A 58,413-nucleotide genomic window follows, 5' to 3' on the forward strand; every position below is an offset into this window, starting at 1 on the left:
CACATAGATTAAGAAAATGAAGACTACCTATTGGAGGTCGGCAATGGAGTAGAGCTTCAAGGTTGCAAGCAGCTGCAACCTTACGTTATTCAGAAGACATACCTAGAGGATGGGGTCGAGGGGGGGTTTCCCGATTCAGAACAGAGTGATGGGGACAATTCAGAACAGAGAGCGCTAGCAAGAGAGAGCTGCGCGAGAGGGATACAACTGAACGAGAGAGAGAGAGAGAGAGAGAGAGAGAGAGAGAGAGAGGGCGAATAGAGAGCGAATAGAGAGCTAAGAGAGCTGAGAGAGAACTAAATTTCAAAAGAAGTGTTATGTGTGCAATAAGTGGAAAACAAATATATATTTATAGGTGGTATTTGAAAAATTTGTGGGGAGAGATGGTATTTCCACTTAAAACTAAAAAAAGGGTGGCATTTAGAGCTATTTTCCTTTCTTTTTTATCCATGAACCTACCCCTGAGGAGTTTTCTTCTCTTGCCATTCCCCCATGACCACCACCTTTCTCTTCCTGTTGTAAAACAATCCACAACCAGAAGCTAAATTGTTCAAATTTGTTAGTAATTTGATCATTTATGGGACAATTTTAGCAAATACAAACTGCCCAACTCGTAGAAGCAATAGCAAGCATTGGCTAAGAGGATCTGTGCCCCAGCCATCTTGGTGGAGGTAGGGTTGATGCCCCATGCTACCCAGCCGTCAGATTGGGAGGAAGAAAAAGAAGAAACCCAACAGTCAGATTGGGAGGAAGAAGTTTAGAAGAGTGTGATCAATGTTATCAGAGAGAGAGAGAGAGAGAGAGAGAGAGAGAGAGAGAGAGAGAGAGAGAGAGAGAGAGAGAGAGAGAGAGAGAGAGAGAGAGAGAGAGAGAGAGAGAGAGAGAGAGTGTGTGTGTGTGTGTGTGTGTGTGTGAGAGAGTGTGTGTGAGAGTGAGTTGATGGTCGAAATGACCAATTTGCCCTCATATTTAATGAAAATATTGACAAAATGTATTAGTAAGACCAATAGAGCTAACAATATAGAGTTGATGGACTATTTGAACGAATAATTTAATTAAGGGATCAAAATGTAAATTGGACATAAGTTTAAGGACCATTTGAGTAATTTACCCTATAAAAAGTTTGGTTGGCTGAAGGCATTAATGCTTGGCAAACGGATCCATAGTTCAATGTTAAGAACATTTGTTTGCAGATCATCTCCCCTTCTCCCTTCCAAACTTTGACACAACAAAGAAAAAGAAAAAAAGAAGGCATTAGTGCTTGCCTCATCCGCACCTATATGTTCATAGTGTTGGTGGGGCAATGTACACACCCAAAGCCAAGCAACGATTTAAATATTCTCATCAGCCTTGTTTTATAGTTTTAAAAGATTTTGGGCCTCTTCATCCATTACCAATTGATTTTGAGTTGGATATTCTCATTCTAATAGATGTGTTGTAAGTTAAAAGAAGCCAAGTTTTTATTTTAAACTTTATATTAAGAAGTCTCTGTTTATATTTGATTATGATTATAAGTTTAGCTGAGGACTTCCTTGCAGTTATTCAGTTCTTAGATGAGGGCCTCCTTGGAGCAAGACCCAGGAATGTACGTTACAATTGATAGATATGTCTTTGGTTTGGGTCTTTGGCCACCAAACCTAAGAAACGTGCAGGCAATAAGGTTTGCAGATTATACAACTCATGCAAGTATGTCTCTAAGCGTTTGGTATTGCTATGTTTAAAAAATAATCATAAATTAAATTTTTTTTTTATAAATAAAACTATTTCTGTCGTACTGCGAGAATAATCAGCTATGAAATAAAACAGTGAAGTGTTTAGTAAATTGTATTTGTAAAAGTGTTGTGAGTGATCAAAAAGGAATAAGTAGGGTCATTGCGGCCATGTTGAACTAAAGGAATATAAAAAAGAACAAAAACTATCAATTGAGCCTACTAGAGGAGTGTTGTTTGGGGTTTAGGGAAGGTCACAGAACAATTAATCAATCAATATACAAAATAACTGTTGAGAATTATGAACCAAAAATTGTTAGTTAATCCTACATTAGAGAAGGGACCATTTTAATATTAAAAATATAAAGTGAAATGCACTACGAGGTGATTTGGTAGCGTATTCATAAAATGTGGGCTTAAGGCTATAAGTGGTTTGGCAGGCTACATGATGAGCGCCCAACAATAACAGCATGGATTGTAAGTAATCTCACCTCACTCAATCACCCCATGAACTTATATATAAGTTTGTTGCCACCTTTTTTCCCTAGAACTTCAAAACTAGGTATGAAAATGCTTTCATGAGTGTGCGTAAGTAATTTGTTTGCTCATAACCCATCATATATTTTCACATTTTTTGTTTTGGCAGGTTAGAATTTGATCTGATTTGCTTGAATATCACAATGATGCTTACATCTGCTCCGCCAACACTCCCCATGCCAAATAAATCAATATCATGTTGTGGAGGAACAAATTATGGCTTTAGTCAAAGTAAGCCTAATTCTGCACCTGCTATTAATTTTCAAGCAAAGTTCTTTCCCAAAGAAAATGTCATCACTTCCCGAAAACAAGATGATGATATCACACCCGCAGCAGCTGCTAAGAAAATACCACAACATTTGAACTGCGAATCGAGGAAGTTGGATGGGGTTTATGACACTTTTGGAGGAAAATTGGGGCAGGGGGGGCTTGTTTTTCAACAGAACTTCTCAATTAGATCATATGATTTAGGCCCTAATGGCAAAGCAACCATAGGGTGCTTGATGGAACGCTTACAGGTAGGTTTTGGATTTCTTTATCTTTATTAAAAGATAGCATAAGTAGTGTGCTAAAACTAATGCTTTATATGTGACTAGTTCTTCATGGCTTTTGTATGTGTAGGAAACATCAATTCAGCATTGTAGGAGTGTTGGGCTCTATGCTGGTGGTTTTGGTTCGACACCAGAGATGAGCAAAAGAGGCCTAGTATGGGTGCTGTGTAAATTGCAGACTGTAGTGGAAAAATATCCTTCTTGGTAAACTTTGAATATTATTTGTTTATATAGCTAGCCTTTCATTGTATATGAACAGCCATTTTAACTTCTCTGTTTGGAACTTAATTTGTAGAAATTATTTTTCATCAAACAGTTCTGTTCTGTGTTTGAAGGGCTGATGTTATTCAAATTGATACCTGGACTGGTGCATCAGGAAACAATGGTCTGTTCCGGGATTGGATCTTTCGTGATTACAGCACCGGAGAGATCTTAATTCGAGCAACCAGGTTGGGATCCAAACTAAGATTCTCAAATGCAATACTATCTTTATTTTTTGTTTTTTTGGCTGTGGTTTGATATTGGTCCTATGCAGTCTTTATATGATGATGCACATGAAGACAAGGAAATTTTCTAAAGTTACAGCAGAAATCACAGATGAGTTAAGATCTGCTCTCATGGATTCTGATCCTCTCATTGACATCAAAAATGCTAAACTAGGACGATTGGATATTGATGCTAGAAACTATTTTCAAACATCTGTAGCAGTAAGTATATCTTATGCTTAAAACATGGAGACATTGAAACATTTTTTTTTTGTTCTTGAAGCAATTGACTAACACATGCTTATCATCTTAAAATCGCAGAAGCCTGGTTGGAGTGATTTGGATGTCAATCAGCACGTGAGCCATGCAAAATACATAGACTGGGTTTTCGAGGTGAATCCTTTTCCAGGGGTACTTGTTCATAACTTATAGTTCATGTTCATATATATACATACATTAATTGTCTCAAAAATACTCTCTTCTGATTGGAAAGTATGATCATGGTTTCAGAGCATTCCCTTCTCAGTGCTGGAGACTCATGAGCTTTCGTCTATGACGTTGGAGTATCGAAGTGAGTGTCAGAGGGACAGCGCGGTGCAGTCTCTGACTGCAGTTGCTAGAGATGGAACAGGTGACTCCACTCATAACCAAGGGGTAGAGTTTGATCACTTGCTTCGCCTCGAGACAGGGTCGAAAGTTTTGAGGGCAAGGACTGTGTGGAAGCCAATATGTGATGGCTTTTTTAGCACACTGAAGTTTCCAGCAACAAATGGATGTACCTAACTTATTGTGGAGAAAATTAATAATTGCTACTTGCACTTGTGGAGAAAAATATCATATGTAACTAGTTTCTAATTGTACTAAGTTTTACTGAATAACTGCTACCCGCAGTCGCTTGTATCCTGATATATGCAACTGGTTTTTAATAAATGTACTACGTTTTTCGAGTATATTTTACTTGGAAATAAGCCAAGAGCTTGTACAGAATGCATCACTTCAAACTTGATAACTTTCTTCCATAACTGGGCAAAAGCCAATTTCAAAATGCATATAGCTATAGGGCAAAAGATATATATATATATATATATATATATGTCGAAATCGCTGAACTAAAGCATTTGATCCATCGAAACAATTAACAAACTAGTAAGAAATGGCAGACCCAAAAGGGTTGGCAGATTTTAAGTGATGCAAATTTATATCAAAATAAGTTCCATTCTTAACACTCTAGTTCTACCGGATGCTCTGGTTTGCACCCTCTTTCTAGCTCAAATTAAGTTTGGGAGTGATTAACATTTTATTTTTATGCATCAGAAATTTTGGGAGTGATTAAGAACTTTTGCTAATCCCAAGCAGCTCGAGTCGCAAACAGAATAGCTTGATATACGACTCCCAAGAAGAACTTGTATGTCATGGGGATAACACTGTTTTGCTATTTCTATTCAATCACATTCTGCCATGTGGGCTTGGCAGAAGAACATGATTGGTTAGGGATAGCAAAACAGTGTTATTCCCGAGACATGCAAGTTTTTCTACTACTTTTGGCATAAATATCTTATCTTTTACTTATGTGCTTTTAATTAAATACATAAGTACTTTCAGCAGTATTTATTTAAGTTGATGACCATATATTCATCATGTGATATCAAATCAATGGACCATCTTAATACCCATTAATAAACTTCCAGCACAACTTCAATATCTTCCATCAACAACAAAGAAACCAGATGGGTCCCATATCTATCAAGAATTCTATAAGGTTTCTTGAATCAAATTAGTTAATCAATTTAGTTAATCGTTGAATTAAATTGATTAACTTGATCCAACGGTTAAGAGATAGAACCTTATCTAAGGACCATATATAAGGCCTTTACTATAGAATGACTCCCATATCTATAAATAATATTATGGGTCATTTGCCTGATATCTTATTGTTTACGAGAAGACTTTAATGAGGAATTTAAAGTAAAAAAACTATTTGAAGTTATATCTTAATATTTGGTGGGCCGATACCTCATATAAAGTTATTGAAGGCTCCATAGGCTGAGGCCCATTATATTGTGACCTCTATTTCGTCCATTTCGATCCTGTTGTTGCCACTTGGTAATGGAGCTTATTCATTCGAAACAAAAGTTGCTACACGTTTTTGAATGAAGGAAAAAAATTATAGAGAAGGCTCTTATCAGTCCCGTTAAAGAAAAGGACCTTAAAAAAATCAAAGTAGAATTTCAGCATGAAAAATGAATAAGGTAAATTGCCTGTTGTTAGACTGCATGCAAAAGAAGGATAAACCGAAATAAATTTGACAAATTCAATGAACACTACCTAAAAAATAAAAATGTAACATAATACATGAACGTTAAAATCATGAATGCTCATCACCCAATTTGAAAGAAATAAAAAAATTTCAGCTGTGTTATTCCAATATTGAAAAGAGAAATATTAACGATTCGAGAGCTACTTGGTACAAACTATTTTATTCGATGAGAGCTAAATATTTAACGCGGAAATCAGATATTTTATTTGGGAGATCCAAGTGCATATATTGTTATGGTGGACAACATTTTTAAATTTACTTTTTAACAATATAATATTATAGGGATTTTAAATAGTTTTAAAATCTTCGGCCATGGCCCCCTTGCTTTCCTCCAGGCTATATGAGACCACATGCATGAAGAGGAAGTGCATGTTCACCCAAGTTCCAATCCTGCAGTACTGATCTCCTGGATGGCAAATCTGTGTATGGTTATAGGTTCAGTGTGTTTTGGAGTTATATTTTATATCAACCAAAACTAATGTTATGTGCCGGAGACAAGTCCTTCACGTGTGCCTCTTTGTGGGGATATTGCCTTGCCAAACACAAACGAAACATATGCATGGTTGGAATCAAGCACTTCATTTTTTTAAAAAATTATTAAGGGCTTTGAAGAGGTCAACTGTACAGAGGATTAATAATTTTTGATGTATATATCGCTATATAAAATACTTCTTTTCACCGATGTATCTCTATATACACGTTTCTTTTACAATAGTCTTTCACATTTGATAGAGGACGAAATGCAAGTGTTCTAGAGAGTATTACGCTTGTAAGCTCTTTTGCCTCATATTTTATATAGAATATGGGGACTTGAGGCCTCCGTGACCTTCATGTGCAATTGTCAAGGTTACCTTTCATTTTCTTCCTGTCTTCAATTAAGCATTAGAGGCAGTGGCATCTGAAAGTGCTGACCTAAAGCCGTTACGACATACATCCCCATTAGAGGATGGAAGCTTTGCAATAATGTTTAAAAGAAATTGGGCTCTTCACCTATTGCCAAATTATTTTGGATTGGATACTTGTATTCTAATATAGTATCAAAGCACGTTATTCACGTGTTGAGCCCAACAGCCGACATGCTCCCATGCCACCCAATATATGTTGTCCACCTGTTAAGCTTAAATTATGCCAACATCGGGGAATTAGAGTTTTGTCTAGTACTTTAATGATAGGTTTGGTTATAATGAGGGGGTCCTTAATAGCCGTCTGATCTAGTGCAGAGTTCTTATGAGACTGTTGAATTGGACACCCTCGTTATAACCCCTCAACATAGCCCCTCATTATAGAAGCTCCCATAGTTTAAATAATCTTGGGCCTCTCCACTCATTTCGAATTGATTTTGGTATCAGAGCATGTTATCGTCATTTTTTAACTCTAAACCCCAAAAAACGACACACTTGTGTAATACTATAGGTACAAAATCAGAACCAAATAGCAAGGGGTTTGTAACGCAAGTAATTAAGAGTAGTTACCCATGCACTTGAAGCCTTGTGTTCGAATCTCCTCTCCCTTGTTATCAATTGGGATCATAATCATTAAGCTTACGAACAATTATAGCCTCATAATTCAGTGGGTGTGGGAAGCAATTTCGACATTAAGTATTTAGGGCTCGTGGAGTTTCTTTAGAGACCTAATTAAATATTGGACAAAATGTGCTGAATAAGAGGACAATGCATTATTCTATTATTTTTGATTCATTGTACGAAGATTGTAATTCGTGACCAAGGAATTTCTTTTGTCCTTGATACGAGTTCAAACTTCTTGTATTACCCTTTTTACATCAATAATATTCTATCGCTTATCATAAAAATAAAAAAAATAAAAAAAAGTGTTTTAGGCTCTCTTTGATTTGGTCCAACATCAACCATACACCATTCCATAATTAGACTTCATATATATATATATATATTTTGTAGGGATGATCTTTGAATGAGTATCTACAAAATAGACGGTTTGGATTAGTGAAATACAATTCGGAGTGGGGCTTACAAGGAGTGTCCCTCAAATAAGGTTATTTGAGGGATCCCTCAATGGAAGCTCTCTGTCTGCAGTTTGTAGGACCGTTGATGCTAAATTTTGACTCAACATGTGCAGAAGTATAGATTCATTAGAACATTGACCCAAAAAAAAAAGTTCCATTAGAACAAGGTTATGTTCACCCCCAAATTGACATAGAGATCAAGTATACTTGTTATAAGCTCACTTCTTTTTCTTCACCTTTCAATATAATCAATAACGCTAAACTCACCAAATTTATTCTTTAAACTTATTCACCAAATGATGTATCAGTATTTTACTTATTGTTAAAAATACATGAGCCGAAGAATAGTACCCGAGATTTGAATCAATTAACACATCTATATTATTTGGTATGAAGAATGAATTCGTGGTGACCCTGACCCTAGCAGCAGTCCCAAGATAATTCACCAATAATTTTTTTCTTTCTAAATTGTCCAGGTAATTATGTTAGAAAATTAGATTGTCACCCTCACATAAGATGATTTTTTTAATGGTTTTTATCACCAATTAATAGTCGATGAACTTTTCACAAGTACTCATTTGAGTCATCAAACTTACAAATTAATAATGTGGTCCTTAATTTTTTGGGCCACGCATCAGTTTAGTCTCTTTTATTTCTTTTATTGCATTCCATCAAAATTTTTGTTAAAACTGGCCACTTAACCAACTTTGAAGGGGTTCTTTTGTCAAAATACAACATATCCACCCATGACACAAAGTAAATCTCACGTATTTTGCTCAACAAAGCAATATGCTCTCCTTGATGTTGACCCCAATGTGAAACCCTAGTTGGAGAGAATATAACTTGTTGAGCAAAAAATGTCAGATTTAGGACTAAAATGAGCTAGATTTAGATGATAATATTCCTTTAAAGTTGGTCACACCATGACATGTGACCAATTTTATTCAAAATTTTGTCGAAATGTGACAGTTGGGACCAAATAGATGTGTAGACTAAAAAATGAAGGATCACATTTATTGATTTGAGAGTTTGAGAACTAAAATGAGGACTTTTAAAAGGAGGAAAAATCACTTTTGGTCCCTATAATTTACCACTCTTACCACTAAAGTCCCTTGGGGTTTCAATTTGATCAATTTTGTCATTATAGTTTGAATTTTAAGCAATTCAAGGACAATCCCCAATTTCTATTAAATTATTCTAATTTCTGTTCACATTGAGGGGCAGTCCCCCTCCCCTTATCAAACTCCAACCCTAATTCTATGCATTGCCCAAAACCTCTTCTCATGGACCCAAATTCCCAAAAACAAAATCTGGAGATTAAGACTAAAAAAAGTCACAAGATTGGACACAAGGGACTTTGAGACTTGAGAGTTGAAGAAACCTACAGGAGGGGCTGCTGGGGTGGTTGTGGGATAGGGGCTGCAAGATTGGACCAAAATGCCCCTATATGTGAAAAGAAATTAGAATAATTTAATATAAATTGGGGATTAATTATATTTAGATTGCTTGAAATTCAAACTACGAGAACAAAATTGATCAAATTGATGAAACTACATGAACCTTAATGATAAAAATAATAAACTACATGAACCAAAAAAAAAATTTTGTCTTTAAAAAGTCAATGAACACTTGTGAAATTTTTAAAATTTATTTTTATAATTCCGATTTTAGATTAGGCTTTGATTATGTAGTCATTTTTGTTAGATACATTATTTTGGATTACAAAGTTGTTTAATATTTTATATGTGTACCTTCGTGTATAGTCATAATAACGCACTTAACCAAAAGGACCAAAATCAAAATCCAATTAATCTAACATGAGCTTAGTAAAAAGAGAAAAAATAGTCTTATCAAAGAATATGGAAATTCTAAATGAATAGTCAAACTGATCTTCTTCGTGGAACATGAACTCAAAGTCCTAATCTATGCAGGAGAATAGAACCAAGGTGTGCAAGACGACATTTGGGAACAAAATAAAAGCACATCCGGTCACAAATGAACGCCAAACTTAAAACAAATTGATTAGCTTAGCAAATTTCAGCCAGACAGGTTGTTTACAGTTAGCTAGCTAGAGCCCTCTTTGAGACTTTGTTTGGGGTTTCAGCAAAAGCACCCATTGAACTACTTTATCGTGACTCTGGTTCCCAGTACGATTATCTTTTGGTTCCCAACACATAACATGCAAAAATTTTATGGCAACAACAAATGCTGGATGTACAAAGTGTCGTACATCCTTTTAATTAGTCCTCTTGTTTGCCCTATATCTTGAATAAACCATCAACATGGGAGGTGTGGCTCCCATCACATGCATGTAACCAATACAAATGTTGCTCAAACTAATAACTTTTTTCGTTTTCTATTTATAAAGTTTAAGGCACTTAATTGTTAAATGCTTTGGTTCTATCCAAATATGGATAAAACAACGAACTGAATTATGTAGCCAAACCCACTTGGGTTTTCTCGAGCTATGTCCACTAGAATCTGTGACGGAGTCAGGAATTTTTAGAGGGTTTTAAATAGTTGAAGATTGGCTCACCATAGGATGCGGAAGGAAGAAGAAACTCGCGACTATAGCAAGGTGTTGCAGTGAAGGAGAAAAGTCGCAAGAAAGGAGCAGCAGCGTGCAGGCGACCAGTCGGTTTTGACAGAGAGCAGCGAAGTCGTGAATTTATCCAAGGGACCGGTTGTTGCCGGTTGGTCGCGTGAATGGTATTGAACGTGTTTTGGCGTTATTTTTGGGTTTTCTAGCTTAATTTAATAGGGTTTTAGTTTCCTATTCCTAGTTAACTTATAGCAAAAGTCCTATGCATTATAAATAGGACTTTTATGGGCTAGGTTAATGACAAGGGAATTCAAGAGGGAATTCAAGAGTGTTTTCAAGGGCATCAAGAGTTTGAGCAAAGGGTGAGAGAAAAGGTTGCTAGGGTTCTTGTGAGAGTTAAGGGGGTTCAAGTTATAACCAAAGTTATTCTTACATACTAGTGAATTTCTCGGGTAGATCACTAAGAGGACGTAGGCACGAGGATGAACCTCTATAAATCTTTGTGTTCTTGTATGTTTGTTTTCTCTTTTCGGTGTAGGTGTGTTTTATTCTCAAAGGAGTTTGTGAGTGTGTCATCGCCTAGTTCATCAATGACAAGGTCTTAGAGTGTCTCCGCACAACACCCAAACCTTCATTTTTCAAACAACTCCCCATGCCAGTAGAGCAAGTAAGCTTCTTGTATAACTTTCGTATAACAATGGTATGCAATTACTTACAACAAAATAAATATTATAAATAAAAAAACCCTAACACACTTTTTTTTCTCCAGTAATCAATCTCCCTTTTCTTTCCCAGCCATTTCATCTCTCTTCTCCTTCTCCTCTTCATCTTCTTCTCCCCTTTACCTATAATCTCCTTCTCTATCTCAATTTGGAGATCTCATCGCCTCGCAACAGCGCCTCACCGCATCACCGTTTGTTAGGTCAACACATGGTGGCCGCCAGCAGAAAGGCAGATTCGGACCACTCCAAACAATTTTTCGGTGAGTGGAAGTGCAGCTGCACCTTCTTACGCCTCTATGGCTCCACCATTGACTAGGACATGCTACGCTAACGAGTAAAAAGTCTATTCAATGTATCCACAAAAAAACTATACCATCCTACATGAGAGAGGTTATACCAACCCTAATATATTGGTTCACATGTTTGGCTCTGACTACATGTTGTTCCAAGAGAGGTTCACATAAGTTTTCGTTGTCATCTAAATCTTCAACATTTTATCCAATTTTTTGTTAAATCATTAAAAATAAAAATATGAAAACAAAATTGAAGAAAAAGAAAACAAAAACAGAAAAGAAAACCTTATCCCCACCAACAAACCTAGTCTTATTTGTGCCTACCTTCTCCTCTGTTTTCTTCCCCCATAACCAGACCACCACTTTCCCCACCTACTTCCTCCCTTCCGTTGTCGCCGCCTCCCCTTTTTGACTCATGAGGCAAAAATTGAAGAGAAAGAGAAGGGAGGGGGGTTGTGTGTGTTGGGCACCCACCATTTGAAAAACATGTCAACATTGACATGCGGTATTTGAAATTGTCAGAAGAGTATGCATGCGGGGTCATGAATTTCATGGGTCGCAGTTGTCGCAATTGAAGAGTATGCAACTCTGAATGTGTCAACGGTAGGAAACTTTGGACACATTAATATGACTTTGGAGACTGTAAAATATAGTGGAAACAGGCTGTAAAATGGAACTATGAGGTAGCCTCTTTTTGTATTATGTAACTATGGGGTGGCCTCTTGTTGTATTATGTAAGTTTCGAAATTGGATTTGATAGAATTATGATGCCTCTTTTTGTATTTGTGCATATACGCTTTCCTTTATCCCTGTCTAGTTCAAATGATTATAGCAGCAATAACTCTACAATACACATGCGAATAATGGGCAATATGATATCAATAAGAGCACAATACAGTCACAATAGGGTCCCATTCAAATAGGTACTACATCAGACTCTACCATTTGATTGACTTATACATCTCTTAAAAGACATGTAGCCTACAATACACACGTTCAAAATGGACTCTATATATACAAGTTATGTCTTGCACCACCATCACATCCCCCCCTAAATTACAAAAAATGACATCACAAAACCTGATGCTTCTTCCTCATTCATGCCTTGCCTCTCATTTCTCAGCAATCTGATGCATACAATCTAACAGTTCAGTAAATGTGATAGTCCGTGGTGCTATTAAGCCTTTTGAGTCACCCCCTTTGTATTTGCACATCTTTTTTGAGGTTACCCACTTTCCATTGTAACAAAACATAATAACAATTGTCTCCATTTCTGACCATGACAAAACAACATTTCATTAACACGTTTGAAGCCACGACCAAATCACTGCAATACAACCACAATAACCAGGCAATACAATGGCAATCCAACAACAATATAACAGTAAAACAACTACAATAAAACAACAATAACACAGCACTGAACAATGATTCATCACAATCAGACTATACAAATCTACTACATCAAATGAAAAATCCTAACTTTCAAGATTCACATATCCAGAGCAATCTAAATGCATTTGGTAAAAACCCAGATGGATGAGCATGAAGATTCAAAAAACATTACCCAAAGCAATTTAATTTCACAAAAACCAAAGCAATCAAAATAAAACCAATTTCACAGAATCTCACATAGATTAAGAAAATGACCATCAAGACTACCTATTGGAGGTCGGCAATGGAGTAGAGCTTCAAGGTTGCAAGCAGCTGCAACCTTACGTTATTCAGAAGACATACCTAGAGGATGGGGTCGAGGGGGGGTTTCCCGATTCAGAACAGAGTGATGGGGACAATTCAAAACAGAGAGCGCGCTGCGTAAGAGGAATACAACTGCACGAGAGAGAGAGAGAGAGAGAGAGAGAGAGAGAGAGAGAGAGAGAGAGAGAGAGAGAGAGAGAGAGAGAGAGAGAGAGAGAGAGCGAATAGAGAGCTAAGAGAGCTGAGAGAGCTGAGAGAGAACTAAATTTTAAAAGAAGTGTTATGTGTGCAATAAGTGACAACAAATATATATTTATAGGTGGTATTTGGAAAATTTGTGGGGAGAGGTGGTATTTCCACTTAAAACTAAAAAAGGGTGGCATTTAGAGCTATTTCCCTTTCTTTTTTACCCTTGAACCTACCCTTGGAGGGTTTTCTTCTCCTGCCATTCCCCCATGACCACCACCTTTCTCTTCCTTTTGTAAAATAATCCAAAACCAGAAGCTAAATTGTTCAAATTTGTTAGTAATTTAATCATATATGGGACAATTTTAGCAAATACAAACTGCCCAACTCGTAGAAGCAATAGCAAGCATTAGCTAAGAGGATTTGTGCCTAGCCATCTTGGTGGAGGTGGGGTTGATGCCCCATGCTACCCAGCCGTCAGATTGGGAGGAAGAAGAAGAAGAAGAGGAGGAGAGAGAGTTGATGAACAAAATGACCAATTTGCCCTCACATTTAATGGAAATATTGACATAATGTAATGGTAGGACCAATAGAGCTAATGATATAGAGTTGATGGACCATTTGAACGAATAATTTAATTGAGGGATCAAAATGTAAATCGGGTATAAGTTTAAAGATCATTTGAGTAATTTACCTCGGAAAAAATTTGATTGGCCGAAGGCATTAATGCTTAGCAAACGGTTCCATGGTTCAATGTTAAGAACATTTGTTTGCAGATCACCTCCCCTTCTCCCTTCCAAACTTTAACACAACAAAGAAAAAGAAAAAAAGAAGGCATTAGTGCTTGCCTCATCCGCACCTATATGTTCATAGTGGTTTTTTTTATTTTTTATTTTTATTGGAATATATGTTCATAGTGTTGGTGGGCCAATGTACACACCCAAAGCCAAGCAACGATTTAAATATTCTCATCATCCTTGTTTTATAGTTTTAAAAGGTTTTGGGCCCTCATCCATTACCAATTGATTTTGAGTTGGATATTCTCATTCTAATAGATGTGTTGTAAGTTAAAAGAAGCCAAGTTTTTTATTTTAAACTTTATATTAAGAAGTCTCTGTTTATATTTGATTATGATTATAAGTTTAGCTGAGGACTTCCTTGCAGTTATTCAGTTCTTAGATGAGGGCCTCCTTGGAGCAAGACCCAGGAATGTATGTTACAATTGATAGATATGTCTTTGGTTTGGGTCTTTGGCCACCAAACCTAAGAAACGTGCAAGCAAGAGGGTTGGCAGATTATATAACTCATGCAAATATGTCTCTAAGCGTTTGGTATTGCTATGTTTAAAAAATAATCATAAATTATTATTTTTTTTTATAAAAACTATTAGAGAAGGGACCATTTTAATATTAAAAATATAAAGTGAAATGCACTACGTGGTGATTTGGTAGCGTCTTCATAAAATGTGGGCTTAAGGCTATAAGTGGTTTGGCAGGCTACATGATGAGCGCCCAACAATAACAGCACGGATTGTAAGGAATCTCACCTCACTCAATCACCCCATGAACTTATATATAAGTTTGTTGCCACCTTTTTTTCCTAGAACTTCAAAACTAGGTATGAAAATGCTTTCATGATTGAGTGTGCATAAGTAATTTTTTTGCTCATAACCCATCATATATTTTCACATTTTTTGTTTTGGCAGGTTAGAATTTGATCTGATTTGCTTGAATATCACAATGGTGCTTACATCTGCTCCACCAACACTCCCCATGCCAAGGTTGCTATCAACCATCCCTACAAATAAATCAATATCATGTTGTGTAGGAATAAATTATGGCTGTAGTCAAAGTAAGCCTAATTCTATTGATTTTCAAGCAAAGGTCTTTCCCAAAGAAAATGTCATCACTTCCCCAAAACAAGATGATAAAACTGTCACACCCGCAGAGAAAATACCACAACATTTGAACTGGGAATCGAGGAAGTTCCACTGGGTTTATGACACTTTTGGTGGAAAATTGGGGCAGGAGGGGCTTGTTTTTCAACAGAACTTCTCAATTAGATCATATGATTTAGGCCCTGACGGCAAAGCAACCATAGGGTGCTTGATGGAACGCTTACTGGTAGGTTTTGGATTTCTTTATCTTTATTAAAAGATAGTGTGCTAAAACTAATGCTTTATATGTGACCAGTTCTTCATTGCTTTTGTATGTATAGGAAACATCAGTTCAGCATTGTAGGAGTCTTGGGCTCTATGCTGGTGGTTTGGGTTCAACACCAGAGATGACCAAAAGAGGCCTAGTATGGGTGCTGTGTAAATTGCAGACTGTAGTGGAAAAATATCCTTCTTGGTAAACTTGGAATATTATTTGTTTATATAGCTAGCCTTTCATTGTTTATAAGTTCCTCTCTACTAGTACTACTCTTAACATCTTATGAACAGCCAGTTTAACTTCTATGTTTGGAACTTAATTTGTGGAAATTATTTTTCATCAAACAAATATGTTGTGTTCTGTGTTTGAAGGGCTGAAGTTATTCAAATAGATACCTGGACTGGTGCATCAGGAAACAATGGTCTGTTCCGGGATTGGATCGTTCGTGATTACAGCACAGGACAGATCTTGATTCGAGCAACGGGGTTGGGATCCAAACTAAGATTCTCAAATGCATCTCTTTATTTTTTGTTTTTTCGGCTGTGGTTTGATATTGGTCCTATGCAGTCTTCTTATGCTGATGCACATGAAGACAAGGAAATTTTCTAAAGGTACAGCAGAAATCACAGATGAGTTAAGATCTGCTCTCATGGATTCTGATCCTCTCATTGACATCAACAATGCTAAACTACGACGATTGGATATTGATGCTAGAAACTATTTTCAAACATCTGTAGCAGTAAGTATATCTTCTGCTTAAAACATGGAGACATTGAAATTGAAACATTGTTTTTTGTTCTTGAAGCAATTGACTGACATATGCTTATCATCTTAAAATCACAGAAGCCTGGTTGGAGTGATTTGGATGTCAATCAGCACGTGAGCAGTGCAAAATACATAGACTGGGTTTTCAAGGTGAACATTTTTCCAGGGCTACTTGTTCATAACTTATAGTTCATGTTTTAATATATATACATATATTAATTGTTTCAAAAATACTCTCTTCTAATTGGAAATTCATGATTATGGTTTCAGAGCATTCCCTTCTCAGTGCTGGAGACTCATGAGCTTTCGTCTATGACGTTGGAGTATCGAAGTGAGTGTCGGAGGGACAGCGCGGTGCAGTCTCTGACTGCAGTTGCTAGAGATGGAACAGGTGACTCAACTCATAACCAAGGGGTAGAGTTTGATCACTTGCTTCGCCTCGAGACAGGGTCGGAAGTTTTGAGGGCAAGGACCGTGTGGAAGCCAATATGTGATGGCTTTTTAAGCACACTGAAGATTCCAGCAACAAATGGATGTACATAACGTATTGTGGAGATAGCACTTGATGGAACCCTAATATTATATGTAACTAGTTTCTAATTGTACTAAATTTTATTGAATAATTGCTACCCGCAGACACTGGCGGACCCAGAAATTTTTTAGCGGAGATGCAATATTGACTAAGTATGAAAAATGGTTTTTCGGAATAATCATTTTCTCAAGATAATTTTTGACGGCTTTTATTCCTTATACATCAAATAAGAAAACTTGATTTCATGGGATTTTAGTATGAAGTATATATTGACTTAATGAGCCATCATTTTTAGCGTAAATCGTATTTTGCACTAAAACTGAATTTTCATATTTTGATTTGGTGGGAATTTGATTTTCTAGTATTTTTATTTGAATCCAAATGGAGGTTACTTCCTTATTTACATTATAAAGTTAAATAAATGGAGTAAAAGTAAAAATAAATAAAATTGCAACTGGTTTTTAATAAATGTACTGCGTTTTTCGAGTATATTTTACTTGGAAATAAGCCAAGAGCTTGTACAGAATGCATCACTTCAAACTTGATAACTTTCTTCCATAACTGGGCAAAAGCCAATTTCAAAATGCATATAGCTATAGGGCAAAAGATATATATATATATATATATATATATATACAGAGAGCTTCCATTGAGGGATCCCTCAAATAAGCTTATTTGAGGGACACCTCTTGTAGGCCCCACTCCGGATTGTATTTCACTAATCCAAACCGTCTATTTTGTAGATACTCATTCAAAGATCATCCCTACAAAAAATCACTTGAATCCGATATCATTTGACCACTCAATAAAGTTATTGAAATTTTAGCATTTTCTTGAAGTACCGTGTTCATTGATTTTGTAAGACACAATTGGATGTCGAAACGGTTTCCGATTAGGATGATCTATGAATGAAGACCTAAAAAATAGATGGTTTGGATCATTGGGAAAAAAATTGTAGGGTACCCTAAAGGGCGTCCCTCAAATAATTTTATTTGAGGGATCCCTCAATAGAAGGGGACTGTATATATATATATATATATATATATATATATATATGTCGAAGTCGCTAAACTAAAGCATTTGATCCATCGAAACAATTAACAAACTAGTAAGAAATGGCAGACCCAAAAGGGTTGGCAGATTTGAAGTGATGCAAATTTATATCAAAATAAGTTCCATTCTTAACATTCTATTTCTACCGGATGCTCTGGTTTGCACTCTCTTTCTAGCTCAAATTAAGTTCGGGAGTGATTAACATTTTATTTTTATGCATCAGAAATTTTGGGAGTGATTAAGGACTTTTTGCTAATCCCAAGCAGCTCAAGTAGAATAGCTTGATGTACAACTCTCAAGAAAAACTTGTATGTCATAGGGATAACACTGTTTTGCTACTTCTATTCAATCACATTCCGCCATGTGGGCTTGGCAGAAGAACATGGTTGATTAAAGATAGAGAAACAGTGTTATTCCCGAGACATGCAAGTTTTTCTATTACTTTTGGCATAAATATCTTATCTTTTACTTATGTGCTTTTAGTTAAATACATAAGTACTTTCAGCAGTATTTATTTAAGTTGATGGTCATATATTTCCGAGACATGCATGTTTTTCTACTACTTTTGGCATAAATATCTTATCTTTCACTTGTGTGCTTTTAGGCTCCGTTTGGTTCATGGAACGAATTTGAGGGAAAATCATTTCCCATATCATTTCCTAAGGGATGGGAAATAGAAGATTCCTTTCCTACGTTTGGTAATGCTGGGAAAGTAATCGGAATATACCACTTTATTTTCTTTCCTATGTTTGTTTTGAGTAGGAATAAAAAATAAAGTTTGTATAAAATTTCAATTATACACATATTAAATCAAATAAAAAAGGAATGCATTTAATGATATATTGTAATTCTAAATTGTTAATGGGGATAAAATGGTCATAAAAAATATTATTTAATGTTGGCTCATTTTTCCAAACTTTCCCATGAGGAGAGAAAACAAAACTCAAGTTTGGAGGATGGCTTCACTTTCCTCCCTACTTTCCTATGGGCCATGTAAGGATTTCTCATACCTGCACTTACCAAACATGAAAAAACAATGGATTTCCCATCCCAAGTCTCCTTTCTCATTAACCAAACGAAATCTTAGTTAAATACATAAGTACTTTCAGCAGTATTTATTTAAGTTGATGACCATATATTCATCATGTGATATCAAATCAATGGACCATCTTAATACCCATTAATAAACTTCCAGCACACCTTCAATATCTTCCATCAACAACAAAGAAACCAGATGGGTCCCATATCTATCAAGAATTCTATAAGGTCTTCTTGAATCAAATTAGTTAATCAATTTAGTTAATCGTTGAATTAAATTGATTAACTTGATCCAACGGTTAAGAGATAGAACCTTATCTAAGGACCATATATAAGGCCTTTACTATAGAATGACTCCCATATCTATAAATAATATTATGGGTCATTTGCCTGATATCTTATTGTTTACGAGAAGACTTTAATGAGGAATTTAAAGTAAAAAAACTATTTGAAGTTATATCTTAATATTTGGTGGGCCGATACCTCATATAAAGTTATTGAAGGCTCCATAGGCTGAGGCCCATTATATTGTGACCTCTATTTCGTCCATTTCGATCCTGTTGTTGCCACTTGGTAATGGAGCTTATTCATTCGAAACAAAAGTTGCTACACGTTTTTGAATGAAGGAAAAAAATTATAGAGAAGGCTCTTATCAGTCCCGTTAAAGAAAAGGACCTTAAAAAAATCAAAGTAGAATTTCAGCATGAAAAATGAATAAGGTAAATTGCCTGTTGTTAGACTGCATGCAAAAGAAGGATAAACCGAAATAAATTTGACAAATTCAATGAACACTACCTAAAAAATAAAAATGTAACATAATACATGAACGTTAAAATCATGAATGCTCATCACCCAATTTGAAAGAAATAAAAAAATTTCAGCTGTGTTATTCCAATATTGAAAAGAGAAATATTAACGATTCGAGAGCTACTTGGTACAAACTATTTTATTCGATGAGAGCTAAATATTTAACGCGGAAATCAGATATTTTATTTGGGAGATCCAAGTGCATATATTGTTATGGTGGACAACATTTTTAAATTTACTTTTTAACAATATAATATTATAGGGATTTTAAATAGTTTTAAAATCTTCGGCCATGGCCCCCTTGCTTTCCTCCAGGCTATATGAGACCACATGCATGAAGAGGAAGTGCATGTTCACCCAAGTTCCAATCCTGCAGTACTGATCTCCTGGATGGCAAATCTGTGTATGGTTATAGGTTCAGTGTGTTTTGGAGTTATATTTTATATCAACCAAAACTAATGTTATGTGCCGGAGACAAGTCCTTCACGTGTGCCTCTTTGTGGGGATATTGCCTTGCCAAACACAAACGAAAAATATGCATGGTTGGAATCAAGCACTTCACTTTCTTTAAAATTATTAAGGGCTTTGAAGAGGTCAACTGTACAGAGGATTAATAATTTTTGCATACAAAGGATGTATAGATCGCTATATAAAATAATTCTTTTCACCGATATGTCTCTATATAGGACGTTTCTTTTACAATAGTCTTTCACATTTGATAGAGGGCGAAATGCATGTGTTCTAGAGAGTATTACGCTTGTAAGCTCTTTTGCCTCATAGTTTATATAGAATATGGTTCTCATTCACTAGTAGGTGAAATGTTATGAGGACTTGAGGGCTCCGGACCTTCATGTGCAATTGTCAATAGGGTACCTTTCATTTTCTTCCTGTCTTCAATTAAGCATTAGAGGCAGTGGCGTCTGAAAGTGTTGACCTAAAGCCGACCAGCCAATAACCTTTGTATGGTCAACATTGATTCAGACACAGGTACATTGTTGGCGATGAGAATCGGACCTACTAGAACTTGAAGGTCTTCTGTCAGCTGGTTATCAGAAAATACATAGGATTTTTAGACATTGCACAGTCCACCAAAAAACAGAAATATAAACTACTTGCAAAAGTTGCAATTACGACATACATCCGCATTAGAGGATGGAAGCTTTGCAATAATATTTAGAAAAAAATTGGGCTTCTCCACCTATTGCCAAATAATTTTGAATTGGATACTTGTATTCTAATATGGTATCGTAGCTTAAATGACGCCAACATCGGAGAACTAGATTTTTGCCTAATACTTTAATGATAGGTTATAATGAGGTGGTCCTTAATAGCCGTCTGATCAAATGCAGAGTTCTTATGGGACTATTGAATTGGACACCCTCATTATAGAAGCTCCCATAGTTTAAATAATCTTGGGCCTCTCCCCTCATTTCGAATTGATTTTGGTATTAGAGCATGTTATCGTCATTTTTTAACTCTAAACCCAAAAAACGACACACTTGTGTAATACTATAGGTACAAAATCAGAACCAAATAGCAAGGGGTTTGTAACGCAAGTAATTAAGAGTAGTTACCCATGCACTTAAAGCCTTGTGTTCGAATCTCCCCTCCCTTGTTATCAATTGGGATCATAATCATTAAGCTTACGAACAATTATAGCCGCATAATTCAGTGGGTGTGGGAAGTAATTTCGACATTAGGTATTTAGGGCTCGTGGAGATTCTTTAGAGACCTAATTAAATATTGGACAAAATGTGCTGAATAAGAGGAGCATGTGCTAGAATGTCTTCTGTTGTTAAGTTATTGTAACCCTAACGATCGGACAATGCATTATTCTTTTAGTTTTGTTGGTTTAAGTCTTTGTCTCTCTTCCCATTACCCCAATTATTATTGTAGGAGAAATCAGTTTAAGAGATGTCCATGCACATGCGTCATATGCAATGTACTAAAAATATTTTAGGTTTTCTTTGATTTGGTCCAACATCAACCACACACCATTCCATAATTAGACTTCAAACTGAAGCTAAATACCCGATCATTCTGATACAACAATCTTTTAAAGGATATAAGTAGGCATTAATTATGTGAAGGAGCTTGAAATATATTAGATTTTCTAATGATTATATGATGTTTAGGATAATAATTAACGGCTTAATAATAGAGCTGCTAATTAAGAACTAGATAATTTAAGTATCAATTTTCTTTGGGGGGGAGTCATCCCATGGTCTTATTGATGTAGAATCTCTAGATTGTGTTTATTTTTTTTCAGTTGTAATTTTTTATTGATCTCATATCACTGAAGATTCTTGACTTTGGAGAGATATATATATATATATCGTTGTCTGCAGTTTGTAGGACCGTTGATGATTATATATATTTGGTAAATTTTGACTCAACATGTGCAGAAGTATAGATTCATTAGAACATTGACCAAAAAAAAAAAAAAAGAATCATTAGAACAAGGCTATTTTCACCCCTAAATTGACATAGAGAAGAAATATACGTGTTATGATTTTCACTTCTTTTTCCTCACCTTTAAATATAATCAATAATGTTAAACTCACCAAATTTATTCTTCCAATTTTTACACCAAATGATGTATGAATATTTTACTTATTGTTAGAGATTTGAATCAATAAACACATCTACATTATTTGGTATGAAGAATGAATTCGTGGTGACCTTGACCCTAGCAGTAGTCCCAAGATGATTCACCAATAATTTTTCTTTCTATTGTCCAGGGTAAATTATGTTAGAAAATTAGATTGTCACCCTCAGATAAGTTGATTTTTTAACGGTTTTTATCACCAATTAATAGTCGATGAACTTTTCACAAGTCTTCATTTAAGTCATCAAACTTACAAATTAATAATGCGGTCCTTAATTTTTTAGTCCACGCATCAATTTAGTCCCTCTTATCGCATTCCATCAAAATCTTCGTTAAAACTAGCCACTAAACCAACTTTAAAGGGGTTCTTTTGTCAAAATACAACCTATCCACCCATGGCACAAAGTAAATCTCACGTATATATTTTGCTCAACAAAGCAATATGTTCTCCTTGGTGTGGACCCCAATGTGAAACCCTAATTGGAGAGAAAAAAAATGTCAGATTTAGGACTAAAATGAGCCATATTTAGATGATAATATTCCTTTAAAGTTGGTCACACCATGACATGTGTGACCAATTTTATTCAAATTTTGTCGAAATGCAACAATTGGGACCAAATAGATGTGTAGACCAAAAAATGAAGGACTACATTTATTGATTTGAGAGTTTGAGAACTAAAATGAGGACTTTTAAAAGGGGAAAAAAACACTTTTGGTCCCTATAGTTTACCACTCTTACCACTAAAGTCCCTAATGGTTTCAATTTGATCAATTTTGTCCTTGTAGTTTGAATTTTAAGCAATTCAAGGACAATTCCCAATTTCTCTTCCCATTGAGGGGCATTCCCCCCTCTCTCATCAAACTCCAACCCTAATTCCATGCATTGCCCAAAACCTCTCCTCATGAACCCAAATTCCCAAAAACAAAATCTCGAGATTAAGACTAAAAAAAAGTCACAAGATTGGACATAAGGGATTTCGAGACTTGAGAGTTGAAGAAACCTACTGAAGGGCTGCTAGGGTGGTTGTGGGAGAGGTTGGGGAGTGGCTACAAGATTGGACCAAAATACCCCTATATGTGAAAAGAAATTAAAGTAATTTGATATAATAAATTGAGGATTAATTATATTTAGATTGCTTCGAATTCAAACTACAAGAACAAAATTGATCAAATTGATGAAACTACATGGACTTTAATAATAAAAAATAATAAACTACAAGAACCAAAAATGATTTTTTGTCTTTAAAAAGTTCACTGACCACTTGCGAAATTTTTTAAATTTATTTTTATAATTCTGATTTTAGATTAGGCTTTGATTACGTAGTCATTCTTTGTTAGATACATTATTTTGGATTACAAAGTTGTTTAATATTTTATATATGTACCTTCGTGTATAGTCATAATAACGCACTTAACCAAAAGGACCAAAATCAAAATCCAATTAATCTAACATGAGCTTAGTAAAAAAAGAAAAAATAGTCTTATCAAAGAATGGAAATTCTAAATGAATAGTCAAACTGATCTTCTTCGTGGAACATGAACTCAAAGTCCTTCTAATCTACGCAGAAGAATAGAACCAAGGTGTGCAAGACGACATTTGGGAACAAAATAAAAGCACATCGGGTCACAAACGAATGCCAAACTTAAAACAAATTGATTAGCTTAGCAAATTTCAACCAGACAGGTTGTTTACAGTTAGCTAGCTAGGGCCCTCTTTGAGACTTTGTTTGGGGTTTCAGCAAAAGCACCCATTGAACTACTTTATCGTGACTCTGGTTCCCAGTACGATTATCTTTTGGTTCCCAACACATAACATGCAAAAATTTTATGGCAACAACAAATGCTGGATGTACAAAGTGTCGTACATCCTTTTAATTAGTCCTCTTGTTTGCCCTATATCTTGAATAAACCATCAACATGGGAGGTGTGGCTCCCATCACATGCATGTAATCCATACAAATGGTGCTCAAACTAATAACTTTTTTCGTTTTGTATTTATAAATTTTAAGGCACTTAATTGTTAGATGCTTTGGTTCTATCCAAAATATGGATAAAGCAACGAACTGAATTATGTAGCCAAGCCCACTTGGGTTTTCTCGAGCTATGTCCACTAGAATCTGTAGCGGAGTCAGAAATTTTTAGAGGGTTTTAAACTGTTGAAGATTGGCTCATTATAGGATGCGGGAGGAAGAAGAAACTAGCGATTGTAGCAAGTGTTGGCGTGACTTGTGAATATTGACTTACTTTCCTTACACACCAAGAATTCCTATTATAATTGTAATTGATTTACTTTAATTCCTGATTTCCTACTGCAAATAGATTTAGGAATTTATTATTTACTTGCCCATTCAGGTTTCGTTGTATTATAAATATGACCTCCTACAAGGAGAAGAATACACAGAAAATTCCCACAAGCAAATATTCTCTCATAGTTTTCATATTTTAGCATGGTATCAGAGCGGCGATCTTGGAATTGCTGACTCTAGTTTCAAACCTCCGCCGCTGCTATGGGGGTTGATGATTTTTTCAACCCTCATGGAGGTAGCACCACCGACTCCTTCTCTCATTCTCCACCAACCATCGTTGAGTTGAGTGCCCAGATGGCTCCGCTCCTATAGATGCAGACTTTGACCCCGAACCCGATCCAGAATCAAGATCCTCTTTTGACGACCCCGACTCCGACCCCGACTATTTCGACGACGACCCCGACCCCGACTCCGAAGACGACCCCGACCCCCACTCCGATGATGACCCCAACCCCGAATTTGTCTCTGATTCAGATCCTGATCCCGATTTCGACTCCGACTCCGACCCCGACTCAGGCTCAGATTCCAATCCCAATTCCTACTCAACTTGTATCCTATGCATCTTCCGCTGCACAGATTATGACTTCTAGACTAACGACCCCGACACATGGACCAGATTGCGCATATTGTGGTGATCCGAGACACACTTGTGAGACTTGTTTTAAATCGCATGGCTACCCCAATTGGTGGGCTACTCTTACATATCAAGGACAATGCAATTTGACCAGTAATGGTACTGGTTATGGATTCCATACTTCAGATAAGATTGATTCCAGGAGCTGGATTGATTCCGGTGCAACTGATCATATGACGTTTGATCCTGATGATTTTCTGAATACTACACAACCTCGACGAACCTGTATTGCAAATGCCAATGGTGTTACTTATCCTGTGACAGGGGCTGGCACTGTTGCACTCTCATCCTCTCTCACACTGTCTAATACTTTATTTGTTCCATCTTTATCCACTAAATTGTTGTCAGTTAGTCAGCTTACTGAACAATTGAATTGTTGTGTACTCATTTATCCGAGTTTTTGTTTGCTTCAGGATATTCACACTAAGGAGATTCTTGGTCGTGGTACTAAGAGATGGGGGCTATATTATGTCGATGACTTCAGTCCCGGCATGGCTAACAGCGTGACACATCCCTTTGATAGCAAACAAAAGAAAATCTGGTTGTGGCACCGTCGATTAGGACATCCGTCTTTTAGTTATATGAAGCATCTTATACCAGATTTATTCTCAGATTTCAAGGACTCTGACTTCACATGTGATACTTGTATTTTGGCCAAGAGTCACCGTGTGCCCTACCCGTTGAGTACGAACAAGTGTACTACTCCATTTACGTTAATTCACTCTGATGTCTGGGGACCTTCTCCTATCACTGCTCATTCTGGTGTTCGATGGTTTGTCACATTCATCGATGATTGTACACGGATGACATGGCTTTATTTGCTGAAGAATAAAAATGAAGTGTTTTCCTGTTTTCAGTCCTTCCACAAACAGATGAAAACTCAGTTTAATGCTCAAATCCAGATTCTTCGCTCAGACAATGGTGGAGAATTTGTCAATCATGACTTTCAGACTTCTTTCCAACAACATAGTATTATCCATGAGACGACTTGTCATCAGACACCACAACAAAATGGTGTTGCTGAACGAAAGAATCGACATCTTCTTGAAACCGCCCGAGCACTTCTGATTGGCGCTCATGTTCCTCGCCATCACTGGGATGATGCTATTGTCACCGCAGTTCATCTGATCAACCGCATGCCTTCTAGTATACTGACCTTTAAAACTCCCTTACAGGTGCTTGCACAACACAGACCTCTGCCTTTTGTTTTGGTACTCACACCCCGAATCTTTGGATGTGTGGCTTTCATTCATCTCCACAAAAATCAACGTAGCAAACTTGATCCATGTGCGCTTCGTTGTGTTTTTGTGGGTTATGCCACTCATCAGAAAGGCTACCGCTGTTATCACCCTCCTATCCAACGAACCTATGTCACTTTGGATGTGACCTTTCTGGAATCTGAGCTGTTCTTCTATGACCCATCATCCAATTCTACACTTCATGGGGAGATACGAAGTGAAGAGCAGAATTGGAGGGACTTGGAAAATAAAGAAATTCTCCTTTATACAGAAATGATTGATCATTCCGAGTCTGGAGCACGAGATTACTCTCTGTCGAAAAGCGACCAATCCCCCATTCATAGCAATCAATTGCCTGACCCACCTGATCATGCGAAGATATTTCTGATCCGAGTCTCACACCTACAGACAATACAGAACAACAAGATGAAGACCCCTCCTCTAACTCAACAGTACCAACAGACCAATCTCCTGAGAATATCCTTGAGGTAACTACTCCTACTAGACTTATGCATTTAGATGATAAAACTATTGGATATCAATTACCTTTCAGGCAAAATCGTGGGAAGCCACCAAACCGTTATTCACCTGATATTGGCAAGACATCCAAGTATCCAATTGCAAATCATGTATCCACTGAGAAGCTGTCTGAACCACTCAAGGCTTTTGTGCATCAGTTTTCTGCTATCCATATTCCAACCAAGGTCTCTAAAGCATTGAAAGATCCTAAGTGGGTCCAAGCTATAAAAGAGGAGATGAAAGCCCTTGAGAAAAATCAAACTTGGACATTGGAGACTATACCCCGAGAAAAAAAGACTATCGGATGTAGATGGGTGTTTACTATAAAACACAATGCAGATGGATATATCGAGCGATACAAGACAAGACTTGTGGCAAAAGGGTACACACAGACCTATGGTATAGACTATGAAGAAACCTTTGCTCCAGTTGCAAAGTTAAAAACCGTCAGACTCTTATTGTCCCTAGCAGCTAATTTGGATTGGCCACTACACCAGTTTGATGTAAAGAATGCTTTTCTACATGACGAACTCACGGAGGAGGTGTACATGGGCATTCCTCCTGGATATAATACTACTCAGACTGGAACAGTTTGCAGGTTACGAAAAGCATTGTATGGATTGAAACAGTCACCACGTGCATGGTTTGGACGGTTCATCATGGCAATGAAGAACAATGGTTTCAAACAGTGCAACTCAGATCATACTCTGTTCTTGAAACATCGAAAAGGAAAGGTAACAGCATTAATAATCTATGTTGATGATATGATTATTACTGGGAATGATAAACAGGAAATATCACAGCTACAAGACTATCTGGCTACGGAGTTTGAGATGAAGGATCTAGGTGGACTCAAGTATTTCTTGGGAATTGAGGTGGCTCGATCGCAGCAAGGCATATGTTTCTCTCAAAGGAAATATGTCTTAGACTTGTTGACAGACACAGGAATGCTAGATTGTAAACCTGCGGACACTCCTATTGTTCAGAATCATCATCTTGGAGAATATCCGAATCAAGTTCCAACTAACAAAGGAAGATACCAAAGGTTAGTGGGAAGATTGATCTATTTGTCACATACTCGACCAGACATTGCTTATGCGGTGAGCGTTGTCAGTCAATTTATGCACTCTCCAAGTGAAGACCATATGAATGCAGTTCTTCGGATACTTAGATATTTGAAGTCTGCACCTGGAAAAGGACTTATGTTCTCAAAGCATGGTCATCTAAATATTGATGGATATTCAGATGCAGATTGGGCAGGTAATGTAACAGATAGAAAATCCACATCAGGTTACTTCACATTCGTGGGAGGTAATTTGGTGACATGGAGAAGCAAGAAACAGAATGTAGTAGCTTTATCCAGTGCAGAAGCCTAGTTCAGAGGCATGACTAAAAGGATTTGTGAACTTCTTTGGTTAAGAAAGTTGCTTACTGAACTTGGGTATAAACCTACATCCACAATGAATCTCTTTTGTGACAACAAGGCTGCTATAGCCATTGCACAGAATCCGGTTCAGCATGATCGTACTAAATATGTTGAGGTGGATCGACACTTCATCGAACAAAAGCTTGAGGCTAAAGTGTTTCAGTTTCCCTTTGTGAAATCCGATGATCAATTGGAGGATATTTTGACAAAGGCGATTTCCAGTAAAGCATTCCACAATTCACTAGATCAGTTGGGCATTGGCGACATCTATGCACCAACGTGAGGGGGAGTGTTGGCGTGACTTGTGGATATTGACTTACTTTCCTTACACACCAAGAATTCCTATTATAATTGTAATTGATTTACTTTAATTCCTGATTTCCTACTGCAAATAGATTTAGGAATTTATTATTTACTTGCCCATTCAGGTTTCGTTGTATTATAAATATGACCTCCTACAAGGAGAAGAATACACAGAAAATTCCCACAAACAAATATTCTCTCATAGTTTTCATATTTTAGCAGCAAGGTGTTGCAGTGGAGGAGAAAAGTCGCAAGAAATGAGCAACAACGTGCAGGCGACTGGTCAGTTTTAACAGAGAGCAGCGAAGTCGTGAACTTCTCTAAGCAACCGGTCGTTATCGGTCGGTCGCGTGAATAGTATTGAACGTGCTTTGGCGTTTTTGGCATGCTTGACTTGGTTTTCCTATTATTTTTGGGTTTTCTAGCTTAATTTAATAGGGTTTTAGTTTCCTATTCCTAGTTAACTTGTAGCAAAAGTGCTATGCATTATAAATAAGACTTTTAAGGGCTAGGTTAATGGCAAGAGAATTCAAGAGGGAATTCAAGGGCATCAAGGGTTTGAGCAAAGGGTGAGAGAAAAGCTAAGGGGGTTCTTGTGAGAGTTAAGGGGGTTCAAGTTGTAACCAAAATTGTTCTTACATACTAGTGAATTTCTCGAGTGGATCACTAAGAGGACGTAGGCACGAGGCCGAACCTCTATAATTTTTTGTGTTCTTGTGTGTTTGTTTTCTCTTTTTGGTGTACATGTGTTTTATTCTCAAAGGAGTTTGTGTGTGTCTCGTCGCATAGTCCATCAATGACAAGATCTTGGAGCGTTTCCGCACAACACCCAAACCTTCATGTTTCAAACAACTCCCCATGCCACTGGAGAAAGTAAGCTTCTTGTATAGCTTTCGTATAACAATGGTATTTAATTACTTACAGCATAATAAATATTATAAATAAAAAAACCCTAACACACTTTTTTTCTCCAGTCATCAATCTCACTTTTCTTTCCCAACCGTTTCATCTCTCCTCTCCTTCTCCTCTTCATCTTGTTCTCCCCTCTAATCTCCTTCTCTGTCTCGATTTGGAGATCTCATCGCCTCGCAACAGCGCCTCACCGCATCACCATTTGTTCGGTCAACACATGGTGGCCACCAACAAAATGGTAGATTTGGACCTCTCCAAATGATTTTCCGGTGAGTGAAAGTGCAGTTGCACCTCCTTGCACCTCTGTAGCTCCGCCATTGACTAGAACATGATACGCTAACGAGTAAAAAGTCCATTCAGTGTATCCACAAAAAAACTATACCATCCTACATGAGAGGTTATACCAACCCTAATATATTGGTTCATATGTTTGGCTCTGACTACATGTTGTTCCAAGAGAGGTTCACATAAGTTTTCCTTGTCGTCTAAATCCTCAACATTTCATCCAATTTTTTGTTAAATCATTAAAAATAAAAATATGAACAAAAATTGAACAAAAAGAGAACAAAAACAAAAAAGAAAACCCTATCCCCACCAACAAACCTAGGCCTATTTGTGCCTCCCTTCTCCTCTGTTTTCTTCCCCTATAACCAGACCACTACTTTCCCCACCTGCTTCCTCCCTTCCATTGTTGCCGCCTCCCCTTTCTGACTCATGAGGCAAAAATTGAGAGGGGCGGGGGGGTTGGTTTAGGGTGAAATGTTGACGATTTAGACTGCATGGGGGACATTAACAAAAAAAGAAGTTCATATCCTTTATTTTCTTTATTAAAAAAATAGGATAAGGGGTTAATTGAAAGTTAGGTAACCAGTCAAACCGAACTAAACTGTACCGCTCAACGGTGGATTAAATGGTCATAGTTTGGAGGTAAAATTGATCCAAACCAGACCACACCACTCCTCATTATTCTTGGCACGTGGCAGTGAGAATTACAATACAGTAAAAGATGACATGTATTTAAAATTGGTGATTAAATTTGCATACATATCATGTTTAATTAAAATGTCCCATACTGTCACATCACATGCAACGGGGATAACACTATTTTGCTATATCCAGCCAATAATGCAATGACACATGAAAGAATTATCCCGTATATCATTGCGCTCGTTGTATGAAAGTCTCTCTCCATGAATAGTCGCACATATACTCTCTTGCTAGCAAAACATTGGTTGTGACACCTTTGCAAATTGAAAGCCTCTTGGTTATTTTTATAATTACAGCTAGTATATATGTTCACATATCCATTTACCATCATGCCATCATACGGATCAATGCATGCACAAGCAATTATATTCATACATGTACTAATACAAATAGGTACATAATTCTAGCCAGCAGCCATAATTATGTATGTAACATGCACCATGATTCACTAGTACTCATGCATACATATGCATGATGAATGGCATGAATAATGATCATATATGTTGCAAAACATACTCCCATGTTTCATGATACAGCCATATATCCCAGCCCCCTCTTTAAAATAAGACCCCAACAATCAGCAAGAAATTAGGCAAGCACGACCATAATCAAGGAAATCACATGACCTGTCCCAAGTCACAAGATCAAACGGTGAAGATCCGATCCCACCAAATCACCAAGCACCAACAGCCTTAGGATCTGTCCCATATCCACCTTCTGGTGCCTGCCTTTATTAGTGTTTGTAGGGAGCACATATCCCCCACTTCTGCCTCTCATGTGACCGACCAACTAAGCCCTAGTTGACCTGTCATTGCTCCCACCATGTCCTCTCTAAACTTCTCCATCCTAATATAAGAACTTGCTTTTAGTCACTTAAAACTGTACACACAAAAAACCCCAATCTCCCACCAATCAACAGTTGATCAAGAAAAAAGCAAAGCAACACAAACAAAATTTCTCAGAACTATCAAAACCCAAATGGCCAAAGAAGGTTTAGGGCTTGAAATCACAGAGCTGAGGCTGGGGCTATCCAGTGGTCCAAGATTGGTGGACAAAAACGAGAAGAAAAGGGTTTTTTCACAGATTGCTGGCGGAGATGGACATAATAATAGCACATCCAGTGATGACGACCGGAAAAGCGAAACGAAGAACCAAGTTGTGGGGTGGCCTCCGGTGTGTTCTTACCGGAGGAAGATTAATAGCTTAAATGAGACGTCCAAAATGTACGTCAAGGTTAGCATGGATGGAGCTCCTTTTCTTCGTAAAATTGACTTGAGCATACACAACCAGTACGCAGATCTTGCCGTGGCATTGGAGAAGCTATTTGGTTGTTTTGGCATCGGTGAGTAGTAATATTCTGCACAATTGAATTTAAATTGGTCTTTACTGTTTAAAGTTTTAAATGTTAAGCTCTTATAGCATGAAACTAAACTTATACATATAGAAATTTTATGGGAAAACATTAAGGGGTGTTTGGTATCCTATTCAAATAGGGAATTCAAAAACTTTGATTTTTCTTTAAAATAAGGAGTTCTTAAATCTATTTTTAAGATTCAAAAACTTGTTTCGTATGCAACTTGAAAACTGTTTTCAAATCTTAAAAATTTGAGAACTTGTGGGTTGTTAAAAAAAACTGAAAAAACAGATATTTTTTGTTTTTAATAATTGTGGTGTTTTTTAGTTGTTCTTGAGTTTGAGTTTTTGAAAATAGGGCTACCAAACAGGTTTTCTTTGTTTTGGACTCAAATTCTGTTTTTGAGTTTAAAAAGTTGAATTCAAGTTGAATACCAAACAGGCTCTAAGATATTTATATGAAGAACACTATTTTATTTTTATTTTTATACCACACTTTTGTATATATATAATTAGATATGTCAAATGAGTTGTGCTCTGAAAAAATAAACATGGTAAAAGAAGCTGATTTCTTCAATTTTAAGAAGAAAAAAAAATATAGACAATACTTCCCTCCTTACCTTCTATTGTGGCTCAACCACAAAGTGACATGTGTCCTCTATTTTTTAATTGTAAAAAAAATTCCGTTTTGACAATTCAAAAAAGAAGACACATGTCACTTTATGATTGAGTCACAATAGAAGGTAAGGAGGAAAGTATTGTCCAAAAAATATTGCACGAACACATAAAGCATCACAAAATTCAAAAAGAAAAACAACTAAAGAAAATGGTATTAAAATTTTGTGTATGCGTTGACAGGCGAGGTGTTGAAGGATGCAGAGAACTGCGAATTTGCTCCTATTTATGAAGACAAAGATGGAGACTGGATGCTTGTGGGAGACGTCCCTTGGGAGTAAGTGTTTCAAACCAAGCTTCTTTACTACTTTTGATCCCAACTTGTGTGCACTAAAATTCTAGTTAGACATATGGAAATGAATTCTTTATTAGTTTTGACATTGCTCAATTTTAAATTTTATATAAAAGTCTAACTAACAAGCAGAGGTGTTAGATGGCCGAGATGCAAAAGTTCAGATACAACCTTCGAGAAGAGAAAAATCTCTCCCTAACCCAATTGATACGAGTCAATTGATGACCTAATTGAGTCAAGTCTCCATGTTGACTAAGCGAAAGACTTAAAAAATTTATAAAGAGAGAGACTAAACACCTTTCATGTTAAATTAAGTAGTGCACATGAGCTCAGTCAACTTGATTAGAGCGAACTTCCTTGATCCAAGTTCGAATCCCCCTCTTTATAATTTAGATTATATTAAAATAAATTATCGCTTGTATAAAATTAGGATTGATCTAGAAATGCATGCATTTGAATTTGCATATACGGTTCATCTGATAATAAGATCTTTAGTAATTGTATGACAAATCATCAATCAATTCTTAGAGGGTCAAAATTGGTTGCTAATTAGTCGTAAAGTGTAAAGGGTTAATTAACACAAGTCCACAAAGCCGGCACCAATTAGGCATGCATTCTATTAATTTTGTCGATTTGATAAAGATATAAGGGACATAGAATTATATTAGTGTCCTTCCATAGTTTCTCACATTATTCGAATATCTTACGTTGGACCCATAGTCATACTACCGACACAAGCATTTCATATAATGATGTCGGGGACAATAATACCAAAATGTCCTTTGACACCATAAGGCATAGTCATGGCAGTGCATTATTCTGAGGAGAGAAAATAAAAGGTACTTTTATTTTACCACATTTCCCAAGTCAAAAAATTGTATCACATACCAATTGGAGAAAAGAAAAAGGAAAAAATAAAAAACAAATGAATCATATGTAGTTTATATATAATTATATGATATGACTGTTCATGGTTTATCTTAAGACCTTGTACTTTTTCATGAATGAGTCATGGAAGTGTCCCTGCCACTCACATTTGTGTTTTGGATAGTGTCTTTTTTGCTATCTTTTGCACTCTTGTAAGGTACAGCATCTGCTCCAACAACAAAAAAATAAGTCGTGAAAGTGTTGATTGTTACTTAAATATAAATAAAAAATGATTTAGATCTCAACAGTTTTCTTAACTATTAACACCTTTCATAAAATTAACGCTCGTGATATTATAAGATCACGCGGAACTCACATCATGATCATGAGAGTCTATAACATCATTCATTTTGTTTGTAGCATCATGATAATTCAGCATAGATACATATGTATTTACCTACAGCCTTGGATCTCTCTACCCATAACTAATCGATTTTGAATTAGAGGATCTTATTTGAATTATATCAAATTGGTATAAACCAAAACAAAAAAATTGAAGTAAATATTCCAATAACTTATATTTGTCATTTGCAGGATGTTTATTGAGTCATGCAAGAGGCTGAGGATCATGAAGAGATCGGATGCCAAGGGATTTGGACTGCAGCCCAAGGGCTTCCTCAAGGCAACTATGAAAGATGATCCTAAATAATCTCTTCCCAGAAGAAGTCGAAAATGGAGATCGATTTGACTGCATTTGATTTCCTCATCTCATGATATGTATGCTTTTTTTCTTTCTTTCTTTCTTCATATAATCAGTAGTTAATTGCTGGCTTTAAGCAGAAAGCTCTTGTTTTAATTACAAACGTGAAACTTTGATGTTAAGATTGGTATAAGGCACTAGAAATTAAGGGGAGATCATTTTCCTCCACCTTCATCATTTCCTTCATATATGTGTTTAAAACGACAGTTCATTCCACTGTATTTTTTACTAGTTTCTTGGTGCTTCAGATTAATGATGAATTCTAGTTCTCGCTCAAATATGATAAACTTTTCTCTGTTCCTTCCTTTCAAGAATCCATATACAACCTGAGATACAACTATTCTGATAAATTGTAGTATAATCTTCCTCACTAGTCATGCATAAACCAGTGTGGCTGCTTGTAAGGGGACCTTGCTATATATATACGTCAAGTTAGGTTCCCATCCATCAAAGAAAAGCCCAACTATTCTAACACAAGTAATTAACCGTCCAAGCTTAACAACATAGGAATCCACAACATATATAGGACATAGAATCCACCTCCCATGTAGTAACGAGCACATAATTACCTTTCTTATTAATATATCACGAGTTTACCTATGAACAACACAGAACAGGCCCATATGCCAATGAATCGAGTCTAAAACCGAACATATCCCTTCTTTATTGTTGATCATTTAATTACTTTCATTAGTAATTAAACATGACGAGGTGGCAATGAGTCGTATCGTTAGGTTCGAGTAGTTTTAGGTTATTAGGTCCAAAATAGGTAACATGTTTAACAAATTATTGAACATGTCACATGTTTAACAGGTAATCCATTTACACAAAACTTAATCAAAAACATTGTTTAGTACAATCGATAGTCTAAATTACAGGAGAAGGGGTTTCTCACACACACTACCACTACGGTGTTACAGGGATTCGAACCTAAAATTACTAGTCTACAATTCAATGTCATTTTCCACTGGACTAGACCTTGTTGGCTATTCAAAAAAAAAAAAAAAAAAGTTAAAAAGTTGGGTAGAATTTTCATTTGGGTGGGTTTAAATCCACTACCTTAGTAGGGTTCATGATGGAATAGAATAGAACATATCAATATATGCATGTCACATATTTATTATTATTAATAATAATTTAAAATTAAATAGTAAACGAGTTAAGTAGGTCATTTTGTAGGTTGGCGGGTTGACAAAAAACCCAATAGATTATTAAATATGTCATGATGGGTTTATCGGAATTTGACCTGGATTGAACCCGAATTTAACTCACAATTTTAATCGTGCGGATTGATCACCTAATTTTCTGTGCAAATTTCGAATCGTTTAACGGATCATGTTGGAAATTGTCACCCTAGTAATGACCATATACCGCAGATTTTGACTACATTGTCTGTTAATCACAGCTCTGATGAGACTTGTGAAATTAAAAAGGGGTGGACCAAAGTGTCTGCTGCGGTAGGGTTATTCGTTTGAAAAGGAAGGCAAGGGAACAAGAAAATGATGTAACTGCGCATTGCTGTTATATTATTCATTTGAAATTAAGGCTAAAGTTAATCACTTTTTACATGGTTTAGAGTGGCTGGTGGTTTTTGTAAAGGGCATTAAAGTAAATCCATTATCCCCAAAAGAGAGACTTTTTCAGCCTAATTTTAGCGCATTTCCATCCATTTGTCATGACAAAAGGCAAGAGGATGCAATGGTTGTTACTATTCATGTGAATAGTGCTTGCTCTTGCAATTTTTTTGTTGGTTTTCCACCCATTGCTATAGCAACACAAGGATAACCATCATTCACATGAGATATGAGGAGAAGAATTTGTATAGAATTTTGGTGTAAGAAGTGAAGAATATGGCTAGGTATTTATTATATATACAAAAATTCTGAAATTTTTGGTATTTTTTTCCTTCTTTTTTTTCAATTTTTTTGTTATTTAAATTGGCTTATGATGTCAGCATTAGGCCTGTTTGCCCAAACAAGTCTTGCCTTTACTGGGGGGCCTCTTGCTAGGGTTGGGGCTTCCCACTGGAAGTGCTTTTAGAGGCTGAATAGAACTTGATCAACTTATCAAAGAAAATGAGGGTCTTGCCAAAAAAATAAAAATAAAAGAAAATGAGGGTTCAAAGAGAAGCACCATTGTACTTAATCAAACAATGTGCTTAAGTTCGCAGGTGTGGGTAAAGCAAGTTGGCCAATAAGTTAAAATCTATATTAAAGAGTGAAAACATAATGAAAGAATCCCTATTTTCCCTTGATAAAATAATAAAAATTATTTTAAAATACTTATAATTAGAAGTATTTAAGCTAGCTATGAACCAATTAACATTTGGTTTAGTTAGAGCATCTCCAAGGGAAGACGCAAAAGAGTAAGTAAACCTCATTTGTCTTGCCACATCAGCATTTTCATGCTCCAAAGGAAGGGGCAAATGGGTAGGCAAAATATACTTTCTCTCCCCAACAAGGCAATATTGCCTACTTCAAAGTAAAGAGATATATTAGACCCCACTTGCTTTTTATAATAAAATACCATATCCGCTCTCTCACCTACTTTCTATAAAATATAATAGTAAATGTAAGAGATAAAAATATATAATATAATAATGGTTTGTAGACTTTCATTGCTTAGTCCCTTAAAGTGACCAACTTTTTTCACGAGACAAATGGGTAGGCAACATGTCACCAAGGTTGTTATAGTATAATTTTGCCTATTTCATTTGCCTCTTTCCTTAGAGATACTTTTAATGATAGTTGTTTTTCTTCGTTGGAGAAATCTTAAGTTCGACTCACACTAATGCGCTATATCATCAGGAATTTGAATTTAATACCGTACTTTAACGAAATCAACAAACTTGTCAGCTAAATCTAGGAGACATGCTAAACATCAAATTTTCTCATCTCTTGACTTTAAACTACAAAGAAAATTAACAAGTGGAGAACTTCTAAAGAAAAACGTCATGTTCTCATATTCTTTGCATGCATATAAATTAATTGTGTGATTCTTAGGCACATGATTAGTGCATAGCATAATTCCAGGTACAGAATCTTTTTGGTCTCATCTGCATTCACACATGTCCCGATAGTTTGGTGCATATGTAGCATTTACGATTTATAATATAAATCCAACATTGAATCTTAATTTAGATATTATCATTCTAATTCATAGATATTATCAATGAGATCCATAACATTGTTTTGGGTCATTCGAAAAATTTAATCAACCCCCCATGATCCTAAACAAATTTTGCAGATATGGATGAATTTTTCTGACTTCCAACTCTACAAATCTGCCTTCCTCGAATTTAGCCTCAGATAACTCAAAACAAAGAGTATGATTTGGTACATTGCATGAGGTCCAATATTTATGGCATGTTTACTTATTAGTAGTAGGTATGTCATTCATGCTCCTTCTTTCTCATGTGTTTACTAACATGGTTATTAATAAAATGATTCTAATTCTTTACTTCTGCTGCGTTTACTTACACATACGAAATAAAAAAATTATGAGAGTTCCATAGTAAAATCTATAATCAAATACCCTCAAAATTATGAGAGTAGTTGATCCGATTCCAATTCCTTATTCCTAAATTCTTAATTTGTAAACTAATATCAATTCTAAATTCTGATCACCTCATTTCATTTCTTCTCACTGAGTTAGATTCCTTGAAGAACGTTGTATTGGGGTATCTTCTCGACCATCATATTGTAAATATCATCATTTTACAGGGGCTAAATTGTCATCTAATGGGGATGAAAGAATTTTGAACCACCGGACTTTGGATTCTTGAGAATGATAGGAAATTACCAATTCCTTGCAGAAGAATCTGTCTTATCAAAACTAAGAAGGTTCCAGTATTGGGTGAAACATATGAGATTGTTTTTGTTTTTGTTTTTTTCCAAATTAGAAAGGGGAAAGGGAGAAAACTCATACACACGAAATCACTTGGAAACACACTAAAAATATGGGCCAATTCAACTAATTAACACCTCACTGATGGTGAAACATATGAGATTAGTGCCCTTTTTCTTTGTCAACTTCCAAATGTATTTTATATACACCAATCTTTCCATTCACAGAAGGGTGTGTCAACATACTTTTTTATTATTTATTATAGAGATATTTATACCAACACCCCTTAAGATTTTCTGTATTTTCACAAAATCCCTTGAGATTTTAAAAATTACACGAACTCCCCTTTAATTAGTTCTTAAATTATTTTCACAAAATCCTTTTTCATTAATATCTATATATAGAATAGATAATACCTAATTTTCATGATGACAAGGCATATATGTACATATACCAATTGATGTATGCCCTACCACATACGTGTTTGCCCCTTTGGCTAACCAAATAAAGAAGGTATCTAGCTGTTTCAAAGAAGCTCCATGTGAATGAGGTATTGCCATCATGGAGAGCATGAAAATCAAAATGTTCATAATAAGAAATAGGGGTCCACTAAGTGGTATATCTTGCTACATCTGCTGCCTACCTTCTACTTGGGGACATGAACTTTCGACTTTGCTGGCTCCATTTCAACAAAGACAATTCAATACAGATGGGTTTCTTTGGAAAATTCAAATTGGATAGACAAGTTGAGATGCCCCACTACAACGAGAGAACTTCTTTAGGCATGCACTTTCTTCTTTTTTCTCCCTTTCATCATTTGGTTGAATGCAATTGTATAGCATTCTGCATTATTTTTTCGACAAAAAAAATTCTTGTAGCGGGTATGATACTCCATACAAGATTTAATGATTAAACTGTTAAATATCTTCAACATTAATTCATATTAGAAAATGAAATGCTCAGCAACAAATTATCAATCTAACAAAACAAATTTAATGAGACGTGAATATTGTAATACCATAACATATTGACTATATAATTAGAGTGATGTTATTTCCACCCCTGTCCTGTTTCTCTACTCACCTTATCTTCCTATCCACCATTATTCCTAAAATACTCTTTAATTATTCATTCAAGCCAATTCTCTTTGCTAATTATTAGTAATTGAGATATGAAGAGAATCAAGTTGTGTTTGACGGACTCAATATATATCTTAGTCTAATATTTTAGTTTTATGAATCTTTTAGGTTTTTTTTCTTTTGTCAAACGATAAAATAAATAGGTTACGTGAATTGAGATTTTTTTCCTAAGTTTATAGAAGTTATTTTACAACCGGGTAGTTGTGGTTGTGGTTTTAAAAAGAGTGCCAATTAATTATTTTTTAAAGTCTTTTTCTTTTTAAACAGTATAGGTGGTTGTTGATTTAAATATTAGGTTGGTAATTTTTATTAAATAAAATTCTTAGTGCAAAATATTAAGTGTCAAGTCAAACAGTTGGGCAATTTCTTTATTATTTGAAATAAAATGAATAAATAAATAGATGATACCAGAAGGGGAAGGCCAGACAGGAGGCCCGGAGATCCCGGTATGAGCAAACCGATTATCAACTGTAAACCGCGGGCGGAAACCGGTGGAACTGCACACGTGTCGGCTATCGACAAGCAAACACGTTCACATGAAAAATGTTAGGTGGGTCCCAGAGCTCTAAACTCTCGAGTTTAAGTCATTTTGGGGCCCCACATGGAAAGTTCCATAAAGTTGACCTGTAGACAAGAACCACGGCATGTGGGTCCTGCTTGGCCCCACGCGGGCATTGATGGCTTGCCTTTCCTCTCTCTTCACGGCTCCCTTCATCTTCTACTAGATAGTCGGTCTTTTTTGTGTTCTACAAAGGAAGGAGCAGAGATATTTCTTTTGAGCTGCAAAAATATTTGTTGTCTAAGCTAATTAGAAAAAACATATATATATATATAATTATTGGAAGCCTTTTGAATTTGAAATTTTATAAGAATTTCATTGCATGGGAATGTTTGCAAAGCACCGCCGAAAATTAAAAGAAACTATCAAATGAATTGTAACCAATGATTCCATATTTATATGGTTTTATGTGATTTTCTACAATATTATTTTTAGCTTTTATTTTAGAAACTTTTAATTAGAAATGAGCAAGAATTTGCAGATCAACCGAAACATGACAACTAGAACTAGGATGACACAAATCTACTAAAAATATGTCGAAACTGCACAACATTAAAACATTAACAAATAAATTTGATGTGTCGACCATGGAACAAGCCCCCGGTTTGGAATCCCCCCCTTCCACCGAAAATTGACGAATACCTTTATTAGCAGCCAAAAGCAATAAGTCATAGGCAAGTGTCTCTTTACTTGAAAATAAAGAAAAAACCAAGCATTTGAAATTTTTTTCCAATCCACACACACAAGAGAGACTTTATAAAGCCAATCTTAATTTTAAGTAGGTTGCTTGGTTTTTCTTTCTTGTCACTAACTTACATTATATGACAAAAATAGGTTTGATTTTATAATGGTAGTGGTATTTTTAATGCTAATGTTGAAAAACATAAAACACATTTTGTTTTACGAGGTTGAGTAAGCTTTTTTTATGATAATCGATTCATTCAATGAATTGGAACACACCAAATACATTATTAAACTACCAACCTTTTAAGTGATGTGTGCGCATATAAATTAAATAGGCCAAAAAGCGTTTTTATAGAGAATCATTTTTCTAAATAATCACTTCAAATGATTCAAAATGATTTTATGAAGAAGCGTATAGGTGGTGTTTATGTCCAAAATCACTTAAAATTATTTAAAATAATTATATAGATAATTACATGAGAGATGATTTTTGTCGAAAATAATTCTGACCTATTTAGAATCACACTCAAACAAAACTTAAACTCTAGCAAAACAAATATTTTACTATGAATTATTTACCGCCGTTTACACGTTTATACTGCTTAGTAGCCATTTGTATTGTATATTATATGAATTAGCAGTATTAAAAAATAAATAAAATAAAATAAAATAAACTAAACAATAAATAATAAAAATTGACTAGGTCGGAATTGGACCGACCGGGGGGCCCCAAGCTTTCAGCTTCATTCAAGCATAGAAATCACAACCCACACGCTTCCGTCACACACTACTACCACCAACATGGACGAATCACAGCCGCTCTTTCCGAGCCACGTGTCATCTACCCACTGGCGGAATCATTTTGCCGGCCACATTCTCTCCCCCTTAACATTATATATAAGCTGCTCTGCACACAGAGCCGGCTAAAGTTGTTGGTCCATCAAATTTACAAGCAAAGCAAAGAAAAGCATTCGAAACATGTCACCGGCAAATGAGCAGCAGACGCCGGCCGGCTTGAACTACGACGATACCAAGTTGACCTTGGGGTTGCCTGGCTCGGGGTCTAAGCGTGGATTTTCAGAGACCATTGATCTTAGTCTTGGGAGCTCAAGCTCATCGTCGTCAAGATCAGGGGTTGAATGTTGTGATCAAGATTGTGCTGATGGTGATGGGGCCAAAACTCATAAGCCTCCAGCAGCAAAGTAAGACTGCCCACATGATTTTTTTTTGCTTAACTAAGTGAGAATTGAAATGGGTTTTCTTTAACCTTTGAGTTTACAATGTGTTTGATGAAATTATATGAAATTATATGAAAACTGAAGTTTGATGGTCAACATGTTTTTTTTTATTTTTTGTAAAATTATATGAAATTTGAAGTGGGGTTTCTTTAGTTTTCATGGTCCTCATTTTTTTTGGGTACAATTACAAGAAAACTGAAATGGGTTTTCTTTGATTTTTAAGTTTACAATGTGTTTGATGGAAGTTCTGTGTGAATATTTCAGGTCACAAGTGGTGGGGTGGCCGCCAGTGAGAGTGGCAAGGAAGAACTTGATGAAGACGTGCAAGTACGTGAAAGTGGCAGTAGATGGAGCTCCATATCTGCGCAAGGTGGATCTTGAGATGTACAATAGCTATCAGCAGCTGTTGGGTGCTCTTGAGGACATGTTCTCCTTCTTGACCATCCGTATGTATCTTATCTCATCATATCTCTTCTAGATTTGATCTTCTTTGTAAAAAATTAAAAACCTATGTGATAATTTTCATGTCAGGAGTTAATGGTTGATATTTACTGTTGATGCAGGTAATTATTTGAATGAGAGAAAGCTCATGGACCCTGCAAATGGAGTGGAGTATGTACCAACTTATGAGGACAGAGATGGGGATTGGATGCTTGTAGGAGATGTACCATGGAAGTAAGATTTCAAATAAACCCTAACCATCTCTCCCCGAAATGTTATTAGACTGTGAATTAAGACCACACACTCAAACGTTAATGGTTCTTATTCATAATCTGACAACATATTACTTGTATGAAAAAATTTTCGGCCAAATATATATGCCTGGGGATTTTAATTTTTCTTTGTTTTACTAGATCGTGCATATTTACTTAACATCAATCCTGTCTTTTTTGTCTTTGAACAGAATGTTTGTGGAATCATGCAAGCGGCTCCGGTTGATGAAAAGCTCTGAGGCAGTTGGATTAGCTCCAAGGACACCTCCAAAATCCACAAGCACGAGTTGAAAGACATGCCTTCTACATATGATAAAGAGACTGAATGAATGAAAAAAATATATGCATGTACAGAGGCTTTTTCTTGTTGGTAGGGGGGTTTTGATTAGATAGAAAAGTTGACAAGAATAAGAGATCGATCTGTGATTCTCTATAAGTTGCATTTTTCCATTTTGGTATTAAATGCACTTGATGTTGTAGGCTTTTTCTCCCCATTTTTGGGTTCATCACAGTTTTTCTTGGATTCCATACTCAGATATACACAGTAAGTTTGATGTATGATAAGACAAATTTTTCTTTCTGCATATTCAGTTTTGATATTGCTTTCAAATGCCATATATATTCTTCAATTCCCATTCTTTGCTGTTTTATTATTATTATTTTTTGTTTTTGGTTTTTGGTTTTTGTTTTTTTTAAATGAGAAAAACATCTATAGATACAATCAACAATTAGAGGTCATATCTCATATCCATCGGTTTAACAACTGGGATACAATTAGATTTGAATTCCCAAAATCTTGAAACAAAATGGGCAGAATAGAGACCCATTGGCTTACTTGTAAACCCAAAGAATGCCCAATTTGTATCCTTCGTAACCCAGTCTGTTTCCAAGAGCATCATTTTTTTTACTCTACGCACCAAAAGATTTTGTTCCGCAAAGTCAAAATGCTTTACAAGATTTCATTACCAAGCTGCTTCTGTAAGATGAAAGAATTCGCAACATGCAAGCAATATCCCAAGCACAGATGCCTTTCAGGAAAAGTACAAGAAATCTGCATTTCACTGAGGAAAAAAAGGGAAATACTTCCCTTCTTTCCCGTAAGTAGGAACTCCTACATTCCTGTTAATGACAGTTTGATATGTGTGCATAATTTTTTCTTTTTTGGATTTTGATGAATTATTTTTATGTGTCAAACTATGATTTTCCATAAGGAGGGAAGCAATATCCCGAAAGAAAAAAAAAAAGGTAAAGGAAATTGATTTTATGTTTTGCAAAATGAGGAGCCACTGAATGGGTCATGAGACTCATGAGACTCGTGAGACCCATCACTCATCATGCAGTGCTCTATGACCTTATGGAAAAAAGAAAAAAGAAAAAAGAAAAAAGAAAAACATGTTGGATACTGATAGTTACATATTTCTGCTCTAATTGCACATTTAAAGCTTCCATGTGGCAGCAGGTGGCAGAAGTTGTTTCTCATGGCTGGGACCATTATGTGATTGGTTGAGAGATGGAGAGATGGAGAGATTCAATTGCAAAAATTCATTATCATGGGTCATCAAAGAGAGCCAAGACAAAGAAGCTTTCATCCATTTCTATGCTCTACTAACAACCATAATAAATTTGGCAGTGAGAAAACCGTATCAGCTTTAAGCGAAGGCCATCTTTTTTTCCTTTGCTGCCTACATATATATACCATTTCTTGGTTCCTTTGAAATGTTCTTCTACAGCTTCTTATCGAAGAAAAACAATGGCTGGTGCACCACCTACACAAAGGATGTCATGCTGTGATCAGGTCCAGAAGCGCAAGGAGGAGAAAGGCTGCTTCTATTCTTGGTTTGTTTATCATTAATCTTCACTTCCAATTTCCTCCATAATCTTCATCTTATGCATTACTTATGATTGGATTGCATTTTATGTTGCAGTTTGTTTGCATTTTTCTGCTGCTGTTGCTGCTATAAGACTTGTGAGCCTTGCTTAAACGGCGTCTGCTGTTGCTGCCCCTAGATATCTATACTTCAAAATATGTGCTATTGATTGTATGAGGAAAATCATGAGTTATTATGTGAATCATAAAATATGATTCTTTTCATTCGAGTAAAGTTACACTTACACATTACATTTTTACATTGACATTTTTCCCCATTACATTATGCTTCTCTAACAAGCAAATGACATCTCCAATATATCAAAATTGGACTTTAATGGCTCATAGTCACCTAGTTCCCAAGGATAGGGTTCCTTCCCTCATCAATTTCTATGACGATGAGGCGCTTTGGGTCCGACCCTTCTGGTCCTTCCGAGTAAAGGGTGGGAAGGTAAGCATTGTATGCTGGCAAGTACCGTGAAACAAAATCTTTTACCTGCAAAACAAGCTCTCAAAGAGCATCAGTTTCAGGTTATGGAACCTACTGCAGGTTCAGCAGACGGTTTATAAGATACAAATATAGATAGACTAGCAACCTCGTCATCGGACATTCCAGGCTTCCCGTCCTCTCTCATGGCAATCTCTGCCTGCAAGTTCAGGGAAACACTTGTTAATTAAGCAACGACAATGAGAAAAAGTACTTAAAAAGAGAAACACTGCATTTTGGTTGCACGAAGATGTAAACATGAAACCCCACCTGCAAACGCCACTGGTACACACAGCTCGGATCCTTGATCTTGATAATTATCCATGCTTTGATGAACTTATACCATGCATCATAATAAGCTTCAAGATTTTTATTTACTGTCTCCAGCTGTTTAATGAAAATTTCGCATTAGAGCTGTAACTGTCTTTAATAGAACTAAAATAATTAATGAATTTGAACTGGGCGCAAGTAATATCAACAAAGCCCCACAATATATTTCCAGTCCTCTAACCTGCGGATCAACTGCTTTGACAACTTCCACAGGAAGGGGTTTGAAACCAAGCATCCAACCTTCAAATAGAACAACCTACATAACCAGCCAAAACACAAAAAAATTGCGAGGTGAAATACTCTTTCCAGAATTTTCTACAAAGCCTACTGAAACCACCTAACTAATTACCTTTGGGTTTGACCTATTGATTTCACATCCAAACCCTATTATTACTTCTAAAAAACACTTCAACATAGCATTTGTGAGATCTTGATTCTTGATATGTTCAAACATCTATCTTCATATAATCAGGTTGCTACATGGGCCATACAGTATCAGCCCCCCAATTTGCATCAACCTAAGCCCACTGATTGCCAGACATTACAGAAAATCCTCTTACAGACTTACTGTAAGTGGCCCTTCAACCTCTGGCCATGTTGACGGATCAGCCCTGTCACCCTTTCCATTGTAAGCGGACTGCAACATGAAACAAGTTATAAAGAGCCACTTTGAACTAAAAACTGGTTGATGGAAAAAATAATAATAATAAGAAAAGCAAACTTTCACTGTTGTGCACCTTATCATATCGGGGTAGCTTCATCTTCATACCTGAACAATTTAGATGTGGATAGTTATGAAACAGGCATGCATTTATAGCGGAGGAAAATGAATAGAGGAGAATCACCTTCTTTACTCAATTTGCTTAGATCAGACAGGGTTTCAACAGAGAATGTAAGATCATGACTCCCTGCATTTCCACGTAACTACAAGCCACGAGAAATAAAAGAATAGACAGTGTTATTGATAAGAAAGCACGTTCAGTTTCTAATGAGGTACAATCAACTTGTTAACTATCTTAAGTTCAATTACTTGGAACATATGTTGATCGCTACCTCTAAAAGTGCATTTCCTGGATTTGCTTCTCGTAGTTTGGCCTACAAATAATACAATATCACATCAGACAAAAAAAAATATAAAGAAGAATGTGCCACAAATTTCCTAAAAAATACCTGACCCTCTGCCGTCAAATAAAAGTCATCAATGGATATTGAGGCAGACTTCCTGATATTTGAACATATTGTCAGCAATACCAAATTCCTTTATCTTTTTATGAATCATCTAGAGTATCAGTTTCTCATAGCTTACCGGCCCGTAATTTGGAATAGATAATTAAGAGCAAACACAAGTGTAGTCTTTCCACAACCTTGTGGTGCACTAAAACCAATCTGCATCACAGACCAAAAATCAGCACCATAAGACGAAACAAAGACTAAAAATAAACAATGGCAGCAATCACTCTTCATAGATGCAATCATTTCTGGAGACAGATATACCTTTTCAAATGCCAATAGAATTCAACCCAATACAGAAACTTAAGAGTACCAAAAAAGAGGGGATAATTTGAGTAGAAATGATGTACCACTAGAGGAGGTATATCTTCTCCATCTTTGTACAAGGATCTGTGCTGAGAAATCTGATCATCACACCAAAAAAATACTGGAATATAGTAGTGATAAAGCCTAACTTTTTGAGGCTCCGTCAGATACAATTCATTGAGCTGAAACAGCCGACAGAGGTGCAACCCATAGGACAACCATTTGTCAACAGACTCAGCCACTGCTTCTGGGGTCAGACCCAATTTGTTTATCAATGGACCTGAGCATATAAAGTTAAAAAGGTCCTGCACAGAAGAAACTTCTGCAGGCTGTGTAGGAAACACAGAATACAATTGGCCCTGCCCACATTCACTGCCGGCAGCATTGTTGTGATGCATAGAATTGTCTTGCATCCAGGAACATCCACTGCCTGCAAGAAGAATCCCTGAAAGAGAAAAGAGGTGAAGAACAGTCTTGCTGTGATCAACTCCAATTGCAGCCACGATATAGACCATATTGAGACTATTCAGCTTGACCCATTACTATATATTAAAAATATTTTGCATGGTATATATATCTGCGAACCTATATCCGTATTCTATATGATCACCAATGAACAAAAGGGCTTTTTCCTTCTATTTTTGTTAAGTTAAAGGAAAAGATTCCCCATGAAAACCAAATGGAAATAGATTCAGAATATAACTAAAGATAGTGCAAGACATAAATGTAAAAATTCTAAGCCCTAAAACTGCAGTAAGGTTAGCTAAGTTTCCAAATCAGTTATTCAACATACAGGCAATCAATAAGCTAAAAAGTGGATAGGAGAAGATATTTAGCTCTAATAAGAAGAGATATTTAGCCTTAATAAGAAGATTGTACTTGTATCTGAGTAAATAACACAGGCAGGGGTCATGAGGAAATAAACGATGTCCTACAAGGCGAAAAAAAGCAGCTAAGTTGATCCACCTCAAGTAACTAAGGTATAAGCCTTAGTTGTAAATTTCTGTTAGTTGACCAGTACTTTCAAACAAAGTGGTTCCTCTCCTTTTTCACAAGAGCAAGTTATCGGTTCAACCCATGAAAGAGATGGGATTTGTGAGGAATAGGACCAGCTTTCAACCAATGGAAGATACATAAATTTTTTAATAAGAAGGCTAGACCCCAAAAATGGAGAGATGAGGAGACATTACAAATGTCCAACTGCAATTAGTTAAACAAGCTCCCTAAGAGAAAGGACAAATAAGCTCACAGCTCTAAAGAATTGAAGGAATCCATCCATACGGCTTTAGTAAATTGTGACCAATCAAACACTGTCCCCTAAAATGCCAATATCTTATGTACGAACCTCCAAAAAGAGAACAGTGGTTTTTCAGTAGTGTATGGATTGCATGCTAATTTGCTTCCAGTAAATACAGTTTTTATTCCAAAGATACCGCAACGATGTGGACTTTGATATTTCAAAACTTCATTGACAAGGGCTCAAAATTGTTGCTCCAGTTTCATGATATCTACGGCCTGCTCTTAGGATACTCAAGTGTCAGGACTTATCCTGTTGAGTACTCCATTGATGCCATTTAACCAGAAGTATTCAACATTGCATCTAAATAACTATATACATGTTAACCAGTACTTCTGGCACCAGAAAAGCTGAAGAATATATACATATTGCAAGAATCTATCTTAACTTCCTACAATGTTTTTGTCCCGTTTTCTTATGAACCCTTAAAATCATTTTTTCCTAAAATTACCCAAGAACAACTACGTACTGCAGCTTGAACCAGGCCTGGCATGGGAAAATTGGACCCTTTAAACCATTCAGCTATCCCATGAGGGGCAAAGCATGAGACTTTAATAAATCTCCAAACTTCCCATTCTTTTTTTTATCATTTTGCTTTCTATTTTGATCAGATTCTCACTCTTCCTGAGCAATTATCGAATGCAGGATAAAATGTATGTAACAAGAATCAAATTCACATTGAGTAGCAAGCAAAGTAAATGGAGAAGTAAATGAAATTATATCTGGAAATAGAAAAATTACCAGACTTTGAGAAATGGGTAGGCATTGCAGAGAGCTTAGATGATGGGTATGGTCTATTTGATCCATAGAGGGAAGAGAGGAGAGAGAAGTGATAAGAATGAGACAAAGAATGTGATTTATTACTACTATTGGACTTACTAGTATTACAGAAAGAATAATAACAATTAGAAACAGAGAGAGGGGGCGTAGGTGGCCATGGCTGAGATAAGATATTCAAGGCCGCCATTTTCATCTCTCTCGCTCACTCTGTTGATGATGTTTTCCCAAAGCTGTGCAGGAGATATAACCAATGGTCATGGTGGTTCTGTGTGCGGTAACGAGGGTAACGATACTTGTTTGTTGGAAAGTACTAAACTACCCATACTTATCACTGTTTTCTCTCTTTTTTGGGTCGTAAAATCCAATGCTTTTGTAGTGGATGTATGAAAAAGCAAAAATTGTAGACATCCACCACTTCGAAATTAATATTTTATTACCTGCAGGGTGACAAATGGATAAATTTAGTAGTAGGTTTTTTCTCGGTTGTTTTGTTATACAATCGAGATTAGAAGAGGGAAAATCAAACTTATGTTGTAAATAATATTGGTGAAGCCCACATAAAGAGAAATGATGGAAGAAAAATGATCGTATTGAGTATGATAGTCAAAAGGAGAAATGATGATGTTAGAAAAGAAGGAAGATTAGTCAAAAGATGAAATCATTATGTTGGGAAGATTAGTCTATAAATAGGCTCGCTCATTCACTTGTAAAACACACCAAAAAGAAGAGAGAAAGAGAAAGAGTGAGAGTTAGAGAGAAGAGAAAGAGTGGAGTCTATCTGAGGAGAAATTCTGTCAGTGTAAACATTACAAAGAGAAATATAATTCCACTCTCAATATTACAGTGGTACTTCTCATCACTGATTATTCTAGTTTTATAACACGTTATCAGCACGAAAGTCTCTCATTTTTATTTTTGAATTTTTTCCAACTCAACACTATGTGGTTATTTCTCTGTCTCCTCTCTGTCATATGTCTACTCTCACTTTACTACTACGACGACATGCAAACTTTCTTTTTTGTGTTCTCACAATTTCTATGTTGTTTCATCCATGCTTGTTTAATTTACTTCTTTGTAACGTAATTTGAAATGACATGGTTTTTATACCCCGTCCTGTTATTTTATGGTGGTGTAATTTTTTTTTACCCATCGCGTTGTAACACAAATTATTGTAATAAAATGGTAGTGTGATCTTAAAACCCATCTATTATATCTTGAATAGTGGCGCAGTTATATTGCCCACAATATATGATATATTATGCACTTCTTATACATTAGGTGGAGGTTTTTTTTATCCCCACATTTATTTTATTTATGGTATGGAGTAGGTTTATTACCCATACGGTAATATTTATTTAAAAGGGTGGCGCGGGTTTATCGTCCATGCCTTTACTTTTATTTAAAAGTATGGAGCAGAATTAGTGCCCATACAAGCACATTTACTCTTACTTAAACTATGATGTGGAATTAACCCTCATACTTTATGAATTTACTTTACTGCACATTTACTTTTATTAAAAGTATGATGTGGAATTAACCCTCATACTTTATGAACCCTCATACTTTATGAATTTACTTTACTGCACATTTACTTTTATTAAAAGTATGATGTGGAATTAACCCTCATACTTTATATTTCCTTTTATTTACAGTATGGTGCGAAATTAACGTCCATACAGCAAACAATTTACTTTATGAATTTACTTTACCGCACATTTAATTTTATTTAAGGTATGGTGCGGGTTTATCGTCCATACCAGCAAATTCATAGCACTTTATTTTTATCATCAATTAATACACCTGAATAATGAGGGCCTGAAATTCCTATTAATAAGTGGCTTAATGTCCCAGATCTCGAGCCTAAAGTTTCGGATGGCAAATTTGGCAAAACTAGAGTTTGCTGCCTTGGACCTTTCCGGGGACAACTATTTATCATGGGTCCTGGATGTCAAAATTCATCTACGAGCCAATGGCCTCGGATAAACAATTGTAGATGAGAATGATGCTTCGCATGAAGAGAATGCGAAGGCCATGATCTTTCTTCGCCGCCACATCCATGAAGCGCTGAAGAGCGAATATGTGGTGGTTGATGAACCGTTGGTTCTATGGAAAGCTCTAGGTGAAAGATACGATCACCAGAGGATGGTGACTCTCCCAAGAGCTAGATAGGAATGGACTCACTTGAGATTTCAAGATTTCAAGTCAGTGTCCGAGTATAACTCTGCTATGCACAGAATTACCTCATTAATGAGGCTATGTGGGGAAAATATATCTGAGGAGGATATGCTCGAAAAAACTCTGAGCACTTTTCATGCTTCAAATGTCCTCCTTCAACAGCAATACAGACATAGCGGTTTCAAGAAGTACTCGGAACTTTATCTTGCCTATTGTTAGCTGAGCAGAATAATGAGCTCTTATTAAAGAATCACCAATCTCGCCCAACAGGCTCAGCACCACTTCCTGAAATAAATGCTGCATCTCAGGAAGTGAATGCCACTTCATCTCGTGGTAGTATCCACAAACGTGGGCGAGGGGGCAAGCGCGGCCGCTGGTAAGGAAGCAGAAAAGATCGTGGTGCTCGTTCAGAGGGTTTAGGTCCAAGGAGCGGTCCATCCACGAATGAAAAAATACATCCCGTAATAAGGGAAAGGCACAGATGAGCCATGTGCCTATAAATGTTGAAAGCACTTGTCACAGATGTGGTGCAAAGGGACATTGGGTGCGCGCATGTCGTACGCCCAAGCATTTGGCGGATCTCTATCAAGCTTCACTTAAGAACAGGAAAGTGGAGATAAATTACATTGATCATGCTCCACCAGCCACAGATGGCTCATCAAAAATATCGCGTCAGCTAAACAAGACGCATCTGGATGTTTCTGACTTTGTTACTAAAAAGGGAATGAAGCTTCTGAGTCCGAATTAGATTAAATTCCTTAATGTACTATTTGTATTAGCTGAAGTGTTGTTTAATTTTTCATTTCAATCCAATAAAAGTGGTAATGTTTTCTTCTTTATTGATTACAGTGTGTGTGCTTATTTGAAGGCATGGATGTTGGATGCCCTCAAAACAAAGGTTATGGCAAAGATATTTGTCTCGCAGACAGCGCGACTACTCATACGATCCTTCAAGATCGGAAGTATTTCTCAAAATTAATGCTTACAAAAGCAAAGGTAACAACCATATCAGGTCCTGCAGATCTGATTGAAGGCTCAGGAATAGCCCAAATTATGTTACCAAATGGAACAATACTGTCCATTCTGCTAAAATATGAAAACTATGAGAGAATATTTGTTTGTGGGAATTTTCTGTGTATTCTTCTCCTTGTAGGAGGTCATATTTATAATACAACAAAACCTGAATGGGCAAGTAAATAATAAATTCCTAAATCCATTTACAGTAGGAAATCAGGAATTAAAGTAAATCAATTACAATTATAATAGGAATTCTTGGTGTGTAAGGAAAGTAAGTCAATATCCACAAGTCACGCCAACACTCCCCCTCACGTTGGTGCATAGATGTCGCCAATGCCCAACTGATCCAGTGAATTGTGGAATGCTTTACTGGAAATTGCCTTTGTCAAAATATCCGCCAATTGATCCTCGGATTTCACAAAAGGAAACTGAAACACTTTAGCCTCAAGCTTCTGTTTGATGAAGTGTCGATCCACCTCAACATGTTTAGTACGATCATGTTGAACCGGATTTTGTGCAATGGCTATAGCAGCCTTGTTGTCACAAAAGAGATTCATTGTGGATGTAGGTTTACACCCAAGTTCAGTAAGCAGCTTTCTTAACCAAAGAAGTTCACAAATTCCTTTAGTCATGCCTCTGAACTCGGCTTCTGCACTGGATAAAGCTACTACATTCTGTTTCTTACTCCTCCATGTCACCAAATTACCTCCCACGAATGTGAAGTAACCCGATGTGGATTTTCTATCTGTTATATTACCTGCCCAATCTGCATCTGAATAACCATCAATATTTAGATGACCATGCTTTGAGAACATAAGTCCTTTTCCAGGTGCAGACTTCAAATATCTAAGTATCCGAAGAACTGCATTCATGTGGTCTTCACTTGGAGAGTGCATAAATTGACTGACAACACTCACCGCATAAGCAATGTCTGGTCGAGTATGTGACAAATAGATCAATCTTCCCACTAACCTTTGGTATCTTTCTTTGTTAGTTGGAACTTGATCCGGATATTCTCCAAGATGATGATTCTGAACAATAGGAGTGTCCGCAGGTTTGCAATCTAGCATTCCTATGTCCGTCAACAAGTCCAAGACATATTTCCTTTGAGAGAGAAATATGCCTTGCTGCGATCGAGCCACCTCAATTCCCAAGAAATACTTGAGTCCACCTAGATCCTTCATCTCAAACTCAGTAGCCAAATAGTCTTGTAGCTATGATATTTCCTGTTTATCATTCCCAATAATAATCATATCATCAACATAGATTATTAATGCTGTTACCTTCCCTTTTCGATGTTTCAAGAACAAAGTATGATCTGAGTTGCACTGTTTGAAACCATTGTTCTTCATTGCCATGGTGAACCGTCCAAACCATGCACGTGGTGACTGTTTCAATCCATACAATGCTTTTCGTAACCTGCAAACTGTTCCACTCTGAGTAGTATTATATCCAGGAGGAATGTCCATGTACACCTCCTCCGTGAGTTCGCCATGTAGAAAAGCATTCTTTACATCAAACTGGTGTAGTGACCAATCCAAATTAGCTGCAAGGGACAATAAGACTCTGACGGTGTTTAACTTTGCAACTGGTGCAAAAGTTTCTTCATAGTCTATACCATAGGTCTGTGTGTACCCTTTTGCCACAAGTCTTGCCTTGTATCGCTCGATAGATCCATCTGCATTATGTTTTATAGTGAACACCCATCTACATCCGATAGTCTTTTTTCCTCGTGGTATAGTCTCCAATGTCCAAGTCTGATTTTTCTCAAGAGCTTTCATCTCCTCTTTTATAGCTTGGACCCACTTAGGATCTTTCAATGCTTCAGAGACCTTGGTTGGAATATGGATAGCAGACAACTGATGCACAAAAGCCTTGAGTGGTTCAGACAGCTTCTCAGTGGATACATGATTTGCAATTGGATACTTGGATGTCTTGCCAATATCAGGTGAATAACAGTTTGGTGGCTTCCCACGATTTTGCCTGAAAGGTAATTGATATCCAATAGTTTTATCCTCTAAATGCACAAGTCTAGTAGGAGTATTTACCTCAAAGATATTCTCAGGAGATTGGTTCGTTGGTACTGTTGAATGAGAGGGGGGTCTTCATCTTGTTGTTCTGAGTTATCAGTAAGAGTATGACTCGAATCAAAAACATCTTCGCAAGGGTTAGGCAATCGATCGTTGTTTGGCAGAGAGCATTCGCGCGTGCCAGACTCGGGACGATCGATTGTTATTGTTTCTTGGCCGAGAGCAATCTTCGTGCATAGATGAATATCCTCATGTTCCAAGCTGCTCCAATTGAGCTCTTCACTCGGTATCTCCCCCTGAAGAGTAGAATTGGATGCTGGGTCATAGAAGAACATATCTGATTCTAGAAAGGTGACATCCAAAGTGACATAGGTTCGCCGGATAGGAGGGTGATAACATCGGTAGCCTTTCTGATGAGTGGCATAACCCAAAAAAACACAACGCACATGGATCAAGTTTGCTTCGTTGATTTTTGTGGAGATGAACGAAGGCCACACAGCCAAAAATGCGAGGAGTAAGCACCAAAACAGAGGGCAGAGGCCCGTGTTGCGCGAGCACTTGTAATGGAGTTTTGAAGTTCAAGACCCCAGATGGCATGCGGTTGATAAGGTGGACAGCAGTGACGACAGCATCATCCCAGTGATGACGAGGAACATGGCCACCAATGAGAAGAGCACGGGCTGTTTCAAGGAGATGACGATTCTTCCGTTCGGCAACACCATTTTGTTGTGGTGTCTGGGGGCAAGTTGTCTCATGAATAATGCCATGTGTCTGGAAGTAAGTCTGAAAATCATGATTAACAAATTCTCCACCGTTGTCAGAGTGAAGCATCTGGATTCAAGCATTGAACTGTGTTTCCATCTGTTTGTGAAAGGATTGGAACACGGAAAATACTTCATTCTTATTTTTCATCAAATAAAGCCATGTCATCCGTGTACAATCATCTATGAATGTGACAAACCAACGAATACCGGAATGAGTAGAAATAGGTGAGGGTCCCCAAACATCAGAATGAATTAAAGCAAAAGGAATAGTACTTTTATTCATACTTAAAGGATAGGATGCTCTATGACTCTTGGCTAGAATGCAAGTGTCACATTTAAAATCTGACTCTTAAATACAGAAAACAATTCGGGCAATAAATGTCTCATATAACCAAAAGATGGATGCCCCAAACGTCGATGCCAGAGTCAAATTTGTCGGTGCTTGTCATCAGACGGATGCTTTACACGATTGGCAAGTCCCATACTGAAGTCATCCACATAGTACAACCCTCCTCTTTTAGTACCACGCCCAATGATCTCCTTGGTGAGAATATCCTGTAGTAAACAAAAATTGGGATAAATTAGGGCACAACAATTTAGTTGTTCAGTTGCCTGACTCACAGACATTAATTTATTGGACAAAGATGGAACGAGTAGAGTATTAGAAAGGGACAAAGAAGGTGAAAGGGCAACAGTGCCAGCCCCTGTCACAGGATAGGTAACTCCATTTGCATTGGCAATACTTGTGCGGCGGGGTGTAGTGGTGTGCAAAAAATCATTCGGATCAAAGGTCATATGATCAGTAGCGCCAGAATCAATTATCCAACCAGTAGTATCTCGTAGATCAGAAGTATGAAATGCATAACCACAGTTACCTGAGACATCTGGAAGCGCGGGACTATCAGGAGGATCTACCTGCGGGAACAAGGCTAATGGGGGTTCGGTAGAGACAAAAGCAGCACGGCCAGAATTACTAGCAGTTTCTGTGAGCTTGCTAGCGCGGAGGTCCTCCTACCAATCAGGATAACCATTTAGCTTAAAACAGGTGTCACGGGTATGTTTGAGGTTGCCACCGTGCGTGCAACCACTTCCATCAGTCGGAGCCTTAGGACGGGAAGGTGGGATGGTTTTAGGAAGTGGCGCACCAGCAGCAGTAGCATATGACTGGATCTGAAGGTGGGTTGCAGTAGAGGAATTATGGGGCTGTCCGGCACGAGTAGGGGGACCTGATCGAGGGGCACTCTTGGCCGCTAAGCCAGCACCAGTGGCTCGATCGGATGAACCCATCATCACTGCTTGTCGAACATCTTCACGGCGAACATAAGCATAAGCTTGGTCAACAGTAGGGAATGAAGTCATGTGAAGAACATCACTTCGGGCCTTATCAAGACGATCATCAAGGCCATCCAAAAATATGTAAACTCGATCTTCCTGCAGAATATCATTATAGCGCTTGATATCACTTTCATACTCCATCATATTTGGACGGCGAAAATCAATTTCTCTCCATAAGCTTTGGAGAGTATTGTAATAGGTTTCAATGGAACCACCAGCTTGTCGTATACGAGAGACTCGTCGTTTCAGATCATAAACTTGAGAAGTGTCAGTGCCATCATAGTAAGTTGTGGCAATTGCATCCCACACTGCTTTTGCCGTTGAAAATCGAATGAAATTGCCAATCAAGCTCTGCTCCAGAGAATTGATAAGTCATCCCTTCACAATAGAGTTCTCGGTGCGCCAGCGAGGAAACGTTGGAGCAGTCGAAGGAGGTTGCGGAAGATCGCCATTAATATATCCCAATTTGTCTTTGCCGGAGATATACAACTCTACAACTTGGGACCATAGGGCATAGTTGGTGCCATCCAACTTTATGTCAATCTGTGCAGCGGAAGCTTCATAGGTAATTGTCGTCGGAATCGTTGTCTGATTCGGGTTCAAGGTCGTCGTCTGATTCAAGGTTGGGGTCGTCGTCTGAGTCGAGGTCAGGGTCGTCTTGGTAGGATCCTGATTTAGGATCAATTTCGAGGTCTGAGTCTGCATCTGCATTAGTTGAGCCACCTGGGCACTCAACTCGGCTATGGTTGGTTGAGAAGGAGAGGAGGAAGCAGTGGTGCTACCGCCATGAGGATTAGAAGAGTCATCCTCCCCCATGGTGGCGGCTAGGGTTTAGAAACTAGAGTCAGCAATCCCAAGATCGCCGCTCTGATACCATGCTAAAATATGAAAACTATGAGAGAATATTTGTTTGTGGGAATTTTTTGTGTATTCTTCTCCTTGTAGGAGGTCATATTTATAAAACAACAAAACCTGAATGGGCAAGTAAATAATAAATTCCTAAATCCATTTACAGTAGGAAATCAGGAATTAAAGTAAATCAATTACAATTATAATAGGAATTCTTAGTGTGTAAGGAAAGTAAGTCAATATCCACAAGTCACGCCAACACATTCCAGATGCTTTGTATTCATCTAACTCCAGAAGGAATCTGTTGAGTTTCAAAGATATACGTTTGAATGGCTACCATGTTGAAACAAAGAAAGAGAAAAACATGGAATATCTTTGCATTACCTCCAGTGATACCCAAAAGCGTATACTGGAGAGGCTTTGTGCGCTCTCATCAGGGTTGTATTATACAACCATACGGACAATTGAGGCACATAGTGTCATGGACCAAGAGTCCATTGACTCAAATGCTTTTAAGCTTTGGCATGACAGGTTGGGTCATCCTGGATCCACCATGATGCGCAGAATCATCACCAACTCTAAAGGACATCCCTTGTTGACTAAACACATTATGTTATCAAGTGACATCTTTTGCCAAGCTTGTTCACAAGGGAAGTTGGTGATCAGAACATCACAACCGAAGGTTGATGTTGAGTCTCCATCATTTTTGCAGAGAATTCAAGGGGACATTTGTGGACCTATTCATCCTCCATGTGGACCATTTCGGTACTTTATGGTCATGGTGGACGCATCTACTCGATGGTCACATGTTTGTCTTTTGTCTACTCGGAATATGGCATTTGCTAGACTTTTGGCTCAAATAATTAAATTACGAGCTCAATTCCCAGATTATCTCATTAAGTCAATCAAACTCGATAATGCTGGTGAATTTACATCTCAAACTTTTGATGACTACTGCATGTCACTAGGCATTGACATTGAACACCCTGTTCCCCATGTGCATACTCAAAATGGCTTGGCAGAAGCTTTAATTAAGCGCCTTCAGTTGATAGCACACACTTTGCTAATGAAAACAAAGTTGCCAGTTTCTGCTTGGGGATATGCCATTTTACATGCAGCATCACTTGTGCGATTGAGGCCCGTCGCCAACAATCAATATTCTCCAATACAACTCGTATTGGGGAATCAACCAAACATTTCACATTTAAGAATTTTTGGGTGTGCGGTATATGTGCCCATTGCACCACCGCAACGTACTAAAATGGGCCCTCAACGCAGATTGGAAAATTATGTTGGTTTTGATTCACCATCTATCATCAGATATCTGGAACCCCTGACGGGTGATATTTTTGCCGCACGGTTTGCGGATTGCCATTTTGATGAGACAATCTTCCCATCATTAGGTAGAGAAAAATCTGTGTCTAAAGAACAAGGCAAACTCATTCCTGAAAAACGACATGAATTATCATGGAATGTATCCACATTGTCTCATCTCGATCCTCATACTGCTCAATGCGA

At 36.9% G+C, this 58,413-nt stretch overlaps 5 protein-coding genes across 6 annotated transcripts; 4 read left to right on the top strand and 1 right to left on the bottom strand.

The window, feature by feature from the left end:
* LOC18781921 (palmitoyl-acyl carrier protein thioesterase, chloroplastic) lies at positions 2,249-4,232 on the top strand. 2 transcript variants are annotated; one of them, XM_020560408.1, is made up of 7 exons: positions 2,249-2,271; positions 2,356-2,764; positions 2,868-3,001; positions 3,133-3,246; positions 3,333-3,504; positions 3,604-3,693; positions 3,793-4,232. In XM_020560408.1, the coding sequence occupies exons 2-7, from the start codon at positions 2,390-2,392 to the stop codon at positions 4,063-4,065; spliced, it is 1,158 nt and encodes a 385-aa protein (XP_020415997.1). In that variant the 5' UTR covers positions 2,249-2,271; positions 2,356-2,389; the 3' UTR covers positions 4,066-4,232. The 2 variants fall into 2 exon arrangements, with proteins under 2 accessions (XP_020415997.1, XP_020415998.1); XM_020560409.1 differs by lacking the exon at positions 2,249-2,271 and having other exon boundaries at positions 2,283-2,764; positions 3,604-3,675.
* Positions 14,739-16,633, top strand: LOC18782856 (palmitoyl-acyl carrier protein thioesterase, chloroplastic; the record flags this gene model as incomplete). Its single annotated transcript, XM_020560485.1, has 7 exons — positions 14,739-14,801; positions 14,905-15,144; positions 15,239-15,372; positions 15,546-15,659; positions 15,742-15,913; positions 16,018-16,089; positions 16,210-16,633. Coding segments are annotated over 7 exons (1,068 nt in total), but the record flags the coding sequence as incomplete, so codon positions are not given.
* On the top strand, positions 31,157-34,527 carry LOC18783381 (auxin-induced protein IAA6). The gene is made up of 3 exons (XM_007215941.2): positions 31,157-31,644; positions 32,514-32,607; positions 34,084-34,527. The coding sequence occupies exons 1-3, from the start codon at positions 31,281-31,283 to the stop codon at positions 34,196-34,198; spliced, it is 573 nt and encodes a 190-aa protein (XP_007216003.1). The 5' UTR covers positions 31,157-31,280; the 3' UTR covers positions 34,199-34,527.
* LOC18782650 (auxin-responsive protein IAA1) lies at positions 41,392-43,061 on the top strand. Its single transcript, XM_007215909.2, has 4 exons — positions 41,392-41,679; positions 41,980-42,161; positions 42,279-42,390; positions 42,620-43,061. The coding sequence occupies exons 1-4, from the start codon at positions 41,456-41,458 to the stop codon at positions 42,717-42,719; spliced, it is 618 nt and encodes a 205-aa protein (XP_007215971.1). The 5' UTR covers positions 41,392-41,455; the 3' UTR covers positions 42,720-43,061.
* Positions 44,637-48,981, bottom strand: LOC18782619 (D-glycerate 3-kinase, chloroplastic). The gene is made up of 12 exons (XM_007215293.2): positions 48,687-48,981; positions 46,693-47,093; positions 46,419-46,498; positions 46,283-46,334; positions 46,166-46,207; positions 45,958-46,036; positions 45,850-45,881; positions 45,681-45,749; positions 45,294-45,368; positions 45,053-45,169; positions 44,892-44,942; positions 44,637-44,791 (listed from the first exon to the last, which is right to left on the bottom strand). The coding sequence occupies exons 1-12, from the start codon at positions 48,916-48,918 to the stop codon at positions 44,648-44,650; spliced, it is 1,374 nt and encodes a 457-aa protein (XP_007215355.1). The 5' UTR covers positions 48,919-48,981; the 3' UTR covers positions 44,637-44,647.

This window comes from Prunus persica, chromosome G3, assembly GCF_000346465.2.
Source record: "Prunus persica cultivar Lovell chromosome G3, Prunus_persica_NCBIv2, whole genome shotgun sequence".
Lineage (NCBI taxonomy): Eukaryota > Viridiplantae > Streptophyta > Magnoliopsida > Rosales > Rosaceae > Prunus > Prunus persica.

Coding starts and splice junctions, on each gene's coding strand:
- LOC18781921 (XM_020560408.1), top strand. CDS start 2,390: ATGATGCTTACATCTGCTCCGCCAACACTCCCCATGCCAAATAAATCA. Junction 2,765..2,867: donor GCTTGATGGAACGCTTACAG/GTAGGTTTTGGA, acceptor TTGTATGTGTAG/GAAACATCAATTCAGCATTG. Junction 3,002..3,132: donor GTGGAAAAATATCCTTCTTG/GTAAACTTTGAA, acceptor CTGTGTTTGAAG/GGCTGATGTTATTCAAATTG.
- LOC18783381 (XM_007215941.2), top strand. CDS start 31,281: ATGGCCAAAGAAGGTTTAGGGCTTGAAATCACAGAGCTGAGGCTGGGG. Junction 31,645..32,513: donor ATTTGGTTGTTTTGGCATCG/GTGAGTAGTAAT, acceptor ATGCGTTGACAG/GCGAGGTGTTGAAGGATGCA. Junction 32,608..34,083: donor GTGGGAGACGTCCCTTGGGA/GTAAGTGTTTCA, acceptor TGTCATTTGCAG/GATGTTTATTGAGTCATGCA.
- LOC18782650 (XM_007215909.2), top strand. CDS start 41,456: ATGTCACCGGCAAATGAGCAGCAGACGCCGGCCGGCTTGAACTACGAC. Junction 42,162..42,278: donor GTTCTCCTTCTTGACCATCC/GTATGTATCTTA, acceptor CTGTTGATGCAG/GTAATTATTTGAATGAGAGA. Junction 42,391..42,619: donor GTAGGAGATGTACCATGGAA/GTAAGATTTCAA, acceptor GTCTTTGAACAG/AATGTTTGTGGAATCATGCA.
- LOC18782619 (XM_007215293.2), bottom strand. CDS start 48,918: ATGAAAATGGCGGCCTTGAATATCTTATCTCAGCCATGGCCACCTACG. Junction 45,369..45,680: donor AGGTTGAAGGGCCACTTACA/GTAAGTCTGTAA, acceptor CTGGTTATGTAG/GTTGTTCTATTTGAAGGTTG. Junction 45,170..45,293: donor TCAAAGCAGTTGATCCGCAG/GTTAGAGGACTG, acceptor TTCATTAAACAG/CTGGAGACAGTAAATAAAAA.